At 34.0% G+C, this 57,941-nt stretch overlaps 7 protein-coding genes, 3 long non-coding RNA genes and 2 other non-coding genes across 15 annotated transcripts; 6 read left to right on the plus strand and 6 right to left on the minus strand.

Moving 5' to 3' along the window:
- Positions 1-4,286: 4,286 nt before the first annotated feature.
- On the plus strand, positions 4,287-5,967 carry LOC103834631 (defensin-like protein 159). Its single transcript, XM_033276983.1, has 2 exons — positions 4,287-5,567; positions 5,670-5,967. The coding sequence occupies exons 1-2, from the start codon at positions 5,516-5,518 to the stop codon at positions 5,852-5,854; spliced, it is 237 nt and encodes a 78-aa protein (XP_033132874.1). The 5' UTR covers positions 4,287-5,515; the 3' UTR covers positions 5,855-5,967.
- A 1,998-nt stretch (positions 5,968-7,965) lies between these two features.
- LOC103834632 lies at positions 7,966-18,359 on the plus strand. The gene is made up of 2 exons (XR_004450164.1): positions 7,966-10,776; positions 11,047-18,359. It is a non-coding gene; the product is annotated as an uncharacterized LOC103834632 (long non-coding RNA).
- Positions 18,360-19,007: 648 nt separating this feature from the next.
- Positions 19,008-21,965, plus strand: LOC117127254. The gene is made up of 2 exons (XR_004450166.1): positions 19,008-19,144; positions 20,781-21,965. It is a non-coding gene; the product is annotated as an uncharacterized LOC117127254 (long non-coding RNA).
- Positions 21,966-24,140: 2,175 nt separating this feature from the next.
- On the plus strand, positions 24,141-26,988 carry LOC117127253. Its single transcript, XR_004450165.1, has 2 exons — positions 24,141-26,607; positions 26,703-26,988. It is a non-coding gene; the product is annotated as an uncharacterized LOC117127253 (long non-coding RNA).
- Positions 26,989-30,470: 3,482 nt separating this feature from the next.
- LOC103834634 (protein arginine N-methyltransferase 1.5) lies at positions 30,471-35,450 on the plus strand. Its single transcript, XM_033277605.1, has 23 exons — positions 30,471-30,718; positions 30,797-30,917; positions 30,992-31,101; positions 31,181-31,270; positions 31,376-31,441; positions 31,624-31,703; positions 31,802-31,877; positions 31,964-32,050; positions 32,231-32,291; positions 32,468-32,559; positions 32,667-32,702; positions 32,818-32,886; positions 33,085-33,153; positions 33,268-33,321; positions 33,401-33,475; positions 33,571-33,663; positions 33,749-33,852; positions 33,953-34,001; positions 34,079-34,165; positions 34,280-34,385; positions 34,489-34,576; positions 34,680-34,773; positions 34,863-35,450. The coding sequence occupies exons 1-23, from the start codon at positions 30,578-30,580 to the stop codon at positions 34,944-34,946; spliced, it is 1,932 nt and encodes a 643-aa protein (XP_033133496.1). The 5' UTR covers positions 30,471-30,577; the 3' UTR covers positions 34,947-35,450.
- LOC103834635 (uncharacterized protein At2g24330) lies at positions 35,243-37,922 on the minus strand. The gene is made up of 5 exons (XM_009110703.3): positions 37,164-37,922; positions 36,901-37,045; positions 36,723-36,832; positions 35,905-36,334; positions 35,243-35,809 (listed from the first exon to the last, which is right to left on the minus strand). Exons 1-5 carry the CDS (start codon positions 37,437-37,439, stop codon positions 35,553-35,555), a joined length of 1,218 nt encoding a protein of 405 aa, XP_009108951.1. The 5' UTR covers positions 37,440-37,922; the 3' UTR covers positions 35,243-35,552.
- On the minus strand, positions 37,836-37,908 carry TRNAR-UCU. The gene has a single exon. It is a non-coding gene; the product is annotated as a tRNA-Arg (tRNA).
- A 251-nt stretch (positions 37,923-38,173) lies between the features above and the next one.
- LOC103834636 (ethylene-responsive transcription factor ERF015-like) lies at positions 38,174-40,010 on the minus strand. The gene has a single exon (XM_009110704.3). It carries the CDS (start codon positions 38,942-38,944, stop codon positions 38,414-38,416), a length of 531 nt encoding a protein of 176 aa, XP_009108952.1. The 5' UTR covers positions 38,945-40,010; the 3' UTR covers positions 38,174-38,413.
- Positions 40,011-40,240: 230 nt separating this feature from the next.
- On the minus strand, positions 40,241-43,814 carry LOC103834637 (octanoyltransferase LIP2p, chloroplastic). The gene is made up of 5 exons (XM_009110706.3): positions 42,842-43,814; positions 42,486-42,750; positions 42,254-42,404; positions 41,827-42,171; positions 40,241-40,333 (listed from the first exon to the last, which is right to left on the minus strand). The coding sequence occupies exons 1-4, from the start codon at positions 42,982-42,984 to the stop codon at positions 41,855-41,857; spliced, it is 876 nt and encodes a 291-aa protein (XP_009108954.1). The 5' UTR covers positions 42,985-43,814; the 3' UTR covers positions 40,241-40,333; positions 41,827-41,854.
- Positions 43,402-43,617, minus strand: LOC117127607. The gene has a single exon (XR_004450627.1). It is a non-coding gene; the product is annotated as a small nucleolar RNA U3 (small nucleolar RNA).
- A 562-nt stretch (positions 43,815-44,376) lies between the features above and the next one.
- LOC103834639 (alpha/beta hydrolase domain-containing protein 17B) lies at positions 44,377-49,872 on the plus strand. 4 transcript variants are annotated; one of them, XM_033277613.1, is made up of 10 exons: positions 44,377-44,513; positions 44,640-44,726; positions 44,838-44,930; positions 45,043-45,159; positions 45,267-45,346; positions 45,529-48,407; positions 48,506-48,542; positions 48,627-48,863; positions 48,942-48,989; positions 49,070-49,330. In XM_033277613.1, exons 6-10 carry the CDS (start codon positions 48,106-48,108, stop codon positions 49,328-49,330), a joined length of 885 nt encoding a protein of 294 aa, XP_033133504.1. In that variant the 5' UTR covers positions 44,377-44,513; positions 44,640-44,726; positions 44,838-44,930; positions 45,043-45,159; positions 45,267-45,346; positions 45,529-48,105. The 4 variants fall into 4 exon arrangements, with proteins under 4 accessions (XP_033133504.1, XP_033133502.1, XP_033133503.1 ...); XM_033277611.1 differs by having other exon boundaries at positions 44,427-44,513; positions 44,640-44,747; positions 44,828-44,930; XM_033277612.1 differs by lacking the exon at positions 44,377-44,513 and having other exon boundaries at positions 44,654-44,726; positions 44,828-44,930.
- LOC103834641 lies at positions 49,765-51,338 on the minus strand. Its single transcript, XM_009110708.3, has 3 exons — positions 50,989-51,338; positions 50,622-50,645; positions 49,765-50,286 (listed from the first exon to the last, which is right to left on the minus strand). The coding sequence occupies exons 1-3, from the start codon at positions 51,179-51,181 to the stop codon at positions 49,985-49,987; spliced, it is 519 nt and encodes a 172-aa protein (XP_009108956.1). The 5' UTR covers positions 51,182-51,338; the 3' UTR covers positions 49,765-49,984.
- Positions 51,339-57,941: the final 6,603 nt, after the last annotated feature.

Below are 57,941 nucleotides of genomic sequence, written 5' to 3' on the forward strand. Positions count from 1 at the left end.
AAGATAATATACTATTGTTTAATCAATCAAAGTGTGATCCCCACATATCATAAAGATACCTATAAAAGGTATGATTAAAATTGTTATATGTTATTAGATATGATAACATGCTAACAATGAATCTCACAAAATAATTTGAAAACATTTAATGTAGGAATAATTTCTTATACGTTATTTAAATTTTTGTCAATCTAATAATGGATCTTTATGATATTGAACATGTTAGCGGTCTAACAAAGAATGTAAAAGCTAATTAGAAAACTATAAGTAATATAGAATCTGGCTAAAAGAATTATTCTCAAAATATATATAATGTATAAGAGCAGTGGCACATTTGGTGCGGTTGGTACTATGCAGTTGGAAGGATCGAAGATTATATCATGTATAACAAGGAGTGGATCGAGTTGGTGGTTTTAGAGATCAAATCTTTTGTTTAGATCACGAGTTTAAGTCAGACGGGAGAGGAGGGATGTCTTCCGATGCCGATGATGATTTGGGGTTTGAACTCAAAGAAGATATTGTAAAAATAAAGATCAATTGGGAAGGGAAACGGAGATAGAAGGTGGCACAGAAGAATGTGAGATGGTGATGAACCGATGATTCAGATTTGCAGAAAAATGAAAATTCTAAAAATAAAAACAAACAAAAAAGAGTAAATAATATAATATTTTTACCCTTAACCAAAATACTTTTCTGTATTTTAACTAAGTACATAATGTAAGTAATAAGGGCAAGAGGGTCATTGTAAATTAGAAATATGTGGGGGAAAGATCTAAATGTATATCTATCCTATACTAAAAGGCAGATATAGAGTGATTTTAGCATGTCCACGTAGGCAAATATATTTGGCCAATCAAAACATTTCATTAAAACACGTTGGATCTCCTACATTAAGCTATTGATTTTGTATGGGCTTTGATGTGCTTCTGCTGGGCTACAATCTATCGCTACAATTAACCAAAAAAAAGCAGCCCTAGACAGAAGTCTCTACGGCTCTACCTCTTCGTCTTCTTCGCTTGATACCACAGCGATTCAGCTTGATTGATCCACTTCTGTATAATCAATACTCCACTACATCTCGATCAACCAATTTCTTCTTAATGATTTCGTTTCGGTTTTCTCTTTTCCTCCTTCTTTATATACTCATTTTCTTCCTGTGTACAAATCAAACCCTAAAACTTCTCTAACTTCAATCTATGGCGATGAAACCAAATGGGAAATCTCCTATCACCTCCGAGGATCTCAGCCGCCGCTACTCCCACCAGCTCATCTCCGTCGTCGTTTACTGCCACTCACGCGGTGTGAGCTGATGGGCGTGGATATGCTACTTATTGATCCAAGGTTATCTGGATCCTTATTTTAGTATTTGGTTCCAGATTTTTAGTTTTTTTTCTTAATCCGGTTCACTATTTTCCTTCTCAGGCAAAGCTCATCCACGTCTTTATCAATTTTCACCGTCTTAACACCTTTAAACCAAAGCCGCAACGAAGCAGGTTCACTTAGGTCTCAATTTACTATAAATAATGCTGCTTTTTAAGTACCATCAGCACTAACGGAATCCATTTCAGGAAACTACCGGAGCTTGGCTGAGATCGCCATGAAAGCATAGAAGCAATATCCAGCCAACGAATTTACTTTATTAATCTCATACAAGGTTACAGGCTTAAAAAAGAGTTTACAAACTTAACGTAGGATGGTTATCGTGAATGCAATATACCTTGCCCTGTTTGTTGTTCTATCGCCTGTCTCACCTAATAATATGTCTCATAATTTTTTTTGGTCACTTTTATTGTGCCTCACAGTCAGTAATGTTTCTTTCATTCATCACGCCATTTTCAGGCTCAAAAGGAACGAATGAAGCAAGAAATTACAGGAACAGGCACTAATGGCCGAGTTGGGGAGCCTGTTCATGGTTCTATTGGCAAGAACCGAGATGTAACTGAAGAGAAGAGTAGCTTTGACCTTGCAGAAACCAAATATGGAAACACGGTTGAGAAACGCAGTTAGTAAACTTTTCAAACTTCTAATGCCCACGGAGAAATACACCACAGGAGTAAAGAACATGGTGCTTGAGACTCTGTTTTCTGCAAAAATTGAAGGCTTTGTGGATGGATTCAGAGGTGAAACCAAAGCGGCCAGCACGGAAAAAACGGTGGACAAGTAGTTGAGAATCATAAGCTGGAGATGAAGTAAAGAGCAATGAAATGGCATCTTTGGCTAGATCGAGGGAAAATCTGATGCTTCGTGTAGCCTCTTATGCTTCATGTAGCCTCTTATGCTTAGACGTATGACATGAGATTTTCTCATCCCACGGATCAGTTGTGCCGGTGGCGACAAGGAGTATCAAGTTCAATGCAGACCAATTAGGAGATTAAGAAGAGTGTGTGTGGGGGAGAGAGGCTGTGCTGTGTAAGAATAGGGAGAGGGAATACTCATAAGGATGAATTTGAGAGAATTTTGTTGTAGTCATTGTAGTCATAAACGGTTAATTTCATTAGTTTTCCCAACATCCAGCCAAATTAAAAATAACTCATGCACTCGGGCTCTTAAAGCTTATTTTAAGATTGTTATCTCTCATGTCATGGCGCAAACAAAACATAGGTTCAGTTAGTACCTGAGGAAATATTTTTAACTGGAGTTATAATATATTAATTTAATATTTAAATTAAAAATATATGTATTATTATAACAAAAATAAACTTTTTTTATAAATTAATGGAGGTATATGAGAACTTTGACATGAATTAGTGGAATCAAATGCCAAATTTTAACTAAATATTATAGTATTTGTTTTTTAAAATACAGTTAAGATTTTTTTTTCCAATTTTAGTGGGATCACTTGACCCCAGATGTCCCTATGTGCCCCGCCCTATGTTCAGTAAGAGTTTCAAAATATACTTAGTCTGTCCAACAAAAACCATCCAGGTCATTATCGAAAGTTTGCCACCATAACCCAATAATAAAAACGATTAGAAATTGGATTAAATGATAAGTGGATGTTTGTACCGCAGGCTACCAAATTAAAAATTAGTAATGACCTTTAGTCTTTGAAAGGGCTAATAGTTAAAATAAATATTATAGTTATCATCACACTATTTAAATAACTAATAATAAAAGCAATCAGCTTACAATTTTGTAAACCGGCTTTACCAAGGGTCATGGCATGGCATTGGCGCAAATGAAAAGCACCGACGAAGAAACAAACCCCATGTCTACCACTAAACTTTTATGGCAGTTCGTATCACAACATATGTCGAGACATGTTGGACTACATAAACCAGTCCTATTGTCGCAAGTATTATGTGGATTCGGCGAGGGTCCTCCTCATTGGTAGTAGCACGATCAAAGAGGCACCACAAGAGACCGATCACCATTGCTTTCTCTTGATGGTCCGTGTTTGGACTTGCATCTCTTGATGGTCCAAGAATAGGTCATGAAACAAACAGAAATCTGTCAAGTTATGTAGTCATCATCTTATTTTTTGTGTGTACTCTTAAGTCTGAACACGTTAGAGATAGAAAAATTATAAGATGAAAATCTACGAGCCTATGATGGTTAACAAAAGCCAAGGTCAAAAGTTAATAGCTGTTCTTTTGTACTTCTCAAAACCATTGTTCACTTAGGAACAACTATATGTTTCTCTATCAAACGTTACTTCATTGATGAAAATCATAGAAGAAACCCAAAATTCTGATAAGAGTTAAGAAGATAGTTAAAAGTATATATATCTATATATATATATATAATGGCTTTACAACTTGAAAAAATTGGTAAGAGATACAAAAATATGTTGCTTTGATTCGAGATTTATAGATTAAAATAATTATTTGCTTTTAAATGCACGAACAAAAGCTTCGAACTTCTTAACTAGCTATTGAACCACCTTAGCTTATTATTATGTTTTTTTAACCACAAGCGTATTATTATGTTATAAGCTACGAACTTCATATTATGTTACACCTTAGCTACGGACTTCATATTATGCTATAAAGAATGGTAATCTCCACTTTGGAGCTTATAACTGGATCATGGAAAAATGCTGGTGGGTGCAAAGATTTGAAGATATCTCATTTACTTGGACGCGAAGAAAGACAAATTAGGTGGCGGATCTTTTGCCTAAAGCTAGAATTCCGTATGACAATTTATTTGTATGCTATTACAATGTACTTACTTTAATTGTTCATCCTCTTCATGAAGGATTATGTAAACTCCACCTAAGTTTAATAAAATTGGTTGTTATAAAAAAATTATGTACACTACAATTTCTTACATTTAATTATATATTGATCCACCTTAGCTTCTTAAAAGTCCAATACCACAAAAATAAAAACTTATCTATTACAACACATCAAAAGTGTTTTGAAATAAAACTATGAAAACCCTTTAAACAAGAGAAAACAAGAAAAAACACTTTCTTTGAATTTAAATACTTTCAATATAAAACAAAATCAACAATTAAATATAACAAGAGATTATATAAAAATAATACAACAAAATCAACAATTAAATATAACAAGCAACTATAGTCTATAATATTTGATATTCATATAAAAATCAACAATTACATATAAGAAGCAATTATCCGCGCGAAGCGCGGAAAAAAGATCTAGTATAGCTAAATACACTATAATGCTTGTGTGAGTGCAAATAATAATTAATATTAACAGTCATTAATTTAATTTGGTTTATTCAGTGGAAACGAGCTGAAATTTATCATGCATAAATATCGAAATAAAAATCTATTAATACAAATATAAAATTTTATGCCTAGATGAACTATATTATTAGAATAACGGTATTCTAACAAGAATGGTAATGTTTTAGTCGTAGTCCTCTCTATTTAAGCTTTGAATGTTATGATTCGCACCGCATCGCAGTTAACAATAACAAAAATCTCTACATATACTATATATCTATATGTTTTTATTATTTTTTTAACCGCACCGCATTTATACCGTTTTTTCACACTTCAGAATCCGCTATTACCTTTCAAAATCTTAAATAGACAGATTAATCAAAGATACATTTGATTTTTTCCTACAATTAGCTAATGATTGTTTCAATAGTCAAAAGCCTATTTTGGAACAATAAAGGATAATAATATTTGACAAAATCAAGAATGCATTAATTACATTTGACTAATTGGCTATACTGTATTATTTAAATGATTATTTCCATAATAGATGTCTAGTTTCTTTTTGTAATACCTACAAAATTTTGACCTCATATCAATTTTTAAATGAATTTGCTAATTAAACTGACTGATTATTTTATCTTTATTTCGCTAATTAATTCTTCAATAGTCAAAAGTCTATTTAAAATAAAATCTGATATATTTTATTATATTCTATTTATTGTTTTCTCATTTAAGCAAACAATTTTATTTTATGTGCTAAAAAGTAAACAAAGTAAAAAAGAACATCCCTTACCTTACGACCAGTATATAGACATATAAGTATGACATTACTACACCAAAGTCGCCGAAAAGAAAAATATCAAACAAAGAATATTGATCATGGCCAAGTTATCTTGTTCTTATTTTCTTGTACTCATGATTGTATTCTCAGGTAATTTCAATTTCTCATTTCCAATTAAACAAAAATATTATGATATCTAAGTAAATGATTATATTTTTATATATATTTTTTGTTAATCCCATGCTTTTGTAGTATGTTTAATGGTTGAAAAAATTGAGGGAAAGATATGTGAAATAACGCTTAAAGTAGGAACAGACTGTATAAGGTTCTTTTGCGCTCAAGACTGCGCCGGGCAATACTATGGCGGGCTTGGATATTGTTTTGACGATCCTAAAGTTCCCGGACCTCTTAACTGTCGTTGTAGATATGATTGTTAAAGAGATAACTTTATGAAAAGTGGTGATAAATATATTAAATAAATGTAAGGTTTTTGATCAAAATAAAACCTATGAAATTCTATATTCTATAAAAGATATCGATTTATAATTAATTTAGGCCATCCAAGTCAAATTTTTCTTGAGACCAATCAAATCATCTAATATATTCACGTTAACTATGCCAAGGCACTCACGAGTCACGACCAATAATTCATGACGAATTGCTTTCTTTCTTTTCCCCTCTTCAATTTTTTGTCGTCTCAAAGTAACCTTAAATCCCCAAAACATACATACGAATCCATGAATTTTATTTCAACTCTAATTATTTTTATTCTTCTTTTACTCCAGCCGTTACATAAAATTAGTCAATTGAGTGTTTTTATTCTTTTTATATAAACCGCAAACATCCTCTTTCCCTCTCTTTCTACGTCGCATTGCCGTCGTACTCAACAGCGGAACATCATTTCATCGTATTACTCCAAAAGAATAAAAGATCTCGAGATGGTAGTAAAAGCGAATGTGTGTGCCCTGTAGATGAGGTTCCTCTCTAGTACCTGATATTTCATGATTTTAATAGTTTTTAACATATATTTATTATTCATATTAGTGTTTTGAGTTGCATTTAGGTGTCTACATTGCGTATATTTGTCCATTTATGTGCATTAGGGTCTAAAGTGCACCCTTGAGAAGTTTGGGGTCAAATCGCAGGGTTATCTTTGTAAATTACAAAGTTTGTAGCCGATTTGAAGACCATATAAAACTGAGGGACAAAGATTGCAAATTCGGAATATTCGCCTGGGCTAAATTGTACGATTGGAAAACTTTGGGTTTGATCCGAGAGGGCAGTTCTGAAACTTCCAAAGTCTGGGTCCGAATTGAAAGTATATAAGAGATCAGGGACTGGTTTTGCTCACGAGCTTCTCCTCGCCGGATCTGAATCCCGACGGCGAGACTTGATTCTGACAGTTCCGGCAGCCACCACGACGGGAGAGATGGTCACGGTGACGACGGAGCACGGCAATGGAGGATTTGTGGTTCAACGGAGGCGAAATGATTTGAAAACGACAAGTGAATCCGTGCTTTGATTTCACGGTGGATATGAAGAACTCGCGGCTGAGCAGGGCGGAGGAGTGTGAGCTCGACCCAGAACACCGCGGCTTGAATCGGAGAGCACTGTGCGGAGATAGAGAGGTCGTGAGCCAGTGACGACGAAGCTTGAAGCGAAGACCTCCGTGAGTTCAGCAGGTCGCGTTTCACGGCCAGGAGAGTCAGAAGTTGTGATGGTGCTGGCTTATCGCCGGCGAGAGCTGAGAGTGACGGAATAGGAGCTCGCCGTGAGTTGCAGAGCACAAGCTCGAGCCAGAACACAACGGAGACGACCCGAAGTAGATGAACACGGAGCTCGAGATAGCGAACTGATGCAGCGACCGGTCCACACCGCTGGGAGTTGAGCGTAGCCCAGAGCGGGTGCTGCAGCGACTTGGTGCCATCGCTCGGAACGTAGCGAGCTCGGGAGTGGCTACACGGAGCGGGAAGGCCGAGTCGTTGCACTTCACGCGACCCATGGAGCGGCTTGGTGAAGCGGGAACAAGAGACCGCTCGCTTTGGTGATCTGATGCGAAACCAATTTGTTGACCGGTTTAATCCGGTTTGACCCTGTTTAATTCAACTAAACCGGCACGATTTTTAGGCCCCTATAAATAGATTTAGACCTAAAAAACTTAGTTTTTATATCATTTTCTATTAAGACTTTGTCCAAAATTGTAAAAACTTGAATCTTCTTAGGTGATGATTGTTTCCCTTAGTTTCTAGTTTTAGTTTTTGGTTTTCAGATTTTAGTTTTAGATTTTGGTTTTTGGTTTTTAACTTTTAGATTTTGATTTTTGATTTTCAGCTTTTGGTTTTGGTTTTTGGTTTTTAGATTTTGGTTTTGCTGTATTCTTAGTTTTTTTTATAAAATAAGCAATACATTGTTTTAAAATAATATTTTTTTTAAAAAATTACCATTAAAATTTATCAAAATATAGTGGATGTTATTTAAAATAAAAACATTACCATGTTTTAATTATTTTATTTTTAAGTGTTATACTTAAATATAATTAATAAAATATCTATAAATTATTAAAATTATAATATTTTAAAATTTTGAAATTATTTATAAATTTTATTACATAAAATAATTTTCATTTTTTAGAACTTGTATGGCTATTTTTTCAAATTAATATAATATATTGTATTGATAAAATATTTTAAATTTATAATTTTTAGTTGTTGTTTAGTATGTATAATAAAATTATTCAATAATTTAATTATAGATATTAATAAGTAATTGGTTACAACTAATACTAATATTATCTATATTTATTTACATATATGAAACACATAAATTATTTTACATTAATGTTAAATGATAAAAAATATTGTATGGGAATTTTATCTTTATGAAAACATTATTTACTTAATTATTAATTAATTAAAATATAGTATTTTATACAAAATAAACAAAATTCGTTTTTGTATTGAAAACCCACAAAAGTTGGTTTTTGGCTTTTCTTCACAAATTGGTTGAAATTTTGAAAAACTAGCTTCCCTAAATGAAATGGTTTTTACAAAAACAAAAACTAAAAACTAAAAACTTGATTGGATAAAAAATGGTTTTTACAAAAACAAAAACCAAAAACTAAAACAAAAACTACAAACAATCAACCTCTTAATCTAAAAAAATACTTCATCTTATATTTGTGTTTTCTTGCTCATTAACATGATTAACATTGAATCTCATATGGATTTAAGGTTTTTCATGGAAATTATTGAGTAGACACTTTGTGATTTATAGGCTAGATAGATTATGTGGATATTTATGTTATTTCTTGCTTGATTAACATTGTTCTATGCTTGATAAGTGTTCTTACTTGATCATTCTCATCTAAACCTTAAACTATTTTACGCCCGAAAGGTGTTTGTTTAAATGTTTGAATGAACTTAGTATTGCTTTTTACATATTTGGCCAACGACAATTGATGCCCGAAATATTTAGTGGTTAGTAGACTTGTGTTTCATGCATGCTTGATTGTGTTAGGTTAACGACAATTGAAGATTTTAATTCATGATTAGCATAAATTTTTTTACCACAACAGTTGATTAATTATATTGAATGAGATCTAGACCTATAGACTTCTTGATTGTTTTGTTTGAACATACTAGATTAAACCTAGATCACTTTATATCAATTATCATTGCCCATGGATCCATCCTTAGTTGATTGAATTCTTGCACTATTTTCTTGATTGGATTTGAGATCAACTTGTTTATATTTTTAGTATATTAGCTTGTTACCAATCATTCATCTTCTTATTTGCTTAGACTAGGAAAATTTGTATATTCCTAGTGTTATGATCCTTAGTTCCTTGTGTATTCGATCCTAAAATGCTACAATAACATACCATTCGATTGTGGTATTGTTGGCACATTAGATTAATTGGTCTGTGCTTAAACGCATCCTCTGCGATTTGCATAAGAACGAGATTTTGATTGCAAACAAGAAAGATTCATTTTCTATTATCTTCAAACTCTGTATATATCCATAGATAATGAATGAGGGAGTTTAGAGTAGCATTTCGTTTCATAGGTCAAGGGAGCTTAAGATTACTTCTACAGATCTGCTAATATACTTCTTTTAAAAGGGTCGTACATTGTAGTTTAGTGCGTTAAACATATTTGTTTATCAGTGATACAACTCAGTGATACAACTCAGTGACACATCTAAAAAGCTTGAGAAGAAATTTGCTACTGGAGCTTCAGTTGTCAAGGTTTGCAGAAGGATGGATTTCAAATACGAATAATATAGGTTATTTGCTTACATATGTATAAGTGATACTGAGTCCTGCTGGTATTGTGAACAATGGGGAACATATATGATCTGAGTTAAGTAGCTTATGGTTTTGTAGAGTTTGTTATGCTTTAAGTTTTGGGTCTCTAGTTTCAAAATTTGAATTAACAAAACTATTGACCCTTAAACGCATTAGAACGTAACCACTCGGTTTAATATAATAAACGAGATTTCTGAAATGTTTTGTCCCTAACTAACTCATTAAGCACTTGATCGAATCTCATTCTCAACATTCCCTTAACAAATATACTTGTTCTCTTGATCTTCTTTTGAAATTATGGTTCTGATTTGAAATATATTCTTGTATATTACTCTATGTTTTATTCAAATACGTCAATCATAGTAGCTATATAAGCTGGGAAATGATTCAGCAACTTTAAATAAATATAGCTAGATAGGTCAAAATCCTAATTCTTTTCCCGCACTGTTTTATGTAAAAAGATTTTTATTCATGTGACAATAAAGATTTCGGGTCTTGTGTAACATCATACGAGATACATTTAAGCTTATCAAGTATAAACACAACTGCAAATACTGTGTGGCTTGCTAGGCTTGTTATTTGCGAGACAAAGGTAGGCATGGGCAAAATGTCCGAAACCCGAACCCGAACCCGGACCCGGACCGAAGTGGAGAGATTGGATCGGTTCTGGATCCATTGAAATACCTGATCGGGTTTAGCTAAGCGATACATTGGGTTTCAGGATCGGTTCAGTTTAAATCGAAAACCGATGAGTAACCCGAAGTAACCCGAACATATATAACATATCAAATATATGTATACATAACGGAACACGTGTACGGCTTATACATTACAGAACACGCGTGAGAGAGTCTTTCCCTTCTCGAGACTTCGTGTTTCGATAGTTGCTGAGTTTCGATACTTTGGAGACGAAAAATCATCAAGCAAGAGTCGATTGATCTTCTTCTACCTTTCGAAATCCCTAATCGTATCTGCTATTAAACCTAAGGAGCCTCTCATGTTTCAAACACTCATTCACTCTCCATCTTCTTCGTTTTCGCGAAATCAGTTCAGGTAAATAACACTTTTTCAATTTCGAAATCCCTAAGTTTTGATAAATTTACTTGTTCTGTGATTCAATTGGCTTTGAGACTTTGAGTTTTATTAGATGAAATCCGATTTTAAGAAAATGCATTTAGGTGTTTAGTGTTTTCGATTTCTTAAGAAAATCCGAGTTCTATTTGAGTTATTTATAATCGATTGAATGTTGGAGGTTTCTTTTAGGTGTTTTCGATTTCTTAATCTCTTTTGATCATGAATGATTCTGACTCTCTTTTTTTACAGATGGATTCATCCGCAACTCCAAACCGTGATGATCGTGAGAATGACAAAGACGTTGAAGGTGATGAAGTACAAGAGTTGATGACTCCGGATAACAAAGGCGAGCGTAAAGTATCATCTGGAGGCAGTGAAGAAACACACAAAGCGAAGAAATCTCCTCGGGTTCTTCCTACAAGGTCGGAAATTTGGAACCATTTCACAAGAACAAAGGAGAATCGTGATAGATGTATGTGTCATTACTGCAAGAAGACATTTTGCTGCACAACAAGGTCGGAAACCTCAAACTTGTTGAAGCATATCAGTATCTGCAGAAACTTCAGGTCATTCACAGAGGGCCAAAGTTCGACTCAAACCAATATCGATGAAGAAGGAACACTGAAGTGTGCAAAGGTCAGTGCAACCACTTTCAGAGAAGCTACAAATGAGATGATGGTGATAGGACAGTTACCGTTGAGTTTCATAGAAAGTGCTGCTTGGAGACACTTTTGTCAGATTTCTCTTATGTTTTATAACTCAGGCATTGTTTAATTCTTTAGTATAAATTGGTATCTGACTTTGTATGTTATGTGTGTAGATGGATCTGGACAAACCTAAGGAGCCAATTTAAGGATAGTAACATTATGGATCCGCCGGATAAAGATCCGGATCCGGATACCTTAAAATTGTCCAGATATCCGATCCGTCCCATGCCTATACCTTGATGAATGAGACTTTTATTCAATCAAATTTTTATATTTACTTTTTAATTATTAAAATAATGGTAAATAGTCAAACAAGAGTGATAATGTTTTAATCTCAGTCCTCTCTATTTAAGTAGACAGTTTAATCAAAGATACATGGGAGATACATTTGATTTTTTCCTATAATTAGATAATGATTTTTTTCAAAAGTCAAAAGCCTATTTTCCTGTAGACTAACAAAGGATAACATTTGAAAATCAAACACACTTAGGGGTGGACAAAATATCCGAAAATTTTGATTCGATCCGTTATTCGTTTCGATTCGATCCGAAAAATCCAGATATCCGTAGCTTAACGAATCAAAAGTAAATACTAAAATTCAATATCCGTCAAAGACGAAGCAAATCACAAATACTAATATTAAAAAAAAAACAGATATATCTGATCTGTTATATACATATATATATATATATATGTATATATGTTTATAAAATTATATAATATATATAATTTTATATCTCTATATAAATTTTATAATATTTTTATTCACTAAATTAATTATTTAGTTATTAAAAATTTTGAAAGTATGTAATTTTTTAAAAATTGTAATGAAAAATTGTTATTTTATATCAGATTTTGTTCTTTTTTCTATAATTTTTTAATTTTTAAAATTTAAAATTATTTTTTTATGGATCGAATCGGATATCCAAAAAATTACAGATCGAATCTGATCGAAAAATCGATTATTCGTGGGAAACAGAGCGGATCACGGATATCCTTAAAATTCCGGATATCCGCTCCGTGTCCACCCCTAAACACACTTATACTATATTACTTAACTGATTATTTCCATATTCCTAGTTTCTTTTGTAACACCTACAAAATTTTGACCTCACATCTATATTTAAATAAACTGGCTAATTAAGCTGACTAATTATTTTATCTTTTATTTCGCTAATGATTTCTTCAACAGACAAAAGTCTATTTTTTTAGAAAAATGATAGAATTTATTATATTTTATTTATTGTTTTTCTCATTTAAACGAAAATTTTTCCCTTATGTGATAAAAGTAAACAAAGAAAAAAGAACATCTTGTACCTCACAACCTGTATATATACATATAATCATTACAACACAAAAGTCATTGAAAGGAAAAATATCAAACAAATAATATTGATCATGGCCTAGTTATCATGTTCTTATTGGATCAATTGCTCTAGTGCCAAAAAAAATTATTCTCAGATACTCCTGTCCGAAAAGTGAATTAAATAAAACTGTACTTAATTCTGAGAAAATAAAAAAAGACCATGAAACCAAAAGAAACTTGGATAATTATAACCCAACCAGGGATTTTTCGCGGACCATCCAGACCTGACTCATAAAATCCGGATCTCCAGTGTTCATAACTTCAGAAAAAATACTAAACTTGGTGTAAGTGTAATCACAAGTTGAACTAAGTCGCACTTTTAGTAACTATACAACTTAGTAAAAGTTCAACTAATTTTGATTGTATCTTTTACATTTGCAATATGTTCTTTTTTGGATACAAGGTTGTTATTGATGTATTTATTGAAGTTAAAATAAATAAAAACTAGAGACATTACATTATGTGAAATTTATTTTACATAAACGATGTATTTTACATAAACTTAGCAAAAGTAGATAAAATTACATGTTATAACTTATAAACACACCACTAATCTTCAAATGGTCAGTCACAAGTGGTCAAATGAATTTCATTGCAAAAGACCTAAGCTGCCCGTAGAGATGTCAATTGGGCTGTCCATGTCCAATGGATATGTCCAAATGGACAAAGCAGTTTATTGGACATTATTTTTCTTAAGTCCAAATTGTACCTAGTCCAAACCCAAAATAGACCATTCCAAATAGACCGTCCGCGGGGCCCAAATAAAATGTATGCCTTAATACTAAATCTATAAAAAAACATAATTTCAAATTCAATTTATATAAAAGTACATATACAATGTGAAAAATGTGATTTTACGATTTTAACAAGAAAATACAATTTTGCAAATTTAATGAAAACATGATTTTGCAATTTTGGCGGAAAAACGCGATTTTTGTGGTTTTTGTAGGAAAACACGTTGAGGTCTTGGAGGGGGAAACGAGATTTTGCTGTTTTGGCGGAAAAAAATGATTTTATGGTTTTGGCGAGAAAATGGGATTTTGCGGTTTTGGCGAAAAAACATGATTTTACAGTTTTGGCGGAAAAACGTGATTTTATGGTTTTGGTGGAAGAACAGGATTTTACGGTTTTGGCGGAAAACACGCAATTTTGCGGGTTTGACGGAAAACGCGATTTTGCGGTTTTGGCGGGAAAACATTATTCTACAGTTTTGGCGGAAAAACGTGATTTTACATTTTTGGCGGGAAAACGTGATATTATGGTTTTGGTGGAAGAACATGATTTTGTGGTTTTGGCGGAAAAACACGATTTTGCGGTTTTGGCGGGAAAACATGATTTTGCGGTTTTGGCGGGAAAACATTATTTTGCATTTTTGGTAGAAGAACGTGATTTTGTGGTTTTGGCGTAAAAACATGATATTATGGTTTTGGTGGAAGAACATGATTTTGCGGTTTTGGCGGAAAAACAAGATTTTGCGGTTTTGGCGGGAAAATATGATTTTGCGGTTTTGCTGAGAAAACATTATTTTGCAGTTTTGGTGGAAGAACGTGATTTTGTGGTTTTGACGGGAAAATGAGAGTTTTCAAATTTATGGGAAAACATGATTTTACGGTTTTGGCGGGAAAACGTCATTTTATGGTTTTGGTGGAAAAATATAATTTTGTAAATTTGGCGGGACAATATGTTTTTTACTTTCTGATTTTTTAAATTTTTTTTTTCTATATTTATAAAAAAAATTATATATTTTAAGGTTTATTGGACGTCCATGTCCAAATGGTTTTAGCCCATCTAATTTGGACTTAATAGGTTTGAGTCCAATTGGACAACTTTAAATTTTGGGCCTAATATGGTCAGATCATTTGGGTTTGGTCTTGGTTAACCCATGGTCATTAAGCCCATTTGACATCCCTGCAATGCATATTGTCAGAAACAACGTTCACAAATGAACACCGGTTCTATTATTTCGGAGCACCAGCAATGATATGAGACGCTGGGATATATCATTTCTAATAGAGACATAAAGATATCAAGTTTTTCGTAACCCCATTGGCCTGAGCATATGATAAACCATGGATTTGACCCACATTTATCCATGGGTTTGACCCGCTTCCATTTCCATGTAATATAGGTTTTAACTACTAATTATTATATTATAGAGTCTATTTAGGATATTTATAGGATCATAAAATTTGAAGGAAAATGATGATTTTGGTTGGAGCATTTTGGAGATATCTGGAGTAAGCACCCGAGATGACCATCGAGTTCGACCATCGGTCGACATTGAAGAGGAATAATCGATGGATGTTCACATCTTGACATAGATCAACAGCAAAGCGCGCAGAAAGCCCGTTTGGTCTCAGACAACTTAGAACCCAAGTCTTCACCAATTTACAAGATTACCCCTAACGAGTTTTAACCTAATTATATAAGCTTGCCAACATGTTAGAGGCAAAGTGTGCTTTCTTGTTTTACTGATTTTACAACAAAGGTTTTCTAAGATTTTTAGTAGATTGGAGAGAAGATCCAAAGAGATTTGTGATTGGAACTCTGTTGATATCTATCTATTTATCTATGCAGTTTTTATACTTTATTGATGTTATGAATTGCTTGCTATATCTCAGTAGTTCTCTGGTTAGATTTTAGGGTTTAAAAAATTTATGAGGGATTAGCATCAACTATAGATTTCTAAGTTGTGATATTCATTATTAGAATTATCATTAATGCATGTTTTTATATTAGCTACCTAAAACTTGCCTTATGAGTTGTAGACATAAGCGATAGCTTGCATCTCACCCTGAATCCATCCTAACTGAGCTAAGACTTGCTAGAATAAGCGAGAGCTGATCTAGTAAGCTTAGTGAGCATATTCAATCCGCACATTAACGTTTGACCAAGAGCATTGACCGATATTCCTATCGAATAATCGGTCGACGTTTCAACAAGTGTATCGATCGATATTCTATTGACTAATCAATCGACACTGGTCAATAGACAAACCTAGAAAGCGAAAGCTTAAGGGTTTGTTATTAAGTGTTGAGTTCTATAATATCATGCATACAACTTATTAGGCATCTGTAAGATTATAATCTTGATTACCTGAATAAAGCCCCTAAGTCTAGCTATTTCCATTTAAGTACCAAAACCCCAATCAATCAATCGAGCAATTATTTCCTCACAAACTTGCAACTTTACATTTAAATCATTAAACAACCTAGCTTAACAATTCCGATTAGATTTATTAGGTTCCCTAGCTCCTTGTGGATTCGATCCCTAAGTACTACAACTGAACCTCTTATTTGAGAGAGTAATTCACTCCTTAGGGTAATTTGAGTGATATCAGCATACCGAAGTAGCGATCGTGTGATCCATCCGATCAACACATTCACAACCAAAACTAGGATAGTTGCGAACCAATCCTCTATCATCAACACTAAATACTAAGTAGAAGAAAGACACATCTACAATACAAAAAAGAATTAAATCAAACCATTAAGTTATACATGGTTATACAGTTATAGTATTTAAGTTATACTAAGTTATACATTCTTACATAGTTTTTTCAGTAACCAACTTTGTCCAACGTTTCCCAGTTCTAGTTGTTTTCTTCTCTTCAATTTGTTTCAATAGTTACCTCGGAGTTATCAGCATTCTTTGATTCCCGATGTTCTATCTTTTCTTATACAGTTGTTGATTATCCAATTCTCTAATAGACAGACCATTCACACTTTCCGATCCTCGATTAGTCCAGCCCAATTACAACTATGAATCTTGTAAATCAGAATCTCTGTAAATCGATCGTCTATGGTGGATGAAGGATTCTAAACATTGGCTTTAAGATACATACCCTGTAAAACGGAATTAATAGCTCGATGATTCAGCATCCAAGCGAAGAAACCGAGTTAGCTCAATGCAATGATAGCGAGGAAGAAGATAACGCCCAAAGAAACCCACATGTGAGATAAGAGAGAGAAAATAACAGATTCGATTACTCCCGATTTAGAAATGGAATAATGATTTTTGATTGGTCATCTGACGTCATTCAGTCTCAATTCAATCTGCCTTGGTAGAGAAATGGCACTTTCGACATTAACCATCAATATAGAGAGTATCAGAATAGATAAGAGTATGGCAGAATAAGTAAGAGTATGACCAAATGAATTTCGCCTCATTAAGGGCATCTCAGCGTTTAACCCGTTCTTATTTTCTTGTACTCATGATTGTATTCTGAGGTAATTTTAATTTCTCATTTCCAATTAAACAAAAATACTATGATATCTACGTAAATTATTATTATACATATATATATATAGTTTAGTTATAAAATATTACAAAGTTTATGAATATAACCCGCTTTCACGATAAATGATAATTTATTTAAATGAATGCATTTAAATAACTGGTTAATCTATCAATTTAATATAATTTTATCATATTCAATTCATACATCACCTTTATTTTAATATAATATAGATTATAATGATAAAATTTATAAAAGTAGCAAATAATTTTTATTTTTATTTTCTTTTGTTTTATAATAAAATATTAATCAACATTAATTAGAGTATTATTATATTACTAATTATGAAATTAATTAATATATTTAAAAATTTTGGTAGGATTTTGTTAGATTTTTCTCAACATATTTTGTTATAACTAAAAATAAATTTTAAATGTATAGTTAAAATTGACTTATTATTAATATTTTATTGATTATTGAGATTTAATGTAGATAATCAAGTATATCACATTAAGTTATTAATTAAATGGAACTACAGTAGAACCTCAATAAATTAATACTCGATAAATTAATAATCTCTACAAAATAATAAATTTCGCCGGTCTCAACTTGGACATGTTCAAAATTTGACACAAATCGATAAAATAGTAAGATAATAATTTTTAGAACATTCTATGCAAATATATTGTCCAATTAAAACTATAAATTAATAATTCCTATGTATACATATTTTATATAAGTAAGAACCTATTATTATATTATTATATTATTATTTTTATATTCACAATGAAATTATCTTTATATTTTCTTAACACTTAATATATCCAAAACTACATTGAAGTTCTATGCAATATATATTATATACATCAAATAATATAATAAAATTAATATAAATGTCAATTTTTTTTAAAAAATAACAGTTAATTCCTATACACTAAAATTAATTATTTTTCATATCTTAGATTAAATATATCTTAAAATAGGAAATTTTGGTAAATTAATATCTCTATAAATTAATAAAATCTCAATATTATTAATTTATAGAGGTTCTACTGTATTATGACTTGTTAGAAAAAAAAATTTAATTAATAGATTAGATATTCTATTTATTGTTTTCTCATTTAAGCGAACATTTTTCTTTTATGTGATAAAAATTAAACAAATAAAAAAGAACATCATATACCTTACAACTAGTATATATAGACTTATAATCATTACTACACCAAAGTCACTGAAAAGAAAAATATCAAACGAAGAATATTGATCATGGCCAAGTTATCATGTTCTTATTTTCTTGTACTCATGATTGTATTCTCAGGTAATCTCAATTTCTCATTTCCAATTAAACAAAACTATTATGATATCTAAGTAAATGATTATATTTATATATATATTTGTCGTTGATGCCTTGCTTTTGTAGTATATTTAATGGTTGAAAAAACCGAGGGAAAAAATATATGTCAAACAACCATTGACAAAGGAGTGGAGTGTGTAAGGTCCGTTTGCCGTAAAGACTGCGCCCAGCAACACATTGGCGGCCTTGCATATTGTTTTAACGATCCTGAAGTTCCCGGACCTCTTAACTGTCGTTGTTATTATTATTGTTAAAGAGATCGTTAATGTGATAAAACCTATATTAAATAAATGTAAGGCCACGAATAAAAATAAAACCTATAAAAATTAAAAATCTATATACTATTAAAAATATTGATTTCAAATTCATTTAGGTCACCCAAGTCAAATTTTTCTTCAGACCAATCAAATCATCCAATATATTCACGTTAACTATGCCAAGGCACTCACGACCAAGAATTCTTGACTAATTTGCTTTATTTCTTTCTCCATTTTCAGTTTTGTTGTCGTCTAAAAGCAACCTTAAATCTTCAAATATACGTACGATGATACATCATTTCCACTCTTTCTACATCGCATCCACCTTCGTACTCAATGGCCGAACATCAGTTCACTGTTATTCCTCATAAAGAACAAAGATTTCGAGATGGTAGTAAAAGCGAATGTGTGAGCCGTGCGGACAAGGTGCCCTTTATTATCCTCTTCGATTTGAATCTGAATCAATATTAATTAATCATAAGAACAAGATTTTGATTGTAAACAAGACAGATTCATCTTCTATCATCTTCAAACCCTGTAGATATACATATGGTACATCATTCAAATTACTCTAAAAAGTGGTTTTACTCTCTCAAATAAGAGGTTCGGTTGTAGTACTTAATATCGAATCCACAGCGAGCGTGAACACACAATAAACTCAATACATTCGCAATTAAGCTAGGCAATAGATGAATAAAGCAGTAAATAAAGTAAAGCAGGGTAACAAGACAATTGTTCAGTTGGTTGATTGAGGTTGTAAACAATAAGAATAAATAGCTAGAGTTATGATTCATGTAATCAGAATTATAGAGATAGAATGATTCAGATATGAGGATGAAAATTCTAGAACTCAGTATCTAATGCACAAGATGTCTAGCTTCCGCTGCGAATCAAGTCTTTTGATTAAGTCCAATATCTCAAATGTCGTTTGTTGATATGGATCGAGCATCGATCGATGCTATTGAGTTAGCGTTGATCGATGCTGCCTTAGGCAAGCATTAGAGAGCTGATTGATAGCTTCACTAGTCTTAACTAAATCAATTGTTGCTTGTTTCTAGCAATCGTAGCTCAATATAATATATTCTGGTGCAGAACCTGCTGCGGTAGTTGTCCACAATCCTAATATCAGGGTTCGAGTTAGCTCCTCTAGAACACAAGCAGTAAGATTAATTCTAATAAAGGATTTTCTATAAATTCACCCTAGCAATTCTATAATTTTTTCTAATCCATCAAGAACCCTAATTAACCATATAAACTCACAAAAAACCATAGATGAATAGATAAAATAGAATAAATAATAAAAACAATAGAGTTTTAAAATTACTCCAAAGGAGTTCCTCTATTCTCTCTTAACCTAAAATTAAGAACAATGAATAAAATAAAGTGTAGCCGTCAACAATGGCTTAGAAAACACATAAATATGGTTTAAAGTCGGTCATAAGCATTCTGGTAATTTGTGGTGGCTTCTGGGCTTAAGTAGGTCTTGAATACATACTTGGCCTGCGTTCTGGTATCACCGTCGATCGACAATCGATCGACACTAAGGCTGTGTTGTCGATCGACATTCATTCGTCTCCTCAACAGCTTCCTCTCGTGAGGCAGACATACCACTCTTCAGTAAAACGGACATAAGTTTAGATCTAACCGTTGGATTAACCTCAAATGGGTGGCATTGGAAATCTAACTCAAAGCTATATCTATTGTCAAAATATCAGCTAAATCGCTCTGTGAGAAGGTCTCCATCGATAGGTAAACTTCTAATGTATCTGTGCAGTTTGCACTTCAAAAGGTTCCAAAATCACCAAAGTTCTCCAAATCTTTCCTGAACCTGAAAACACTCTAAAACATACTCCAAGCTCATATAATAAACTCTATATAGTACATATAATATGGTCTAAATGTGGTGAAATCCATGGTATATCACCATATATAGTGAATGAGGGAGTTTAGAGTAGGATGTCAATTTCGTTGCTTAAGATTACTTCTTAAAATCTGCTATTATACCTTCTTTTAAAAGGGTCGTACATTGTAGTTTAATGCGTTGAACATATTTGTTTATCAGGGATACAACTCAGTGACACATCTATAATCTTGAGAAGAAGTTTGCTACGGGAGCTTCAGTTGTCAAGGTTTGCAGAAGATGGATTTCAAATACGAATAATAGTTTATGAGCTTACATATATATCAGTGATACTGAGTCCTGCTGGTCTTGTGATCAGTGGGGAACTATATGATCTAAGTTACGTAGCTTATGGTTTGTAGAGTTTGTTATTCCTTAAAGTTTGGGTCCCTAATTTCAAATTTGCATTTACAGAACTATTGACCCCTAAACGCATCAAAACGTAATCACTTGGTTTAATATAAACACGATTTTTCGATCTGTTTGTCCCTAACTAACTCATTAAGCACTTGATCGAACCTCACTGTCAACATTCCCTTAACAAATATTTGTACTCTTGATCTTCTTTTGAAATTATGGTTTTGATTGGTAATATTCTTGTATATTATTTCTCTATGTTTTGTTCAAATACATGTCAATCAGAGTAGCTAAGCTGGGAAAGGATTCAGCAGCTTTAAATGAAGATAGCTAAATATATAGGTCGAAATCCTTATACTTTTCCCGCACTGTTTTATAAATAATTTTTTATCCATGTGACAACAAAAATTTCGGGTCTTGTTTAACATCATACGAGATACATTTAAGCTTAGCAAGTGTAAACACAACTGCAAATACTGTGTGGCTTGCTAGGCTTGTTATTTGCCAGACAAAGGCCATCCCCCTGTACTTCATAAAAAAGTGGTTGGCATTCTTGAATATTGCATGGCCTGTTAAGCTTCAAGAGCACAATACGTGTTCTTCTATCCGCTCCATCTGCACTTGGCAAAGCCAAAAAGGTATAATAAGAATAAAAGAGCTTACCAATAGATTTATATTTAAATATACACTAGATTTTGACCCGCACAGGCGTGCGAGTATATTTTAAAAAAAAATATAATGCTATTTGCTTTTTATGTTACTATTTAGAGTTGGGCAAAAAACTCGAACTCGAAAAATCGAACCGATCCCAATCCGAATAAGTAGTACTAAATCCGAACCAGAATTGATTAAATATCTGAATTATTCAAAATTTTGGTATTTGAAGAACTGAAATCTAATCCGATCCGAACCGAAGTATTTTGGGTATCCAAAATAGATTTATATATTTATATATATTAATTATTTTTAGATTTAATATATATAAATACATCCAAAATATATATGATACTTTTAAGTTCGCATAAATGCTTGAAAAAATATACAAATAATCAAAAGTAAATATCTTATATAGTTAAAAAATACTCAAAACTCCAAAATACGTAAATAATTATTAATTCTCTATCCAAATATGTAAACCAAACCTATTTAAATTGGTTATCCAATTCCGAACCAAATCCTCAAAGATCTGAATTGGACACGAAATCCCAAAAAGACCCGAAAACGAACCCGAACGCCCACCCCTAATCACTATTATATATATATCCTATATGTGTCATCATAGGTTACAAAATATGTGTTATCATATAATTAATCGTATTTTATACGTACCATCAAATAATTGTTTTTATAACTAATAATATTTTATACGTACAATCATATAAATAATCACATATATTATAGTTTAAAATTTAATTTGAAATATAAAAACCATAATTTAAGTTGGTGTTTGAAATTGGGCTTTGTATTGTATTTTTATTATATATATTGAAAACATTTTTATAATAGTTATTGGAAATATGTTAGTAAAAATCAAATTAATATATGTATATTTTTGAATGAATTTTTGATATAAATCAATTTTAAATCATTATTTTGATTTGAATATATATATCAAGTAACATAGACCCATTACTTTTTAATATAATGTAATGGATTTCCAAATTTTTAGTAGCATAGCCAATTTTTTTTCCTAACTTACTGCTATCCATGTTTCCAAACAGTACTATTTTTTTAACTACTATCCATATTGCCAAACAATTTCAATGTGTACTTCAACTTTAATAATATAGATACTTTATAGCAACAAAGGAAGAGTTGGTTTCACCTCTTTATCCGGAACTCAAGCATTATAAATAGTCTCTTCCAACAAAAGAAAAGTTCTATAAGTAAGTATATCCCCTATATATTAAAAGAGAAGCATTAAAAAAGTTATAACATTTAGTTTGTATTAATTAAAAAAGTGACATGCTGAGTTGTCACGTAATTGGAATGCTAATTTTGTTTACGTGGCGGATTGAGAATCAATTGAGAATTTTGTTAGTCCAAAATTAAATTGTTAGGGTATGTTATATTATATAGTATGCCCATTATGGACCATTTATTTATCAAATTGAAATTATTATATATTTTTCCTTAAATAAAACCTACGAAATTATCTAATGTGATTAAGATTAAATAATAAAGATTTGCTAACAATCTGTATACTTTCTATCATTTTTGTTTAATTATTTATTATTAAAATAAATTACACAATTACATGAATCATATAATAAAAAATTAGATTTTTTTGTATATGTTGTTTTTTGAATTTTTCAAAACGAGTATAAATTACTAAAACTGTTATAAGTCTCACATAAACTTTTGTGATTAAGGTTTAAATTATTTTCTATAATAAGATACAATGATTATAAAATTATATGAATAAATCATTTTATTTTAGAGAAAAAGACTAAGATAGCACCAAACCAAGTTTTTGTTCCCAAAGTAGCACTCAAGGCTCAAAGTCACAAAAATAGGTTTCATTAAAGAGGTAAATATACACTTATACCCCTTGGGTTAATTAATCCAAACCTTAGGGTTTAGAGTTAAGGGGTGGGGTTTTGGAATTAGGGTTTAAAATTTTATAAAAAATAAATACTAAAATAAAAAATAAAAATTTTAAAAGCAGTTTCAAAAAGTATTTTTAAATTATAAAAAGAAAATTTGAAAAAAAAATAAAAAAAATTTCGAAAAAAAAAAATTTCAAAAAAAAAATTATAAAAATTTCGAATCTGAAAACATATAATCTGAAACTATAAAAAAAAATTATTTTTTTCATTTTTTTTATTTTTATTTTAATTATTTTTATTTATTTTTGTTTGTTTATTTAATTTTAAACCAAGGGTATTAGGGATATTTTACTCTTTAATGAATGTCATTTTTGTGACTTTCTCCTTATAGTGCTATTTTTGAAACATAAACTTCAAAAGGTGCTATTATTGACAATTGCCCTTTTATTTTAATAGGTGTTTATGTTAATATATATATATCATATTTTTTAAAATTAAACTGTACATCTTATGAAAATACATACTTATATTTTCATATATGCGTTGAACACATACTGAAAAATTAATATTTAAATTTTGAAATATTTTTTTAAATGATTATAAATTATTGAAACCACTAAACATTCCACATTTTAAAAAAAAATCGTTGGTGTAAAATTTTGTTACAAAATTATGCAAATAATCATAAAATCAGTAGAAACTTCATTTAGTAAATATTCATATTAAAAGTAATGTATACTATATATATATGTTAGTATCGTTTAAATTTAATTATATATCATATACGATAGATAATATTGATTGTTTTAATTTATTTACCCTATACGACCGTTTAATTTATATGCGTACACTATTTATTACATAATAGTAACTGATTTCTTAGTTATTTAATATATACTTATTATTTTATTATTTCATAATATGCATAAAACATAAAATAAGTAATAATATAAAATATGTATTCTGTTCAAGGCGCGGATCTTAACCTAAGTATGTATCTCTTTAATAATTTTAAATCTTAAACATATTCTAAATCTCAGGCCAAAACAAAATAATGAAATGAGAATAAACTCAAAAATCAATATTTATATCGAGTAATAACTAAAATGAAAAAAACGACACAAAAATGAAAAAAACATATTGAAGATATATAGGATGGGCACGCGAACGTAAACTTCTCATAACTATAATTAACTTTTAAATTTCTTAATTGTGATATAAAACCGATATGACATAGTTTCATTGTAATCAAATAGTAGGTCTGAGATTTTTTGGCCTAAACGTTAGGTTCTTATGCGATAAGTGATTTTTTTACCTAAAATATTTTTAAAAATGAGATGAGCTCATCAGTAAACAAATTATGTAATTAACAAAAATATTTTTTAAAATTTTTTTAAGAGCCAAAAATATTTATTTGATCAAGAATATAAATTTTATTTTTCCATACGATATTTCTTAAATAATTTTTATATAAATTCATCATGCGCTTTCGCAGGTCTTTATCCTAGTATGTTAATATATAAACGAACGAGCATATATTATTTGAAAATGATTAGTTGAAATATCTTATACATGAACATTTTTGCCATGACTTGGGAAAAAAACTAGAGGATTCTGGTTCCATGCACACTCTTAGGCTATAATTATTTTTTTCTCAATTTTTGTACATAACTATTCGTTCTCCTGATGATTAAAAATATAACATTTCATCCAAAAAAAAACTAGAGGATTATGTTAACACAATGATTATTTGATTGCTACAAATGTTATGATATTGATAAATGGGATAGACAAAGAGCGTTTATATTGATTAGAGAAACAGAGAGAAACTCTTTCTAGCAGGGGTGGGACTTTCTACCATTAAGAGGAGCATAAGCACCACCAGAGAAATGTTCGCTACTAGGTCGACAGATGGAGAGAAGATGAGGCACTGGCTTCATGGAAGAAAACCGTACCTTTGTCAGGCGAGAGATATCCAGACTTCTCATTTTGAGGTTAAAAGAAATGATTTAGAGCAACTTTTTTTTTGGTCAACAGAGCAACTTTGACTAAGACACTAAATTTGATGTTAAAATAATATTATATATATATATATATTTTTTTTTTATTATTATTATTATGATGTTTTATTTTATTTTATCTTCAATACAACACCAAGATTTAACATTAAAATTTTTGAATTTTTTTATACATAGTATTTGTTTTAATTGACTAATTCATTTAAATTTAAGATGAAAAACTGAAAAGAAATAACTGTTTATATATTGTTCCTAAAATTATTTGATCACATTTAGATTTTATGCTTGTTTGATTAAAATTTTGAATTATATAAACTTTTATCTTTTTAAAAAAGTTAATTTATGTAAAATACCAATTGAAATTAAAAATAACACTATTACAAATGTTAGTATAAAATATCTATGATATTTATCTTGGTTAAATTTTTATCTAATTTATAATATTCATTTAATTATATTATTCACTGAATTGTTATGAAATAAAAATGATAAGTATAAAACAACTAATGTGATATATTTATTTTTGCTTTAAATTTTGAATTAACTAAAAATATTAATTTAGTTATATTACTAAATAAAATAAAATTATGATGATAACTAAGATATGACAAAACAAAAATGTATTAATTACATTTGACTAATTATACACTTATACTGTATTATTTAAATGATTATTTCCATAAGAGATGCCTAGTTTCTTTTTGTAACTCCTAAAATTTGTTGACCTCACATCTATATTTAAATGAACTGGCTAATTAAACTGACTGATTATTTTATATTTTATTTCGCTAATGATATCTTTAGTGGTCAAAAGTCTATTATAAGTAAAATCTGATATAATTTATTATATGTATTGTTTTTCTCATTTAAGTATATATTTTTATTTTATGTGATAAAAAATTAACAAAGAGAAAAAGAACATCCCATATTTTACAACCTGTATATATAGACATATAATCATTAATAGACCAAAGTCATTTGAAAAGAAAAATATCAAACAGATAATATTGATCATGGCCAAGTTATCATGTTCTTTTTTTCTTCTACTAGTGATTATATTCTCGGGTAATTTCAATTTCTCATTTCCAATTAAAAAAAATTACGATTTATCTAAGTAAGTGATTTATTTATTTTATTTTGTCGATGCTTTGCTTTTCTAGTATGTTTAATGGTTGAAAAATCCGAGGGAATGCTATGTGAAATAACCATTGACCAAGAACAGGACTGTGAAATGTTTTTTTGCACTCAGGACTGCGCCAGGCATTATAATGGCGTTGGAGAATGTTTGGACGATCCTAATGTTTTCGGACCTCGTAACTGTCGTTGTAAATATAACTAGAGCTTGACCCGCGCATCCGCGCAGGTGTTAGTTTTTTGATAAATGAATATTTATTTGTATAAGTGATAATATATATTTTAAAATTTACCCGTTTAATTTTTTTTTAATATGACATTTATAAACACAATAATTTTATAGTTTATATTAAGTAGTTTTATTTTATCATGTAAACCCTTAATTATATCATCCATTTATTTAGAATACGACCTGTAAAATCACACAAATGTATTTTTATTTTTTATGGATCAAAATTTTATGATTATATATAATGAAATTATTGTATAAACTGTTTTTATGGATCAAAATTTTATGATTATGTATAATGAAATTGTTGTATACTATTTATTATGTATATGTGGAATTAGTAAAATAATTATCGTATAATGTATGTAATTACGAAATGTATATATGAAATTAATTATTTTCAAATACACATATGTATAATAAAAAGGAAAAGACAAAAAATATTAAAAGTTAGGTTTATTAATTATTGTTGCCATGATTTTTTAGTTAGAATTTGATTTTGGAAATACATTAATTGAAGAGAAAAGACAAAAATCCTAAAAGATAGGTTAATTAATAACTTCAGTGGCATGCCATTGTAAATATAGTGGAAAACTAAGGGATAATCTAATTTTGTACTCCTATTTTAATAGATTAGATTGTTAAATGGATAATTTTGTGAAAATATGTGATAAATATATTAAATAAATACAAGGTTTTAAAATAAATATAAGGTTTTTAATTCATTTAGATCATCCACGTCAATTTTTTCTTCAGATCAATCAATTCATCTAACTTATTCACGTAATCTATTAACTATGTCAAAAGACTCACGACCAAGAGTTCATGACTAATTGCTTTCTTTCTTTCTCGCTCTTCAGTTTTGTTGCCGTCTCAAAAAACCTTAAATCTCCAATATACGTGCGGCGGTACGAGGTTTACATCTTCTTCCCACCCCTTCCATGAATTTAATTTTAACTCTAATTATTATTTCATCCGTTTCATAATAGATTGATGTTTTAGAAGATGTTTTTTTTGTTTCAAAATAGATGATATTTTCATATTTTGATATTATCTTTAATTTTATTAAAAAATGTGTAACCAATCAGATTTTGCAGTTATTTCTATAATTGGTTGAATAATTTTTAAAATATATTTTTAAATTTACTTTTTAGAAGAAAAAAAAAATTATTAATATTTTTGCATCAAAAGAAAACATCATGTATTGTGAAACAAATGAAGTATTATTTTTTGTTACTCCAGCTGTTACATAAATTTGTTATTTGAGAATTTGTATCCCTTTTTATATCCTCTTTTCCTCTCTTTCTAAGTCGCATCTGTCGTCTTACTCAACGTCCGAACATCAGATCACAGTTATTGCTCTTAAAGAACAAGAGATCTAGAGATGGTAGTAAAAACGAATGTGTGAGACGTGAGGACGAGGTGCCTCTCTTTTATCCTCTGCGATATATTTGAATTTGAATCGATCTTAACTAATCATATCATAAGAACGAGATTTTGATTGCAAACAAGGCAAAATTCATCTTCTATTATCTTCAATGAATGAGGGAGTTTAGAGTAGCATGTCAATTTCTTACTGGCAATTGCAATCGCAGAGTCTCAAACATCCGAGAGCTAAAGCATACGTAATAGTCCCTAGTAGGCCTGGGCATAATATCCGTAACCCGAAATCCGAACTAAACCCGAACCCAAAAACCCGATCCGTATCTGGTCCGAAATGTAAAAAATATCCAAGTGGATCTTGTAAGGCGGTACAAAACATATCCGAACCCGAAGTATTATTAATCGAATCCGAACGGGACCCGAAAAACCAAAAAATCTAAAAAAATATCCGAAGAAACCGATCCGAATGTCCAAAATAACTACCTTAAATACTTAATTATATATAAATAAATATATATTTCTTATGTTTTGCTTTTAAATTTTATTTTGGGTATATCCGAACCGATTCGATATAACCCGAATCCGAATTATATATGATTAGTTTATGGGTTCTATGATATGATACAAAACCGATCCGAACTCGATGTGTTATATCCAAACCCGACCCGTACTTGCAAATTTACTAGAATGAGACCTAAAAGATGTTATAAAAGAAAACCAAAATCTGAAAAACCCGATCCGAATGCCAACGGATACCCGAATGCCCAAGCCTAGTCCCTAGTATGTAGGAAATGGACTCTCAAACAGGGTGATTGAATAAAACAGAGAAACGGATGCTCTGTTTTGCTAGACAAGTAGATGCTTTATCAACGTGTGACTATAGTTGTTTCCCTTTAGATGCTTTACACAAATCTAATATTCAAGATTTTCCCAAGCTATGCAGTTTTTTTTTTTAACACCCTAAGCTATGCAGTTTAGAAATCTTTTTAAACAGAATGATGAAACTACACAAATACTTAAATCTGAAAAACTTGGAATCTGAAATAGGGAGCTTCAGATTACTTCTTTAAATCTGAAAAGGACCGTATATCTAATCTATTAAAACCGAAGTACATTTATTACTTAACCCTAATTTTTCCTAAATAATTATAAGGAATTGCCACTGACATAATACTATAAATATACATAAATTAAATGAAATAAATGGTTGCTAAAAACCTTATATCACGCTAAATACACTAGCTTTAATATTAGTTTCCTAAAATCACGTGATATCTTTTGTCGACAAAATCACTTGATATCTTATTTATTATACTTCACATATTTCAACTACAATCTAATATTTGTGATTTAGTTTTAAAAAAACAAGCTTAACAAAAAATTATCATGACTTTTTTAGATACAAGAATAAAATTGTGTTGTAGGTCTTTGCGCCAAAAAATTAAATTGATGGGACAACTAAATTTTGTCAAATTCATATATAAATGTTAAAGGTCCATTTTTAAATATTTCTGCAAAATAATTGTTACAATATTGTCGTTTTATAAACAAATATTCACCAAAACTTTATAATATATTTTGTTTTTAATATTAATATAGAACATCAGTTTATGTAAAATAATTATATTACAGTATTCCTATTTTAAAAATAATATTTATTACAAAAATTAAAAATATAAAGTAAAAAATTAAAATAAACTTAATTTTTTTATAAAAATAATTTATATAAATTATAAAACTTAATAGATTAAATAGGTTTAATATAAATGGAATTAAAAATAATTTATCTAATATACAAGTTATTTAATATTTTTAATTACGTCAATATACAAAACCAAATAAGCAACCGACATAACTTATAAATATTTAAACAATATAGTCAAAATGTATTAGATCAAACAACAATGCAATATATATATATATATATATGTGTGTGTGTATATATATATTACTTTTGAACAAAGTCAAAAATGTATTAATTGAAAACAACTATAAATATTATATATTACAAACTAAAATAACATCCGCACCCACGGATTAAAGTCAACTAGTTTTTTTTTTTTTTGTCAACAGTCAACTAGTTTAATGCATTAAACACTTAAACGAGAAAGATATCCAAATGCACATCCTATAGTTTAAATGGGCTAACAATTATATTCAAAAGCCCAATATAAACTGCAACATCTGTAAACAAACATTAAAACCTCTCAAAAACCCTTTCGTCATCGAAATAATCATTTCCAGCTGCGACTCCTTCCTTCACTCCTTGTTAGCTCGATCGAGAGAGAGATGCCGCTCGGAGAGAGAGGAGGATGGGAGAGCAGCGAGTCCATGTACTGCGGCGTCGAGACTGATTTCTCCGACGATGTTCCTTCTCTTCTCTCCTTCCACATCTCCACCGGCGGATTCGACTATGTCCTTGCTCCTCTGGTTTGTTTCTTTCATTACTATTACTTCCCTCTGGATTCATCTCTCTCCCTGACTTCCCTTTTTGCTTTACGACTACAGATGAACCCTTCGTATAGGCCGAGCTTGGTGGAAGCAAACGGTTCTTCGGATACTCAGGCTCTTCCAGTCTCTGGCTCTGACTTAGTTTTGGCACCTTCTCAGTGGAGCAGCCATGTCGTTGGTACGATCCTCTTTGCTTTTCCCTATGTTATCAATGATGGGTTTTGATTAGTGGTCATTTTTTCATTTTTCTAGGAAAGGTTAGTTCGTGGATTGACTTGGATTCTGAAGATGAAGTCTTGAGGATGGACTCAGAAACCACTTTGAAGCAAGAGATAGCCTGGGCTACACATCTCTCCTTGCAGGTGATTTGTGAATCCGTGGGTTTGATTGTTGATGAATGAGGAGGAATTGCGCATTGCTAATGTTTGTTGTTTGTTGCAGGCGTGCCTTCTCCCTACCCCTAAAGGGACCTCGTGTGCCAATTATGCTAGATGTGTGAACCAAATCCTACAAGGGCTGGGTAACTTGCAGGTGGTTTATGAGTCTTTTGCTTTCTTTAAAGAGAATTTTTCATTCCAGCTTTAATAGTTTGTTTCTTATTCTTTTGTTTTGTTTGAATGTGATTCTGCTATGAAGTTATGGCTGAGGGTTCCACTGGTGAAGTCTGATGGAGATTCAATGGATGCTACCTCAGAGGGTCTGGTAAGACGTTGTATCACAGTTGATGCAAACTTTAGATTGTTCTTACTTTTTGAGACTGCTTGTGTTACAAATGAATGTCTTATAAACCTATAAAAACACAAATGAATATCTTGTGCCTTGGTGTTTTTTGTATCATTTTTGTTATGTCATGTTGGCTCTAATAAATAGTCGCGTTTATGCAGAATGATTCCTGGGAACTATGGAATTTGTTTCGTCTTCTTTGTGAGCATGACAGTAAGCTGTCTGTTGCTCTTGATGTTATGTGAGTTGAGAGAAACTCGTGATTGTTTTTTGTTAATGTGGACTCTAAATGTTTTTTTTTTTTCCCTCTGCAAACATAACACCATTTCCTTTATGCAGGAGTAACCTACCCTCTGAAACTTCACTAGGACGCTGGATGGGAGAGTCTGTGAGAGCAGCCATAATAAGCACTGATGTAAGTCCCTCACCTTCTTACCACATTTTAAAAAATCGGTTTTGTTGTTCTGTGAATCACAAAATGCTTCTAATTTGGGTGTGCAGTCTTTCTTAACAAATGCTCGTGGTTATCCTTGCTTGTCAAAACGCCATCAAAAGCTAATAGCAGGATTTTTTGATCATGCTGTCCAGGTAATTTATATTCTTGTCTTTGATACGTAGAACACTAAATATAAATGCCAATAATTTTTACTCTTTATCTGATCAGCTTTTTTTACTGAGTATGTCATTCTGTGATAAGAATCCTCTTTTCATTCATAAATATATGTTGTCTCGTCCTAAGGCTCATTGTCATCAATCTTGTAATTGCAGGTTGTAGTTTCTGGAAAGCCTGTTCATAATCTTCAAAAGGCTTCTGATTCTAACACTGAAGGTTAATTTTCCGTTTTTTTCTTCCTCCGCTAACACTTAGCTGTTATCCTCCGTCCGGGCTTGTTTTATAGTGGTTCAGTTTATGATCGGCATCGTTTATAAAAACATCCGTTCCATGTTTTGATAGTTGTATATAGTGTTGTCTTTTGACAAGTTCCCAAATGTTTTGTTTCTCAGGTACACAGAAGCATCCCCTGCGGTCATATCTGGATTATGTTGCTTATCTGTTCCAGAAAATGGAACCACTTCCTGAACAGGAACGCATAGAGGTCATTTGTTGGATCCTTTACCTCATCCCTCTATTTCTTTTTCTTTTTATCACCAGAGATGCATTCAGGCAGAACAAAACTCAATTCTTGTCTTATTTTTTTTACAGCTTGGCTACAGGGATTTTTTGCAGGCACCCCTGCAGGTTATTCTCTCTTCATAAGTATAGTGACTTCTGTTTTTTCACATTAATGCCTTACACTGTCATGAAAGTGCTCCATTCTTACTGTAAAAAGAGCTTCTACTGTTTTTAACTACAGCCTCTGATGGATAACCTTGAAGCGCAAACCTATGAGACATTTGAGAGAGACTCTATTAAATACATCCAAGTATGTTGCGTATGCTTGTTTTATTTCCTTCACATTTTAAATTCTAAAACCTCTCTTTTCTTGACGACCCCCTTCTGTTTCTGCTTCGGGTAGCAGAAGGGAGGAGACCAGGATGATTTTGTTATACAATTCATACTAATATTTTGCTTGGTTGGTTCTTTTTTTATGCCTAACTTTTGTCCATCTTTTTGTTGCTAGTATCAAAGAGCAGTTGCCAAAGCCTTGGTGGATAGGGTCCCTGATGACAAAGCGTCTGAGTTAACTACTGTATGTTACATGTCAATGTTTTACTTTCGTAGCTTACATATGGCATTTGCATTTATAAGTTTTTTTTTGGAACAATATAAAGTACCTCAGTAATACTAAAGTTATAGTTTGTAGGTCTTGATGGTTGTGGGAGCAGGAAGAGGACCCCTTGTTAGGGCATCGTTGCAGGTAAAAACATATGATGCAACTCCACGATGGTCACAATGAGACACTGTTTATTAATCGATTGTGTTCATTGGTTTCATAGGCAGCTGAAGAAACTGATCGCAAGTTGAAAGTGTATGCGGTTGAAAAGAATCCTAATGCAGTTGTAACTCTCCATGTGAGTTGTGACAATGCTAAGTTTTATGTCGTTTCTTTCGGATGTGTGCAGCAGGTTTAGTAACTCAAGAGAGTTATCTTTATCTTTTCTGATAGAATTTGGTCAAGATGGAAGGGTGGGAAGGCATTGTTACGATAATATCATGCGACATGCGATTTTGGACTGCTCCTGAAAAAGCTGATATATTGGTCAGTATGTACAGATTTTATTAGGAATACCAACATTATAGTATTATACAGTTCATCTAAATTCTTGATTGCCTCTGTTCTTCAGGTTAGCGAACTGCTGGGTTCTTTTGGAGACAATGAGCTCTCTCCAGAGTGTCTTGATGGAGCCCAAAGGTTTCTGAAACCAGATGGAATCTCAATACCATCCTCGTATGTGTACTCCTTCGCTAAGTTGAATTTCCATTTAAATATAACTATGCTGCTCGTCCAGTTTTAAAGCTTTAAGGATATTACATCTGTTCTTCTGTAGGTATACAAGTTTCATACAACCTGTAACAGCTTCGAAGCTTTACAATGACGTAGGTCCATCCGCTGTGTACTTTTTCTCACAAGAATTTTTCAATTCAACTTAAGTCTTTTACACTAATTGTGGCAGGTTAAGGCCCATAAAGATCTTGCGCACTTTGAAACTCCTTATGTCGTCAAACTGCACAGTGTAGCTAGACTTGCTCCTTCTCAACCTGTGAGTGTCTCTCTTCAGGATTGCTTAAAATAGCTTAAGGCGTTCTCTTTGAGTACATATATGCAACTCTTGTAGATCTTTCGATCTCAGGTATTTTGTTTTGATCTTAATTAGGTTTTCACCTTTGCTCATCCAAACTTCTCAACAAAAGCCAACAACCAACGCTACAAAAAGCTTCGTTTCAATCTACCAAGCGACGCTGGCTCAGCCTTGGTGCATGGTACAAGGCTACAAGCTTTACTAGTCTTTTGTCAGCTAAAATGGGAATTATTATCTCCGTTTTTTCTATTCTGATGTGATCATACATAACACAACAAAAACAGGATTCGCTGGCTATTTTGATTCCGTCCTGTATAAAGATGTCCATCTTGGGATCGAGCCTACAACAGAAACACCAAACATGTTCAGCTGGTAATGGCTTAATGTTTTGAGTATGACATTTAGGCAGTTGAACCTCCCTCTTGCTTTAAAGAAGAAAAAGAAAACCTATTTAATATGGTGTTCTTACTGGCAGGTTCCCCATCTTTTTCCCACTGAGGAAGCCTGTGGAGGTTCACCCAAATTCTCCATTAGAAGTACACTTTTGGAGGTGTTGTGGTTCGAAGAAGGTATACAGATTGTTAAAACCACAATTATTATACAACTATACTTCCATCGTCCTGGGAACTATTATTGATTCTCTGATATTCGGGTTCAGGTTTGGTATGAATGGTCAGTGTCTTCACCTACTCCATCTCCGATGCACAACACCAATGGCCGTTCCTACTGGGTCGGCCTTTAGGATCAGAGGATACTGAGATGATGAAGTTATGTAATTTCATTCTGCTGTATTTTTATGTCGAATTAATCAAATTTCTTTTGACATTATGACAAAACACCAAGTGTTGCAAGTATATCAAATCTCATTTGACCTTACGACAAAAGATAAAAGTTTATAAGTGACTCGAATGTCTTTCGACCTTATGACAAAATACCTAAGTGATCAAATCTCTTTTGAACTTATGACTGAAGTCTAATTCACAAGTAAGTCAAATCTTTCATTAAAATTTAATTTTGAAGATTATATACAAAATGAAGAAACTGTAACTAATAGTATTTAAATCAAATATGATCCAAATTTTTAGAGTGGACAAATGTAAATCAAATTAAAAAGAATTAAACCCCCAAAACGTATAACAATCATCGTTTACCACATTGGAATCGTAATATTTACCCACCAAAACCATGTTGTCTTCTTGTATAACCAAAACTGTAAGCACCTTATTAGCAATTCATAGCAAAAAAATTACCTGAACGTGTACTCACATGCACATATACACACACATAATCTCTCCCTCTCTCTGTAACACAAAGCAGACAAAAGCCTTCTTTCAGCTTACTGGATTACTCAGCTGGGTGTTCCGGTCTCAGTAGTCGCAGTTTCCTCCTTTCTTTCTGGAATGGGACTATTCCCACGTTCACTAGACGAGCTGCTGCTATTAACCAATTCACTGGTTTCAATCAATGACGGGGAGTCTGTGACCAGTGGAGCGGGAACAGGAGGAAGAAGAAGTGGATTCTCCTCTGAATACTTCGGTTTGTTCAGGGCGTTACAGTGAGGGCAATAATACGTAATGTATGCGAAATCCTCTTTCCTAGCAAGTCCTGCCGAATTATGAAACACATTGCAAAACCATGTTAGAAGCCAGTAATATATTGTAATGATTCAAGTAACGAATGATGTTTAGAGATTCATTTACCGTTGTGCATATGACAATTTTCACAAATAATTGCAAATGACTGTGTAGGGTCTTCGCCAACAAGGAGAGCCGCGATGCGTGAGATCCAACTGCCATCGGGAGCCGCATATCCCTCAGGACTGTAATGCGTGAGATCCATCTGCTGGTTTTGCTCTGCGGTGCCGAGTAATCTCTCGCTTGCCCCAGAATGGCGAGACTCATCATCAGAATGATGTGTTGAAGTGCTTGCAGAACTGTGGGGTCTAGCATTCGGATGTCTTCGATTCCTCAGCCCTCGTGATTGGTTAACCTCCATGTCATTGCTCTTTCCCCAAGCTGGATCGACTAGGGATTCATCTCCTAACACTACTTTTAAGCCAGAGTCAGCACCTAATTTGGAGGCTAGGACAGTTGCAGCTGCTGCTTTAGCCGCAGGATCGGGGTCATATCTCTGCATCAAAAAGGCCCATGTTAGCACCAGCTGTAGCTGCAGTAGTAAGCTATCAAAGACCTCAAGTCACAGTGACAAGCATTATCAATTATTAGAACATACTGCACCAATATGCCACGCATAAAAGAATTACTTTCAAAACAACTAATGTTTTCTTATGGGATGCTTGTCACCGTGGTAAATGAATTCCATCTGCCAACCCTATCTACGTTCATATTCGCCATCATCCCAAATACAGCAAACAAACTTTGAAGTTTGAACACATAGTAACTACAAGTGATAAGCACTCAAAGCATCAGTACTTGATCAAACCAATACGAGCAAATAAAGAAATGGCAAACAAACCAAGATGTTAACCACACTCACAAAACTCCCTTGGTTACCTTACCTCAATAAGTTGTTGCGTGATGTAAAAATTGGTCCTTTCCTTAAGCTCATTGATCTTATCCAACCTCTCTGCTCGAAGCTTTTCCAAAGTCCTTTGATCTCTGCGGTCAACTATACAACAAGTTTTACACAGAGAAGAAAATACAAACATACAAGAGCCTATCAAACACAAGACTCACACATCTTTGAGAAAGTGACGATGGAGGAATAAGCAAGAGCAGAGAGAGCAGGTAATAGAAACATAGGCAAGATCCGGAAACTCCTCATCTTCCAATCCAAATCCTTAGTTCTGGTTGCCATGATCGCATACCCCACTGCAATTACCTGAAAGGAAGCATTTTTAGCAACCTATTCAAAGGACAGGGCTTGAAAACAACTAAATGATGAATATGCAAATGATCAAAACATCAAAAATTCAAAATTCAAAATCAATAGTGCTGACCTCAAAGAAGAGGGAGGAAAGGACGAGGTTTCTAGTGAGTTTCCTCCATGTGATCGATCTGCGCTTGATCCTTGACAGAACATTTGCTTCTTCCTTTGAGATGTACTCAAGCCTCTTCTCGAAATCGTCTCCTTTGTCTCTAAACATCGCGTTCCAAATACGCGAGAAGAATCCATTTTGTTTCTTCTTCACGCTATCATCGGAGGTTGCGGTGGCGACGGGGGAATCATTCTGATCACGTGTCTCAGCCACCGCTCCTTCCTGCTCCTGCGCCATGTCCTTTATTACTACCTTATTGATCTGGAGTTTCTCTTAGAGACGAAGGATTTGAATATTTTGAAGGATCATCAGCTTCATCATCATCATCATCTCTCTCGAGCCAAAGGAGAAGAGGGAGGAACACCGGTAAAGCCACGACGACGTCAACGCACGTGATTCCCGCGTGCTTCTGTATCATAAACTCGACTATTGGGCCCAGTTCTTCTTGCCCATTCTCTTCCAACTCTATTTGGGCCCAGTTTCCATCGAACCTTTCATCATTTCTTTTTTTATTTTAACGTTTCTGATTTTCGTCTAATGTAAGCACAGTTAACTTATGGGATCATAACTCATAAGTTCGGTTTATAAAAAAGTTACTACCGAAGAAAAAAATATAGTTTTGTCAGATAGTGACACACCCAGTGGGACTCGAACCCACAATCGCTTGATTAGAAGTCAAGCGCCTTATCCATTAGGCCATGGGTGCTTGTTGTTATTCCACTATGAGGAAGAGATTATTTATTTAAAACACACCATAAACTAAGCTTGAAGGTGGTGTAATGCATTTTTGTGGTTTCAGCAGATCTTAAGCTCATCAGTGCTGTCTTCTCTCTTTCTTGCATCAAGTTGGTTTCTAGTCATAGCCTGATATTGTCGGTTTTATACAGAGGTTGGTAAATGGAGAAGTGTAGTAGGAGAGGAAAATCATGTGGGAACAGATATTGAAAACAAATGCCTCAACACATGCAACATAAAATATAGGTTGGACGCCAACTCCTAATCGTTTTATTCAATTCTTAACATCTCATGAAGTCCAGTGTAGAAGAAGAAAAAAGGAGGACACACATGCAAAACAAGAACAACAAACTGCATGCTAAACAAAACAAGTTCAACAAATACAATGATGCAAGTATACCCTCACAAATAAGCATCTAAAGGAACACATGTAACTAGTTGTTAAACCATATTTAGCACTAAAATGACTGCAAGCACTAGTCTAGATTGTTTATCCAGTCCATTATGAGGAAATTGTCCAGCTGTAAGTCTTCTACTGAATATATTGATTCTGCAGTTGCGTCCACTGGGAGATAATGTTCATTGGCAGAAGACGCATCAGAGGAAGCAGGAACATGAGATGGAACCTGATATGTTGCCGGGACTGTGGTGGTCGGCGAAGAAGGCGCAGACGCAACTGATAAAGCATAGTCTGTTGCTATTGTCTGTATGTCATGCTTGGACAGAGGCCGGACAGAACCTTCAGGAAGCTGAGGCTTTTTATCATTTGGAAAGTTGAAAGCTCCTTTCTCACCCTTAATGCAAAACAAAGCAGAGTCATAGGCTCGAGCTGCCTTCTCTGGAGCATCATATGAGCCTAGCCATATTCGTCTTCCGGTCCTTGGAACTCTTATCTCAGACACCCACTTTCCCCAGGACCTCTTTCGGACACCCCTATAGCATTTGAACTTCTGATCTTCTTCAAGTGAAGAGCTAAGAAGATGAGATTTAGGAGTAGAGGGTGGCATCAGGACCACAACAGAAGCAGATCTTCTAGATTAGTGTTTATGCACAAGTATAGAGACTGAAAAGTAAGGGTATAGCAAGCACAAAGAACATTTGGAGCAGGTGGAGATGAAATGGAGAGGCACGCTAAGTTTGTTAACAGCACGTGTCAATGAAGAAACTGCTGTTGTGACAGGATAGTAGAGTTCTATCCGAGATATCGACTGACAAAGTAAAAGACAATGTACTTTGTCAAAGCATACGTTTCTTTAAAAAAGAGACACTGCAGAAAGAAAGTAAAAAAAAAAAGAGGGGAAGAACCTACGGGTTGTTACAAAGTCTAGTGACCGTTTTTTTCCCAAGTTGAGACACTTGTAAGAACCACCACAGATTCGGAAGTTATTATGCGATTAATCCAAAGCTAGATAAAGTTTCAGTTTTCTTCCATGTTAGTCAGAAAACCAGTAAAAGCATTTATGTAGACTGACACACCCTTTGATGGAAACATTTGATCCAAGTCATGTGAGCGTTAGGAAGATACCTCTAGTGGAAGCTTCCTGCGATCCTGAGGAATCGAGCCAAACAACATTGAAACTGAAACTGTATAAATGAGAAAGAGCCAAGAAAAAAAATAAGATGGACTGCAACCTTCTAAAGTTAGAAACATTAACTATGTCATATAATTATGTACTAAACTTCTGAAGGCACTAAAGCATAATCTTTGTCCTTGAGTTGGAGAATCTTCTACTATTACCTAGATGGACAACAAAGGGTCCGTTGATGATCGACATACATTGCTCAGAGCAGTCTAACATCATGTGCAAGTGGAGCTGTCGAACAAGGTCTAAATCAAAAAATAATTAAGAATTTTGAAAATAAATATACAAGTTTAGACCTTGTTCGAGGTAAATTTAGATAATGTTTTTAAAAAACATATAATATATATCTATAAAAATAGTTAGTTAAAACTATTTCATTACTTTGTTAAATTTATCGATAATATTTTTGAACAGGGCTCAAAACATAATTTGAGACGGCCCTGACATAGCTGATAGCACATTGATCTCCATCAGCAAATTGCAAACTGCATAAAGTCTGGTACGCATAAAAGAAATATCAGCTAGTTATGGAAATCAAAGCTCATTTTATAAAAATGAATTCACCATTATTGGACCAACACTAGTTGCTACCTTTATCTCTTTGACGCATAGGCTTGGCCTTCAATTTCAGCAAATACCTTAACGAAAAACGCAAGAATGCTTCCTGGAAAATTTAGGACACAAACGCATGTTCGTGTCTCTTCTTAAAAGATCTAAGGATGGTATAAAGTGCGAGTAACTATTTGAGCAAATAGTTTACAATAATGACAAACAGCCAATAAACCTTTTATATTCAAAGAGATTACAAATAATGTTTTTTTTTTTTTTTTTTTTTTTTTTTTTTTTGGTAAAATGTTAAGATTATTATACCAAATTTTCTTTTTTTACAGAAATACGAAGAAGACTAGAAACGGAATTGCAGAAATTAAAACTAAACAAAGCATCTATAATGAAAATGCACTTTCTATTACAAAGAAGAATAGCCTAAGAGATGAACCGGAGGTAACGTAGAGACGATGACCCAAAGGAGAAGTGTGAGGGGACTAAGCTCTCAGTTGCCGCGAGCTCCCAGAGAGAAAGGCGGCTCAAACCTTGAAACAACGGGTAAATACCTACAGCTTCCAAGAGACTCAATCATCAACACAACCACAAAGAAATACATCACGATGCTGCAAACCCATTCAACATCGCCCCACCGGCAGCACGAGGAGGAGTCCACAGATAGGCGGTGCCGTCGTGCGGGACGGTGAACTGGAGATTGCTGCCTCCAACCCTCCAAACCCAAGACCGTATACACCCATTTAACCCACCGAACAAGAGGATCAGTGAGACATATCGGGCACACCTCCTCCGGAAAAGAGCAACCTTCGAACTAGTAAGAGAACCGAGTGCCAAACTACCTCCTATCCACACTCTACAGACCATACCGCTTTCACAGAAGCTACAACTCCAAAAAGATGACGCCTTTATTGCAGGAAAGAGAGAGACTTACGCGCTGCCACAGTCAAGAGCTCGACTCTGGAAGACAGAGACCACCAATGAGACGCGGATGCTGTCTCGTGACTCGTTACGTACTGTCACAGGAACCTCCAAGCTCGGACGACAACACCGAAAGAAGAAGCACCTCACACGCACCCATAACTGAGAACCAGCAACAGGATCTCCCAAAAGTAAAGAGGCTCTGGACGGATCCAAAAACCCAGACATAAAAACCCAGCCATGAAACACAAACCTCACTCGAGCCACCAAGGAAGCGTGACAATGAAGAACTGCAGGGTAGAAATCTCATCTAAACTCCACGCGCCGTCGCTCTCATGGTCGGAACCCTAGATCTAGGAAAAAGCTGAGAGAAAATCCAGCGACCTGAAAGCGGGAGAGAGGATCGACGCTGGTCCTAGCGCTAACCTCAGAACACCGCCTCGGTACCAACAGATCTACTGCAGGAGCTCCAGCAAAGATACATACGGCACCAACCACCCACGTAGCCGACTCCACCGACAGTCCCTTGCACCAATCGTCGCCGTCACACCAGATCGACTACCGCGAGAACCAAACCACCGGATCTATCACGGATAGATGAGAAGTCTGAGGCGGAGAGGACAGATCCAGGGCTTTGGCAAGACCGAAGGGAGAAGGGAAAAGCCGATGAAGCAAAACAGAAAGAGAAGACACGAGCCTCCGACGACGACCTAGAAGGACCACCGCCGCCGGAGCAGGGAGGAGCGAGGCTGGCTGAAGCTGAAACTAGGTTAGAGAGATGGTGGAGAAAAGTTTTTAGAGAGAGAAAAAAGATCATTACAAATAATGTTATAGAGGTTGCAAGGATTTTTATCACTACAAACATTTGAAAGACTCAGCTTTCAGAATATTAAGATCTGAAACTGTTTGCTTCTCGATTTGAAGCTGGAAAACTTCAGAGAACTCCTTCAGTAAAGACTCATGAGCTACATCCATTAACCTCAAATCCCCAACCATTCCTTGTTCTTCTCCATCTCCAAGCAAACCCTTTATGCTCCCAACTTGCCTGTCTCTAATCCCACATGGAACTATCGAGTTAAACGGTGCTAAATCCGTTGTGACATTAAGAGCCAGACCATGATACGTTATCCATTTCGACACACGAATCCCTATGGCCGCCACCTTTTGGCTGCCTATACAAAACATTATCAAACCAAAAGAGATCAAAATACACTACACCCATCTAAAAGACTATGTAGGATGTTTGAGACATACCAACCCAAACACCAGTTAAACCATCAAGACGTGAAGCTTTGATGAAGAAAGCTGAGGAAAGAACACGGATGACAACCTCTTCAAGCGTCCTGAGGTACCAATGAAGATCCATCTCGTGGTTCCTAAGGTTGATTATAGGATACATAACTAGCTACATTGTTCAAAACAAATCACATTCTTTCTTTAGCTTCAAGAACTCATAAAGAAGTGTATTGGTGAGATTAGTTGTTACCTGACCAGGGCCATGGTAAGTGACTTCACCACCACGCTCAGTTCGATACACATCGAAAGGAGCGTCCTTTACGTCGAAGTTGAGATACTCCTCTGAGCTGCCAGTTCCCATTGTGTAGACAGGAGAGTGCTGTAATAGAATCAGAGTGTCTGGACAGTCTTGGTTTCTATCAAGCAATATTTGTTTCTCCTCGACAAGGCTTTTCTGCCATGTCCAAGCTTTATCGTATGGAACCAATTGGTTGTAGAGATCGAAACACTGACACCTGCAAAAATGTTGACTGTGATTGCACAGAAGGTGTTCGTGAAAATGCCTCAAACGAAAGAGGAAGTGAGTTGGAAAGATGGAAACTTTACTTTCTTGGGTTTACATGATTAGCTGCGTTGAAGATCTTGACAGATCTGGGTACTCTGTTTCTGTTGGTGTTGTTAGTACGAGGGTGGTGATGGAGACCAGAGATTAGTGTTTCTACTCGATGCAACGATTCCATAACACTCATATTTGTAACAAGTTTGATACTATTAGTTATAGAGGGTAAGAGAGAGTGGCTTTATATACTTTTTTGTTCGGATATTCTTGCCTTCTTCACTGAGTTCCGTGTTCAGTTACTTTCTTCGTTGAAGAGTATGTTTACAGTGTTGGGTTTGATTCTTGTCCTTGATGAGAGAGAAGGAGTCCATGAGCATTTCATCACATTGGTCTTATGCCACCACACCGTCTATCACTCGGTCCCTGGTGGTTTTACCCTGCAAGTATTTGAGCTATTACCGAAATGTTGAGGGTGTAAGCGCAATTTAAAAAGGTCTAGGTTTAAATGTCATAAATTAAAAGTTTGGGGACGAAAAACAAATTTGTCTGCGGTTAAAAGTATAAGAAATTGAAAGTTCATACGGGAAGAAAAAACAAAAAAAAGGAGAGCCTGTCAGACAACCGTGCGACCACCCTAGAGAGGTCAAGCCAGACTAGGTAGCGATCCTCTACAGCTTAGAGAGTCCGAAGACAATCGCAGCCGTTAATCACACTCAGATCGCACGGCCATGATTCATCAACCAGGGTTTAGGGACTGTCTCCTTAGAAATCAAGGATACAGAGGTACGAGCCTATAGAACAGATCCTGTTCAAGTAAGGTCGTGGCCAATGATGCTTTCTAGACATATATAAACAAGCTATAGTTTTTCTGTCTCTCCGATGTGGGACTTTTACTTCCTAACTTATTAGCTCCTTTTACGACACGTGTAATTAATTATTAGTAACTGTTTTTTTCTTTTTAACTTTTATAAAGACAAGTGGCTTTATCTTATGGTTTGGTCCATCATCATCCAATTGGGGTCGTCTTTCCTCTCTATGTAACTTTCTGGGCTAATACTTAATTGTTCGGAGTTTCTTCAGTGTTCAGGGACTGTAAAGGTGTAGACTTTACAAAGAAATATGCTGGTTTGGTTTGTCTGGGTTTTGCTCGTGGGTGATAATGTTTTAGACAGTGCTGGGTTTGATTCATGTCCTTGATGAGCTCGTCATTAGTCTTATCATCTTATGCCACTGCTTATCTTATCATACAATGAGATTTGTTCCTAGTGCGGGGAAGAAGGATAGTAAGAGAAGAAGAAGCTGGCAGAGGTTTTTCGTTGATGATGATGATGTGAATTGGCTTGGTTTGAGGGACAGCGACATTGTTGATGAGATGTCTGATTAAGAGAAGTTGGAGACTTGGAAGATACGAGCAGAGGCCGTTGTGGAGTTACGGGAAGTTCAGGAGGAGATTGGGGATAATGTTGATGGTGATGTGAGCAAGAAATGGGAGGATTTGATTGTGGATTCAGACGATAGTGTAGTTGGGTCTTGGAGCCGAGACTCTGCTGGTAGTGAGGGAAGTGAAGACCAATCAGAGCTTGATGAATTAACTTTTCTAGAGAGAGGGTTGGTTTAAATGGTGGGGCCGGGGTATGATATGGTTTTAGGAGTAGAAGAGGAAGATACTCTATACGAAGAAGACAAGACCGTGTTTTTGCTTATGCATCTTCCAAATCGGTGAGTTATGAGATAATCTCACTATGCAACATCTTTGCAGTTGTAGCATGTGTCTTATTACATGTGTTGTTGAGTCTAATGTTGAAGACTGATCAATGCTCATTGACATTGTAACTCTCTTTGCAGGCAACTTTTTTTAGCGGTATTGATCGTCATACCATGGGCACTGGACATTCTAGCCCATGATTATGTACTCATGCCCTTTTTAGACTGGTGATTTCTTCATTTACTACAGTTAAGTTCCCCAGGTTATTTCTCCATTTACATTGTGTTAGTCCCCAGTTTGATTGTTTGCTATGTGCCTTTGCTTACAGATATGTAAAGACTGTACCACTTGCTGCCAAGACGCTTGATGTGAGACGCAGTCAGAATCGTCTCCACCTCTTTCTGATGATGATTTATGGTGGGAGTTGCGGGGTATAGCATAAGATACAACGCCACAGTTCTAGTTGAAAACTCATCTTGATCTATATGAGACATAGCCTCACTATTGTTGTTTTGTGGTTCCTACCTTTGGTTTCTTCAACAGCTTGGAGCTGAAAGAGGAGTGGGAGATTAGAAAACCGGAAAGCATTTGCCAACATATGGTCTGATATGGTGTTTGGGATCTCGCTTTTTTGTTATTTTGTATGCCAAACAGAGTATAGTAAGCTTCTGTTTCCAACCTATAATGACATTCTAATTTCCATGTCAAGCTACTAGCTGTTAAGCCTACTTTGTTCACATGTGCTGTTTTTCGATAAACCTTTTCAGGTAGCCTTGTTAAAAGTTTACAGGATATCAGACACGGGGAAAGCATTTCTCATTATCCTTGTCACCGACATTTTCTTGGGGTAAATGTCCTATTATTTGCTTTAGTTAAGAGCACAACCACAAAAAATGAAGCTCGTAACAAGTGTTAAGAAAACCAAAGATATTATAGTTCTGGTAACCTTTTCATTAGAGATAAGAATGGCTTTATTGACAACCAGTTTATGTGTAGAGAAGGTATATAACTTAATGCTTCTTCTTGTAGGTACCAATTCTGAATCTGGAGTGGGAGACATTGTTAGAATTAATAATGGAACATTATGGTCTTGCAGTTGAGCAATCTACTATAACAGATTTACACCATTTTAAACCAAGTCAAGTACATATAGATTTACGCATAGATCATCCATGATATGCAAAAGCTAATGATAAAACATACTACTATACTAGGTAGCAGTTTGTTACTAAGCGTAGCATATTCACCATTACTTCACTAGACTTCTTAAGAGATGATACTGTAGCTTTCTTTGCATAAAAGGTGATATTCATTGATATACACCTGTAGTTGCCTCAATTTAGCATGGCGGATTTCAAGGGCCAGTTACAAGTTAAAACCTATAATAAGCATCATCTTTTATGATTTAATTGTATCATTAGTATACACCATTTGCTATGATAATAGTCAAAATCTGAAGCAGACAAATCCAAAAAGCACAAAATAGTGTCAGGAATTAAAAGCATACTTGTAATGGTGAATACGCGTTAAATTTGATTTGATCCGATATTTGCTTTCATTCAATCCAAAAAATCCGAATATCCGTAAAGTTTCAGAGCAAATCAAATGTTAAAAATCAATATTCGTTAAAAACAAAGCAAATTACAAAATATTAAAATTTTAAAAACCGGATATTTGCTCCGATAACTATATAAATACATATATATTGATTAAATATAGAGTTGTCAATGTATGAGTTTATATAATTTTTATTTTAACGTATGGTTTAATAAATTTTATCACATTATTACTTATAAAGTATTAAAATAAAAAATAAATTTTTAATGATATTTATAACTTTTTCTTAAGTTTGTCTTTCTTATAAGGGTAAATCTCCAAAATAGCACATTTCTAAGTTTATATCACAAAAATAGCACTCAAAAACTAAAATGACCAAAATAGCATTTTATCTTTTGAAAAATTTAAATTTTTTTTATTTTTCAAAATTTGAAATCTTATCCCCAAAACCTCACTTTTCAACTCTAAAACCTAAACTCTAAACTCTAAACCCTAAATTCTTAACCCTAAACCCCACCTCTTGAGTGCTATTTTTGTGACTTTTGGCCTTGAGTGCTAGTTTGGGAACAAAAACTTGATTTAGTGCTATTTTGGTCTTTTTCTCTTCTTTTATAACTAGTTTAAAAATTTGCAAACATATAATTTCACTGCTTCTTTTATTTTTTAATTTATATATCATGTAAAATATTGCAAAAAAAAACAAATTTTATTATGTTTCTAGATTATTTGTATTAACTAAAACGAAATGATATATCCATAAGTATTCGCAAATATCTGCAAATATTAACATAATTTTCTGGATATCCGTATTTTTTTGGAGTAAACAAATCAAAAAAAATTAATATATATATACGGAATAAATCATAGATACCTCTAAAAATCAAGATTATCTGATCCGTGTCCAGCCTACCTGTCCAAACAGAAAATGACTCCTTTGTTTTCTACTGCACTTAAAACAAAAACTGAAACAATAAATTGTAAAGTGAAAACATGACAAAATAAGGAAAAAATAGAGAGGAATGTCTGACTTATCTGACAGTCAGCAATTCCATGTGAGACCATCAGTAGCAGCCTTTGACCGAATCCTAGCCCTTCAAAGGCTTACGCAACATTTTCGTTACATAAACAGAAGTTTAATTTTGACTAGGAAAATATATATTTTTATTTATTACGCCATCATAATTATCAAACCATGCACGATGTTCTGGATATTATGCGTCATCAATACTATTAAAAGGGAAGAATTTTGAAAAAATCTACCTATGAAAGTTGTTTGGACCTATTATTTTTAAATTTTTTTGGACTTACCCTGTATATTATAACAATAATTGACAGTCCTTTTATCCTATAGACGCCCGATTATTACTCTAACTATGCGAACTGTATACATTATTATTTATACATAACCACTAAAACCGATTGCTAAACCACCATACCCAAACAAAATACATTACATGAACCAAAACCAAAGCACAACCTATTATAACTGTTACGTTAACGAAATATTTATTTCCCTCACATACTACCATCGACTACAAAACACGTTACATGTAAGATACTACACTACATAGAAGCTTTATACAAGATTTGGATGTAAGATTATATGATTTAAACACTAAATTTCATTAGTGAAATAATCTTCAAGATTATATGATTCAAACACTAAATTTCATAATTATGAAAAGCAAAACAAAACCAAACCCGCGCTTTTAAGCGCGGGTCAAAATCTAGTAACTATTGTTAAATCCTAAGAATTAAAGATTAAAATGCATTAGTTGACTATGATTCTATAAAAACCTCTTGATTGGTTTGATAAAAGAGAACACAGCTCATCTTCTTCTTTCATCCGCCAAGATCGGATCCTATCCATCTCTCCTCCACCACCTTATCTCAACAAGTTAACACAATCCCACCAAACAAATAACAAAAACATTTTTTTATTCTTTTCTTAGACAGAGAGGGAGATTTTGGGGGCTTGTGTTCTTCTCCTTCTCTTCATTGAAAGTTGTCTTTTATTTTTATATTTCTTGTTGGATTTTGTTTGGTTAGATGGGTAATGTGACATCGAATGTGGCGTCCAAGCTTGCCTTCTTCCCACCTGAGCCGGCTACATACACCGTAACGAATGATGAAGAGACCGGGAACCTGGTCTTCTCAGGAGTCTCGCCTGACATGAACATGGAAGTCCATCAGCTCAGCACAAAGCCAGGCAACAGAGTTGTGGCCACGTTCTGGAGACACCCTTTTGCTAGATTCACGCTTCTCTATTCTCATGGCAATGCAGCTGATCTTGGCCAAATGGTCGAGCTCTTCATCGAGCTGCGTGCTCATCTCCGCGTTAACATCATGAGGTATATAATAATAATACACATTCAGATATCTAAAACCTTCTAATGTTTGTTGTTGTTAGATTCTTGCATTTAATTTTTTTTTTGTGTGTTTTAAACAGTTATGACTATTCAGGGTATGGAGCATCAACAGGAAAGGTAAAAACATACAGAGATCATTTATTTATATTTCAAAAGTTTAATGTGGTTTTTGATAATTTTGTTGGTTTTTTGGTGGTATAGCCGTCTGAGTTCAACACATATCATGACATTGAGGCAGTGTACAATTGCTTGAGAGGCGATTACGGTATCAAGCAAGAGGAGGTGATTCTCTACGGACAGTCTGTAGGAAGTGGGCCAACGCTGCACATGGCTTCAAGGCTGAAGAGGCTGAGAGGAGTTGTTCTTCACAGCGCCATCCTCTCTGGCATTAGAGTCCTGTATCCTGTCAAAGTGACACTCTGGTTCGATATTTACAAAGTAAGCAAACACATAAAGAGGTTTCTTCATACTATGGTTCTGTATTTAATGTGTTTGTTCTGAATGTCTATACTGCAGAACATAGACAAGATACGCCATGTCAGCTCCCAAGTTCTTGTCATACATGTACGTAAAGCTCTATCAAGTGTTAAGAGTCTGTCTTCACTATTCATTCTGTTGATTGCTTTTTGTGATTTGACCTGCAGGGAACAAATGATGAGATTGTGGATTTGTCTCATGGGAAGCGGTTGTGGGAGCTGGCCAAGGAGAAGTATGATCCGTTATGGGTGAAAGGAGGAGGGCATTGCAACCTCGAGACTTATCCTGAGTACATTCAGCACCTGCGCAAGTTCATAAACGCAATGGAGAAACTCTCTCTAACCAACCCACCATCAAAACAACTAGCCAACGAGCCTAGTATCTCTGAAACTAAACATAACCGGTGCTTAAGATTTCGGAAAAGGTAGGATCGGTTAGTGGCAGAATCAGAAGACAGTTGGTAGATTCCTTCCTTTGCATTCGCATGTGCTTTCAACTCAGAACACTCAGAAGCTGCTCTAATGGGATCTCTTCAGAGTTCAGACTCAAAAACCTTGTGCAGAGTCATTTCCTCAGTGTGATAAAGAAACAATGCTAAACACTGGCGATCATCTAGGGATGTATTTACTGTAGAATGTAGCTCTCTGTTCTTGGATATTCTTGCAAAAACATGTATTGTAACACTAAGTTTGGGGGATTGTAAAACATCATTGCTTGTGGGAAGGAGGTAACAGAGAAAAGATGTAATCAGCATGTTCCTCAAGCTTATCCACTGTTCCTAAGCGAAACAAATAAGTACAGCACATGAGTTTACTTTCACAAAAACCTCCCAAAATCTTTAAACATAAAATACAGAACCAACTTAGTGGCAGTGAAATGGACAATTATAATTATGCATATAAAGAGAGTCAATACAAGGCCAAGCCTGTCTTTAGCTACAATCTGATCCAGAAGCAAACCAAAAAAAAAACTACATATATGGAGGATAGAATTGTCTTCTTTGACAATTCAACAGTTTCCTTTTCTTGAGCTAAGTTGGGAAAGTTCGGTTTTCATGGTAGACATGAGAAGTGCAATCAGTTTTACTCACCTTCCCACCCTGATTGCCGAGCTCTCTTCTCCCACAAAGCAGTGATCTTCCTCTCCTTGATCAACAAAGCTTCAGCTCTCTCCCTAGCTGACTCACAAATCTCGGTGGCGGCGTTGCATTTCTCAGCTTCCTTTTGGTACTGAGATGCAACTCTCTTAGCTTCTGCGAGGGTAACGTTCATATGACGGCTGTGCTCATCTGCAACTGCTTCTTGAAGCTTCAGCTCCTCGGTAAGAAGATCCACAAACTGCTTCTCCATTTCCTGTTTGAGCTCTGGATCATCACCTCCACAATCTGTTCACAACACAAGTCAGAGAAGGAGTGTAAAGACTTCACAGGAGAATACGAGAGCTATATAACTTTTATGCTATATATCAGTAAAACGTCATGCAACAAGATAAGGAAATGATATTGTGTCCGAGTCTGATCACGGATAACTATCAGAGTGCTAGCCTATTCTGGAACCAAAACTCAATTGGGATAACTAATGGCTACTAATCATCAAAACTTCACTTCTTCAAATTACTGAAGGCTCCTCAATAACAATCAAGCCATTCTTGTAACTTGACAGAGAAACATTACACGCATAGCAGCTAAAACAATAGCAAGCTTCAGGATCGAGATCTAACCTGTAACAGAGAGATTCGCAAGCCCTGCAACAAAAAAAGAAATCAACTTGTTAAACTATCCACAGGCTGAGATTCATTCTTAGTTGCTTCAAAGAGGCAGCTTTGATTCAAAGATTCAATACTGAAACCAGATCAAGGACACGTCAAAGTTCTGATCTTTAACACTAGAAAGGAACTAACTTTTCACAAGAAGCTGTGAAAACAAACTTGCCATCACGAATCCAAACGAACATTCAGATCCAATACACCTAAAAAGTTCTGATCTTTACTCTAAAAGGAACTAACTTGCCATCACGAATCCAATGGAACATCTAGATCCAGACCAAAAACAAGAGAAAGAGAGAGAGAGGGGTGATGGTGGTAATACCAGGAGCAAGCTCGAGGAGAGACACAGGAGGTGGGCAATCACATGCGCAAGGAGGACAAACAGAGTTCTTACGAGTGGATCCAGCGAAACCCTTGTTGAATTTCCAATACAGGGCAGGCCCACACACCACTAAAGCAGATACAACAGCGAAGATCACCAGACATTTCATGCAGTCTCCGGAACGACGCGCCATCGCTGCGTAGAACACGAAAGCTCGATCGAATGAAACCAGAGTGGAAGTTGCAGCAGCAGCAGCAGCAACAATGGCGATTAGTGTGGAAGAAGAAATAGAAACAGAGTTAGAGCAAGTGTGAATGAATGGGCAAAAGTGACAAACGACGACGTTTTAATGGATCCGGACCAGTTGTCTGTAGTGCATTTCTCACGGTATATCACTGTAACTGTTCTTTTGTTCCAACCAATTATTTTGCTACATTTATGAATTTACCCTTTTAAAATTTTGTGGTATTCTCAAATGGAACTCTACTTTCATCTGATACATAAATTTCCCTACTGTAGCTTATGTATTGTTGGTATCAATACCAAATCCAAAGTAAAAGCCTTTTTATTACACGATTAATAGTCTTGGACCTCACTACACGACCAAAACTATCAGACAATACTCTAATGATTGTTTTGTTCTTTTACTTTTCTTGCTCTTCTTGTCTTAAAAAAACTGTAATACTCACTGATCCATTTTTCTATTACATCAACTTCTTGCCTCCTCTGTTCTTTTGTGGCAGCTATGAGATCTGTATGGTGAGCAGTCCTGATGGTGAGTGTTCGGATTTCTTGTTTATAACAATTAACAACAGATGTGTATTCACTCTTAAATTTCACAGACGTTAACAACAAATGATTCTTCAGAACCCTGAAAAAAGCCACTAACATCAAGTTTGTGTTTTAGACACTTTATATGGATGGGAAACTCACCCTCCTTGGCTTCATGGATCTTGCATTCCATTGGACAATATAATGTTGCTGCCAAATCTCTTGAACACAATCTTTATTCTCTGCAATAAACAGACTCTGATCAAAAGCTGCGCTTAAGTATGTTATCCAGTGTTGTCTGGGCTTCTTGACACCGTATTCCCCTAGACAATATTCTTGGTCTGCTTTGCCATTATCATTTTCAAATGGTGGAAAAATGGTTTGGTTCGAGCAGCTCATTGGCATCACTATCTCTGTGCATGCTTTTTTTTTAAACTAGAAGTCACAATGATTCATTGGTAACATATTTTTGTTCCTTGTGAATTGTTTAAGCTAGAATAACTGAGAAAATATAGAATACCTTTAAAATGTTTGTGCTTTACACAGTGTACAACAATGGAGTACAACACACAAATAATATGAAGTCTTAGATGGTCTCTTTTCCTTTGCTTAACTATTCTTGTGTTCTATGACTTGTCCTGACAAGTTGATAGTATAAGTAACCTGTTTATGATAAACATATATCACATTAGTTTCACTTTTGTTAAGAAAACATATCTTAACAAGAGAAAAGAATTTTTAGAAGAAAGCACTTACAAACTGTGAGAAGCTAACTCTGTGAAGAAGAAACCCATCTTCTATTTCTCTGACACTGGAAATGATGCATTATTCTCAAACATTAGATTGAGCGGTTATAGGTTAACAATGTCATAAGAGATCTTGTTACCTCTTACTACCATTCGTTGAACCTCGGTTCACCCACGTATTAAAAACCGTAATGCAAGTGAAGCTATAGTTCTTGAATCATCACAGTTTTTCCTCTCAGATGTTTTCCATTTCATTGGACTAGATGCAGATATTAAAAAAAATACTTGGAAATGCAGTGGTATATTCAATGTATTTGATGGTGATTTGCTGAAATGTCCTTGCAACTCTCTTAGCTTCGTCTGGACCCTTACTTAGTGTATAGGTGAAGAATGGGTGTAATCTAACCACAATGCGCCTGTATCAAGAACAAGAGTGGCCCTGTTCGTTTGTACATCTGGAAGATGCATCCAGATGGTCCATCTAGATGTCTTATCCAGATGTTCCATCTGGGTGTTGTTCGTTTCTTCATTTCGTTCATACATCCAAATGAATCATCTGAATGCAACTATGTTCGTTTGCTTGTCATTTTTTAACTTTTATCTGCATCTAGGTGGACTTGTTAATAAAATGATTAAAATATAATTTTTTACGTTTCGGCGGAAAAATAGCATTTTTACGGTTTTGGCCGAAAATATTTTTGCGGTTTTTGAAGAAATATGTGTTTTTCGCGAAAAAGTGCATTTTTATGGTTTTGGCGGAAAAATACGTTTTATGGGTTTGGCGGAAAATACGTTTTTTGCAGGTTGGACGGAAAAAGTGTGTTTTGAAGTTTTGGCCGGAAAAGTGTTTTGCATGAAAAGTTTTTTTTCACGATTTTGGCGGGAAAATACATTTTTCCAGTTTTGACGTGAAAATACATTTTTCCGGTTTTGGCAGGAAAATACATTTTTCCGGTTTTGGCGGAAAAATACGTTTTCCGGTTTTAGCGGGAAAATGCGTTTTTCCGGTTTTGGCGGGAAAATAAGTTTTTTCCTGGTTTTGGCGGGAAAAATACAATTTTCCGGTTTTGGCGGGAAAAATACAATTTTCCGGTTTTGGCGGGAAATGCGTTTTTCCGGTTTTGGTGGGAAAATGCGTTTTTCCGGTTTTGGCGGTAAAATTTCATTTTCTGGTTTTGGCGGTAAAATACATTTTTCGGTTTTGGCGGGAAAATGCGTTTTTCCGGTTTTGGGGGAAAATACGTTTTCTGATTTTAGCGGAAAAATACATTTTTCCGATTTTGGTGGGAAAATTATGTTTTCTGGTTTTGTCGGGAAACTTCTGGTTTTGGTGGGAAAATTGTATTTTTCGGTTTTGGCGAGAAAATGCATTTTTTTTTGTTTTGGCGAGAAAATGCATTTTTTTTTGTTTTGGCGAGAAAATGCGTTGTTTCCGGTTTTGGCGGGAAAATGCTTTTTGCGGTTTTGGCTGGAAAATGCTTTTGAAGTTTTGGCGGGAATATGCGTTTTTGGATTTTGGTCGAAAAGTTTGGTTTTACTGGTTTAGCCAAAAAATGTGTTTTAATGAAAATGTGTGTTTTATGTTTTTTTGCGTAAAAATGCATCTTGCGGTTTTGGCGGGAAAGTGTGTTTTTTCGTTTTGCGAGAAAATACATTTTTTGGTTATAGCGAAAAAATATATATGCAAAAAAAAAATAGAATTTACGATTTGAAAATAATATTTTGATTTTAAAAGTTCATTTTTGTCATTTATTATTTTGGACTGAACTAGATGCATCTGCATCCAGATGCACCATCAAGACTCACCTTCATTTGGGTGAAAATTTGAGATGAGTTCAGCTGGGTGATCCATCTGGATGTAGCATTATAAGCTGCGTAGCAGACTTACCAGTCTCCATCTTCTGCTTTTAGAATCTCTTAAGCCCTTTCCATCGACTGATCATCAAGCCATTCAGTGCTACACCTATCATATCCTTGAATTGCAGTAAGAGGGTAGAATGATTAATCAGACAAAACAAAGAATGAAAACGGAAGACCCCACTTATCTTTTAATGGATGTATTTGAGCGTTGCATGTGTGAACCACGCATTTGGGCCCCATAAGCATAACACAGCATTAGATGCCAAGTGTTTTTGGAAGAGAACTTGCCCTTGTAGTTGTCCTCTTTCTATTTTCATGTTATTATTGGTAAGACTAACTAGTGAATGACTAACTAATTTCAGAGCATTAGTTCAAAACAAAATCATGTCTACTGATTAATCACTTTCATGAACCCTAAATTTAAACCAAGGACAAAATATTATACCCATCTTGAATGTTTGTTATCAAGATAGTGTACTTGATTATACCGAGAACACCTTTTCCATACACCCCTTGCTTCTTATGTTATGATTCCCCTCTGTTAAAACATTAACATCAAATATGAGTAATATATATGATCATAATACGAGAAGAATGGCCAAATGATCATACCTTTGGCTGCTTCTGAGTCTCTGAGGATTGGATCACTGAAGCACTTTCATGACAGATTTTGGCGTATCATCTTTTACGCTAAGACCTAAGAATCGGACACATGTCTTGTTTTAGGTGAAAGACGATATAAATCCAACATGAGTGATGTGCAAAAAGTAGTTCACACAAGAACATATTTTAAGATAACACTACCCTTTTGAATCTGCTGTTACAAAGGAATAAATTAGCAAAAGCATGAAAGGGTTTGGCTTTATGGACTAAGGGCAAAAAATCAAAGAAGAAACCAGTCAGATGGCAAATCCATATAAAACAAGGTAACAATACAGGAAACCTGTAGATGTTAGCTAGTCTATTCCGGGCTATTCCAGTTATGCAACTCACCATATAATATGATTTGATTGAGTTTTGGTTAGTGAGTTATCAGCAAAGTTCATTTCCAGGTTTTACTGTGTAAGCCGTTTACTTCCCTCATTAATATGCTTGTAGCAAAATAGGAGACAAAACGATTAAAAAAGCATGACACACACCTTCAAACTGACACCATCCACATGAACCAAGTTCTTGACTACAAAAAGCAGAGAGAAATCGACTAATGCCTCAGAATAGAGTAACCCACAAGTGCTCTTGCCAATCTTTAGTTTCAAGTCAAGAAACCCCATTGAATCCACCATGACTGAGAAACGCGTCTCTATATATTATCAACCAATATAAACTGTTAAACTGCGAAAATCAATACTAGTGATTGAACAATGACAAACACATAATGGAAAATGCAAGCAAACTGAGGTAATGACATCAACGTTTCTCCACGATCATCAAACTAAAAATCTCTAGTCAAAATTACTATGTTATTATCAATGATTTTACCTGATTGCTACACTTTCAACTTGAAATTTATATACTTGAAGTATCTTCCCACTTGATATTGATCTCATTCTCCTGTAAAAGCAAGCAATTTAGCAAACACAAAATCAGGTTGTTATAATTGCTTTAACGGGCTGTCTTCTTGCATAGGTCTTTTGGTGATGACAGTGCCTAAACCCACAAAACAGGATCCTGTTCAACTACAATAAACTGGCTTGCACAGCAAGGATTAAAAACAAATTAATCAGCACTTTTCTCACAAATGATATCATCATTAGAGTTGCTTAAACGCTTAAATGCCCTTACTCAATAACTTTTCTTTTGTTTTAGTTTACCTACCTAACAATCAGTATAGCTTAATTGCCTAATTGGAGATGCAACAAAAGGAAGATAACAAAGATAGCCTAACACATCAGAATATCACATGGCGCATCACACGTAACTTCAGCGATCTGGTAGAATCTGCCTCTACATCAATCCATGGTTATGAAAATATGATACTCCAACAAAATATAGTTTGAAATATTTCACAGCATAAATACAATCATCTTTCATCTGAACTCACTGATTGAACTACTTCAAGAACAAATATCTGAATTTAAGCGGATGAAGATAAGCAAAAACAACAGTCATCATAAATAACCTAAACCATCACAATCATCTAAACCAACAATAAGTACATGGAATTTCTAACGTCTGCTTTATATAGAGTATATGCATGATTACCATGCTAAGGAAAATAAGCTGGATATAATACTTAAGACAATGATAACATACACGGAAAATCTAGGCCTCTCCGCTTGTTATCTGTTTAGAGACTTCATGTATTAGATTCAAGGTGAAGCACTTAAGACCATCTCCAATGCTACACTATAATTTTCTCTATATTTCACTCTAAAATAGAGTAACTCTATTATAGAGTTGGATTTGCTCCAATGGTTCACTCTATAATAGAGTTACTCTATAATAGAATGAAATATAGAGTATTCTTGTTTTTTCACTCTATATTTGGAGTAAAAAAATAAGATTACTCTATATTTCACTCTATTATAGAGTAACTCTATTATAGAGTGAACCATTGGAGCAAATTCAACTCTATAATAGAGTTACTCTATTTTAGTGTAAATTATAGAGAAAAAAATAGAGTTCCCTTGGAGATGCTCTAAGACACTAGAACATGTAACTAACCAAGTTTACAATTTGATTTCATCTCACACAAAACAAGGTATTTTCAATATACAGTATATGGTGAATATGATTAAAAACCCAGTTACTCATTCATGGAAATTAACAAAAACACCACTGGTTCTTAAACCATTAAAAGAGTGCATTTTGTATCTTAGCATAATCATTGCAAAACTAGGCATCCAATAGACAAAATTTAAAAATATTAGCTTGAAACAAAACTAATGATCCAACCAGCAAACAGTAATATCTGCTGAGAAATAAATCAGGCAACCTAATATCAATCATTTCAGAAAGTAAAATTCTATTTCTAACATTAAATCCGGCTCCAGTGTTATATATTCCATGACTTCTATTATGGATTTCGAGGTGAAGCACATTAGACACCAGTACCATTACACATATTTCACAATTTGATTTCAACACAAAGACATTTTCTTAATAGAATGTTCGACACAAGTTTAGTAAAATGCCCTATAAAGCCAATATTGCGGAGATAGAAAAAACACCAACTCATGCTTTTGCTCAAAGCAAACTCCACAAAATCACTGCAAAACTAGGCATCCAATTACAAAGCCCTAAGTTTTGATTTAGAAGAAAAAAAAAGATTAATAGTTAAGCTTGGCCAGCACAACGAAAGATCAAACCAACACAAAAAAACATAAGATCAAATACAGTGTATTCTGAAACTTTCATTAAACCAACCATTGCAATAAAAAATAACAGTTTACTTCTTCAGCAGCAGAAGATAACCAATTTCAGTACAAAATAGCATTTTCAACCTTCTTTGGTACCATATAAGATAAACTGTTTTAGTATAAACTAATATTTCGACTTGGAAGAACTCAAAAACCAAGAACAAAATCTATTTCCTAGCTAAATTAGACGCAGAAATAAATAAATTTGCAAGGAAAA

Source organism: Brassica rapa, chromosome A08, assembly GCF_000309985.2.
Source record: "Brassica rapa cultivar Chiifu-401-42 chromosome A08, CAAS_Brap_v3.01, whole genome shotgun sequence".
In the NCBI taxonomy this organism is placed as follows: Eukaryota; Viridiplantae; Streptophyta; class Magnoliopsida; order Brassicales; family Brassicaceae; genus Brassica; species Brassica rapa.

Coding starts and splice junctions, on each gene's coding strand:
- LOC103834631 (XM_033276983.1), top strand. CDS start 5,516: ATGGCCAAGTTATCTTGTTCTTATTTTCTTGTACTCATGATTGTATTC. Junction 5,568..5,669: donor ACTCATGATTGTATTCTCAG/GTAATTTCAATT, acceptor ATGCTTTTGTAG/TATGTTTAATGGTTGAAAAA.
- LOC103834634 (XM_033277605.1), top strand. CDS start 30,578: ATGCCGCTCGGAGAGAGAGGAGGATGGGAGAGCAGCGAGTCCATGTAC. Junction 33,476..33,570: donor ATGCAGTTGTAACTCTCCAT/GTGAGTTGTGAC, acceptor CTTTTCTGATAG/AATTTGGTCAAGATGGAAGG. Junction 34,166..34,279: donor GACTTGCTCCTTCTCAACCT/GTGAGTGTCTCT, acceptor GATCTTAATTAG/GTTTTCACCTTTGCTCATCC.
- LOC103834635 (XM_009110703.3), bottom strand. CDS start 37,439: ATGGCGCAGGAGCAGGAAGGAGCGGTGGCTGAGACACGTGATCAGAAT. Junction 37,046..37,163: donor TTTCCTCCCTCTTCTTTGAG/GTCAGCACTATT, acceptor GCTTCCTTTCAG/GTAATTGCAGTGGGGTATGC. Junction 36,833..36,900: donor CGTCACTTTCTCAAAGATGT/GTGAGTCTTGTG, acceptor CTTGTTGTATAG/TTGACCGCAGAGATCAAAGG.
- LOC103834636 (XM_009110704.3), bottom strand. CDS start 38,944: ATGCCACCCTCTACTCCTAAATCTCATCTTCTTAGCTCTTCACTTGAA.
- LOC103834637 (XM_009110706.3), bottom strand. CDS start 42,984: ATGAGTGTTATGGAATCGTTGCATCGAGTAGAAACACTAATCTCTGGT. Junction 42,405..42,485: donor CTTACCATGGCCCTGGTCAG/GTAACAACTAAT, acceptor TGAACAATGTAG/CTAGTTATGTATCCTATAAT. Junction 42,172..42,253: donor TTTAACTGGTGTTTGGGTTG/GTATGTCTCAAA, acceptor TGTTTTGTATAG/GCAGCCAAAAGGTGGCGGCC.
- LOC103834639 (XM_033277613.1), top strand. CDS start 48,106: ATGGGTAATGTGACATCGAATGTGGCGTCCAAGCTTGCCTTCTTCCCA. Junction 48,408..48,505: donor CTCCGCGTTAACATCATGAG/GTATATAATAAT, acceptor TGTTTTAAACAG/TTATGACTATTCAGGGTATG. Junction 48,990..49,069: donor CCCAAGTTCTTGTCATACAT/GTACGTAAAGCT, acceptor TTTGACCTGCAG/GGAACAAATGATGAGATTGT.
- LOC103834641 (XM_009110708.3), bottom strand. CDS start 51,181: ATGGCGCGTCGTTCCGGAGACTGCATGAAATGTCTGGTGATCTTCGCT. Junction 50,646..50,988: donor TCTCCTCGAGCTTGCTCCTG/GTATTACCACCA, acceptor TTTTTGTTGCAG/GGCTTGCGAATCTCTCTGTT. Junction 50,287..50,621: donor TGCGAATCTCTCTGTTACAG/GTTAGATCTCGA, acceptor TGTTGTGAACAG/ATTGTGGAGGTGATGATCCA.